The sequence below is a fragment of the Lolium perenne genome, chromosome 3 (genome assembly GCF_019359855.2).
Source record: "Lolium perenne isolate Kyuss_39 chromosome 3, Kyuss_2.0, whole genome shotgun sequence".
In the NCBI taxonomy this organism is placed as follows: Eukaryota; Viridiplantae; Streptophyta; class Magnoliopsida; order Poales; family Poaceae; genus Lolium; species Lolium perenne.
Genome location: NC_067246.2, coordinates 324,787,307 through 324,859,395, shown reverse-complemented (window position 1 = coordinate 324,859,395; position 72,089 = coordinate 324,787,307). Strand labels below are relative to the sequence as shown.

At 45.1% G+C, this 72,089-nt stretch overlaps 2 protein-coding genes, 2 long non-coding RNA genes and 1 pseudogene across 20 annotated transcripts; 3 read left to right on the top strand and 2 right to left on the bottom strand.

The window, feature by feature from the left end:
• Positions 1–1,607: 1,607 nt before the first annotated feature.
• LOC127345717 (uncharacterized) lies at positions 1,608–7,341 on the bottom strand. Of its 17 annotated transcripts, none has more exons than XR_007878884.2 (8): positions 6,972–7,338; positions 5,685–6,839; positions 5,006–5,046; positions 4,456–4,597; positions 3,117–4,315; positions 2,633–2,712; positions 2,447–2,496; positions 1,608–1,830 (listed from the first exon to the last, which is right to left on the bottom strand). It is a non-coding gene; the product is annotated as an uncharacterized lncRNA (long non-coding RNA). The 17 variants fall into 17 exon arrangements; XR_007878879.2 differs by lacking the exon at positions 2,447–2,496 and having other exon boundaries at positions 2,633–3,299; positions 3,449–3,549; positions 3,826–4,315; positions 6,972–7,336; XR_007878887.2 differs by having other exon boundaries at positions 3,449–4,315; positions 6,972–7,335.
• Positions 7,342–19,152: 11,811 nt separating this feature from the next.
• LOC127338870 (uncharacterized) lies at positions 19,153–23,227 on the top strand. Its single transcript, XM_051364832.1, has 8 exons — positions 19,153–19,360; positions 20,039–20,167; positions 20,276–20,353; positions 21,131–21,256; positions 21,354–21,452; positions 21,535–21,681; positions 22,208–22,334; positions 23,005–23,227. Exons 1-8 carry the CDS (start codon positions 19,247–19,249, stop codon positions 23,187–23,189), a joined length of 1,005 nt encoding a protein of 334 aa, XP_051220792.1. The 5' UTR covers positions 19,153–19,246; the 3' UTR covers positions 23,190–23,227.
• A 4,496-nt stretch (positions 23,228–27,723) lies between these two features.
• LOC139838641 (uncharacterized) lies at positions 27,724–28,827 on the top strand. The gene is made up of 4 exons (XR_011756280.1): positions 27,724–28,081; positions 28,254–28,317; positions 28,448–28,507; positions 28,586–28,827. It is a non-coding gene; the product is annotated as an uncharacterized lncRNA (long non-coding RNA).
• Positions 28,828–28,849: 22 nt separating this feature from the next.
• Positions 28,850–33,739, bottom strand: LOC127345716 (uncharacterized). Its single transcript, XM_051372222.2, has 2 exons — positions 31,680–33,739; positions 28,850–30,505 (listed from the first exon to the last, which is right to left on the bottom strand). Exons 1-2 carry the CDS (start codon positions 33,096–33,098, stop codon positions 28,850–28,852), a joined length of 3,075 nt encoding a protein of 1,024 aa, XP_051228182.1. The 5' UTR covers positions 33,099–33,739.
• Positions 33,740–41,406: 7,667 nt separating this feature from the next.
• Positions 41,407–46,989, top strand: LOC127340382 (enolase 2-like; annotated as a pseudogene).
• The last annotated feature ends 25,100 nt before the right edge of the window (positions 46,990–72,089 follow it).

Here is a 72,089-nt window from a genome sequence, read left to right as displayed (position 1 = left end):
AGCCAAAAAAAGAGCTAAATTCCAAGGCTCTAGCGGAAATCAAAAGATTACTGGTCTTGATTCTTTTCTCTGTTCTGGCTGTGGGAAATTTAGCGCTGGCACCCGTTCTAAACTCCTGTATTGTAAGGTAATGTACAACCCCACCCGCTTGTGGAGTGTCGCTTATACGAAGTAGTAGAACACATGCATTGTAAGAGCAAGCATGCATGTAGTACAACGCTAGCCGCATGTGGAGTCGCTCAAACAAAAAAAAGAATAAATACCACAAAATCTTACAATATTCTAAGCGACCTAGTTAGCAATGTGAGCTGCTTAATTCGGTCGCTACCTAGATTAAAAAAAAGCAAAGACTATGCTACCGTCTTTCCCTCTCCAACACCAGACGCTTGTGGTGGACGCTCTAGGATACTCACGGGCTTACCCGAACCGACACATGTTCCTCCCTCGCTCACTCCCCTGAAGCTCTGTCTCTTTCTTTGCCAGCTGCTGCTTCGCATAAGCTACCATGGATCCCCACCAGCTGCTGCCACCGCCGCCTCCCTAACAGGCGATGTACTTGACAACCTTGTTGTTGTCTCCGTCGCAATAGCTACTGCCGCCACGGGCGTTGCTCTCTTCTACCCTTCCCCGTCGTTGATTGCACCTAAAGGAGCCCACGTCGCTTGAATATACGACTCCTCTTCCCCGCCATCTTCGGCCACGCCGGGCCATGGCCGCTCGCGCCCGCGCCCGCCCTCCACGCAGCTCACCAAGCCAGGCTCCTCGGCGAGCAGAACAGCTGCGCACAGGGCAGCGCAGAGGTGGACGACGGCGCGTCGGTGTGCCGAATTGACCTGGTATGGATATTTCCCCTTTGTTTTCTCCTAATTGTGTGCATCCCGTCCCATTGAATTTCGCTCCATTGGTGGATTTCAATTTGAGTGCAGCAAAGTCTGTATTCCTCCTAGCTAAGAATACACACATGCAGCGATTCCATTGTACTGGTCATCATCAATCGGACTATTGGAGGCTTCTACCGGCATGAATCGCTGAGTCGGAGGCTTCTACAGTAACTACAGCTGCTGCCTTCTGGTTTATTGATTTAGCTTGTTTCTATTTTAGGAGAGATTGTGTTTATTAATTTAGCTATGGAAGGCTTCTTGAGATTCAGCTCGATTCGTTTAAAAAGTTGGGAAAAGAAGTTGCACGACCCTTAAATTCTTTTTAAAACAATAGTCCTCATCAATATAGAGCAAGAACGCTGTCATTTACCAGTTTCACTCAAACCCGGACATGCACATTTGATTATCAGAAGTTCTGTGTTTAAAAAAGAACCTATATGTAAGTACAATTTCTGTCAAAAAAAATATATGTAAGTACAATCAAGTATCCACTGTTGGGTGATAGGAAGCGCCAGTTAACTGTACTGATATGCACTTACAAGCATACAGTGTAGTATGAACTCAACAGTATATGAAAACATTAATATCCCTTTGTAGTAGGCATGATAGGAAACCAAGAGAGGTACTTTTTACCATTATAAAGAGATTGTTGAACGTCGATATTACGGTAGTCCAGCGGTACTCCATATTTTTGTTTTTTTTTTTGCGAAAAAGCAGTTCTCGATATTAACTAAGTGTTTTTCCTTCGAGCTAACATAGAATACAGTGCTAGATAAGTGTCTTATATTTTCCATTGCAGGTCCTGGACAAAATACTTGATTCTAGGCTGATTCTTTGGTTACATGCTTCTCGCCGGTTGATCTCTGGTATGTCCAAACTTCAATATAATTAACCTGTTTAGAATAAGTATCTGAAGCTTCATTGTTGTGGATTGCCAACTAAGCTAACCCTGCATCATTTAAAAAAGTACATTTTTGTAAGTACGCTAGCAGACCATTAAAGATGAAACCATACCATAATATTCAAATGAACATAAGCATCAAATATTCAAATTGCAGTACATGGAAATTATACACATTTAACTTTGCTTCCCAGACTCAAAACACAGATTAATGAGCTGCACTTTATTTCTTCAAAACATAACACTTTAAATATTACTTTTCAATAAGTCAGATTTTCACACTATCTACTTATCTATACAAACTACTTCAGGACGAATAGAAGTTTTATATTTAAATGTTCAGCAACGTTTCTCTTGAATATATCAAATAAGTATTGAAAGATTTTCATACGAACGATCCACTTATAGCCTAAAATAGGTACATGATGCTTAGTATCAATGCAACCTAACCATGAATGCTAATAAATTAGGGCAGCTAGTTAAAATCTCCCTACCATTTAATTGAGCTACAATGCATATAACATCTACTATTCGGGCTTTGAGAATATATCGCGCCATATGGTGTATTTTTCCATATATGCCCGACTACAAAAATAATTCTAAAGAAAATTCTTAAAGTATGACAAACTATAAACAAAAAGATTGTCCGTGGTTTAATAGATACCTCATTTTTATTTTCCTTATTCCCACAAACCTTGTTTAGTCCAAGGCAGCCTAGCACAAACGACATAACATGTAAGCTCTCTCCCTCTCCCCAATTGCTCAGCAACAATCTAATTCACATGTATTAAGCATGCTTTGATGTGTTTGGTCTTTTGCCGTTTCTCCGTTCTAAAGATGAGTATCTCACCTCTAAAAGGGGTGGTGCTTCCGGACAGGACCCAATCAGGTGCGGTCGGTCCAACAACAGTCAGGTACTTGTCCAATTGCCTGTCAACAAAAGTGCACACTCAAACTCAAATAGTTACAACAATGTGAACTCAATGTCCCATCTAGCCAAACCACTCAAACTGAAATAGCTGCTGCATACGAAAACTCAAAGTTGAATAACTTCACCCATACGGAGATCAAAGATTCATAATTTCGCAGTGTACCCATTAAAAAGATTATAGGTACATTACTGTGCAATGGTTACTATAGAATTAACAACTGCTTCTGCACTTCTTCATTTAAATAAATATATGGATAAAATCTCGAACTGAAATAGTGGCTGCATACTAAAACTCAAAACTGAATAACTTTACCCATATGGAGATCAAAGGGTCATATTTTTATATTGTACCCATTAAAAAGATTATAGGTATATTATTGTGCGATGGTTACCATAGAATTACCTACTGCTGCTTCTGCACCTCATCCTTTAAATAAATATATGGATAAAATCTCAAGCCACAAGGGCTTAAAGATTGGCAATGAAGAATACTGGGGAAAGAGCTACATTAGCTATGCTGGCCATTTTGCCAAAAACACCATAATGTGTGAAGTTAGGCCTATCTGCTAGCACTGCAATCCTAGATCTGCATGGACAACAGTTGGTAGAACAAAGGGAATTAATGCGGGAACAAATATTTTACCATCAAAAAAATCTAGAGGTGTTAATTAGCACTACCATATGCAGTAAATTCAGTAGTTGAAAATGGAAAGAGGAACACAGCGAGAATCTAACCTATTAATGAAGATATGATATGTCGTTTAGGTAAGCGCTGAGAAACCAACTCTAAGAAATCTGAAGTCAGAACACATTCGCAGCCAAGGATCTCCTGGAGTCTGGAATCACATAATATTGATGTGCTCAAATCATGCTATGCAAATGAAATACAACACTAATGGATTTCATGCATCTTAATTAGGCTGGGTAGAAACTGAGTCGACAATAATTTATATTCTAAAGAATAACATGATTATTACGGAAAAGGACAGGAAAGTTGAATAGACGCATTTTCTGACACTACTTTATAGAAAAGTATATAAACCAAAGAATCAATGTAGAATTTTGCTTGTATTCCTAAACCAGACTCTTAATTCAATAATTGTTTCCTGTACCTGTGAAGCATTGTGTGCGTGGCTTAACTTTCAGATGGATGCAGTTCCAAACCACATTCTACATTCTAGAATAAAGATGGTAAGCCATTTATGTCTCAATTTTACTTTCCTGTTTACCAAAGTAAGCGTAGACTTTTAACTAACTAATGGACATGTGTTACGGGCAGCATACGTATTGGGCGCATAAACGGAGCACTTGAAGAACGACAATAGGGAAGCCTCATCTGCCAGTGAAGATCACACATATAAAGCGAACATATGGTACTGGGAGACAACAGAGAAACATCAGCTGCCAGTGAAGGACACACATGTTGACATGTGAAGCAGCAGCCAGGGCACATCTTCCTCGCTAGAGAACACCATCTTGTTATAGAATGAAGAGGAATGCCTCGGTGGAAGTAGATGGCGGCAAAAGGAGAGCCGCAAAGAATGAATAAAGGGCAACCAATCTACAGAGCTACCAAGCAGATGTCAATCCTTGCATCATCGCCTGGTACGTTGTTCTTCCCTTAGTATTTATTACAAGGCAATATATTGAAAGCAATTATCTGGTGCATTTTGGTCTTCAAAATAGATAAAATTTGGCAAGAAATATATCTGTTCAAATTAGAAATTTGGAATGAAATATACCAAGAAGACCTTGCCTTCTGGATAATTAAACCATGCAGTACATTGTTCAAATTTCCAATGCTTTCAATGGGTCCTTCGGGTCAATTTCATGGAAAAGAGGGAGATCTGACCTTGCCACCTCAATCTCGTGAGCTCAGGGGTCCTGAACATGCATATAAACTTATATCTTAGAGATAATCCTTAGGCACACATATATCAAAACGTCCAGAAAAACACAAACACATATAGGAATCCAACATATCTGGTGAAACCAATACACTATAGATATGCCAATTAGTTTTCTGGTAACTACACTGTGAACCACTCACTAATTTTTACTGATCATCTTTCTTGGGCGGACAACAAAGCTTCTTTGCAGTAGTATCAACAAAACAAAAAAAATTGCCAAGTTTCATATGGTGTTTCCTACTACAGGCTAAAACACGGAATCTCTAATGAGGCAGCAGAAGATAAGGCTAAAATAAAAAACTTCATCACCTAGTAACCTTTAATTCTTGTGCCACACATAATAGAACATATAAATGAGATTCTTTGGACGTGAAGAATACACCTGTGGACTGGCACAAACCATTATACATTGTTTAAACCAGCCTGCATATATAAGAAACGACAAAGAATTCTCTTTAGCAACATCAAGGTTAGAAGCCGATGCAAATACATAACAGCAGGCAAAATTAGCAACAACTTGTTTCAACCAAACAAAATAACAGTCGCCTTGAGGTAATTGCACCGACAACGCAACGTGAAGGGAGGCAAAAAGCAACTAAATCTTTTATGACCTGGAGACTACTAAATCAAGTGAAGAAAATGGTCAGCTGCGATTAGAAATTTGTGTACGCTTCAACTAACTGTTGCCTCGCAGCATCCTTTGCACAATATTAACATATGTGTGAATCTGCAAGTGCGTATTTCAAAGTAAAACTTTGCTACACCATATTCATTATTTACCATGTGGAATATCACATTCAGCAAGCCCAACCAAATAATAATGGCTTATGTGCAACAAATAGTAGATAAATAATTTTGTTCACATAAGAGGTAAATGTTCTGGATCAAACAATTAGCAACTTCCACATAGAATAATTAGCAGGCACCACAAATAGTCAAAGAATTAGTTTGAATTCATGAAATATAAGCTTGCATCAGTAACAAACATCTTTCTTAGATATTGAACAATGATCTATCTCCATGGCACAAAAGAGTAGAAATACAGAACTGCAGTCATATACCTGTATCTCTCGCTCTCTAGATGTATTTGTTGTGCAGTTTTCTTATATAGTAGCTTTATCAACAGCTTTGCAGCATAAATCCAGGAGTAGAAGCAAAACACCTCTGACAGGAGTCATGCTATGCCAATCATCTTGGCAAGCAACCCAGAATCCAGTGCCTTGAGTGCGAGATACATACTAAAGAATAAGAAATAGGTAAGTTATTTCTTCCAAAAAGAGCTGAAGTTAGGCAAAGAAGAGAGTGCAAAATTATTGATATTACATCACTTGTTGACACTCACGCTGGCTTCATTTAAATGACACTACCTTCATTTAGATGCTAATAGTTCCATACTACTATATCGGAAATTATGATCTTTGCAAACAAGGTTGCCTCGGGCTTGTACAACATCTTAGTTAGCTCAGAACTATTAATAGTATACGTGTAGTTAAAAGTAAGATTATCACTGAAGTGGTACTGATATTACCCAAAAGATAAAGCTAAGATTATTTTAACATCTTGCATGAGTCTTTCAGTTTTCTAGGAAAAGTTTTCCTCTAGCTGCAGTATATTCAGTACATACAAACCTAATTAAGGAGACTAAATTAAGAATATTTGGTAGACATGTGTTGGATTCAGAATTCGTAGCATTAGGGACATAAGTAAATCACATGAAGCATCAGGGTGAATGAATTTGACCTGAAAACATCAGCGAGAACACATATCTTATGTGTCCAAGAGGCTGTGATGTTGATTTCTAAGCCATGATTTCAGTCGACCAAAGTCAAAAATAGAGTATACATTTTGTTTCCAATGGCAACATGCCTTTATGGTCGGTGTTATTTCGTAGGCACTTATATACGAAGATACTGTAGTATGGTCAGTGTTATTTCGTAGGCAAACCTCGTACATACAAACCACCAGAAGCTATTAGAGTAAAAATAATTCCAATAGATAATAGAAGTATAGAACCCATGATATAAATTGGGTGAAAAGAAAATTCTTGGTAATCCTGTAGGAGTGGAAGGCTTCCTGCTCCGCCGTCATCTGCACTTTAATTCCATCTACCAAACTGCACACGGACTGGAGTAGCACATACGTGAGAAAACTCAAGATCTGAGAAATTTCAACATAGGTGGTCTAATTCATAGCTCTGCCCACAGATCTCAGCAGTCCTAACACGCACAAACATAGAATAGCATTTTTAGCAGAAAGGAACAAATCACAAACCAATACAATACAAATCGTATCAAGAACAGGACAAGGAATCGTGGAAAGAACAACCAAAATCCGCCCAAAAAACTCACCAATTTGGCCGAGCTGGGAGGAGAAGGCATGGCCACGTCATGAAGGTCCTCCTCCACCTTGCTCCTCCTCTAGGCCAGCCCTTCCCCAAGCCCCGCCCCGCTGTGCCATGGTGGCCGTCGTGGAGACCCGCGTCTCCTCTGTTGCTGTAGCAGGATGGAAAAGGCGGCGGGGAGGAGGCGGGGAGGCAGCGGCGCTGGCCCATAGGAGGAGCCGGAGGATGGGGCGCGAGGGGAGGGGAGGACAGGGCGGCCAGCCAGGAAGGCGGAGCGGCGCCAGCCGCCAGCCGCCTCTCGCGAGCAGCACGCCAAGGGAGGGCGCGAATGCGGCTAGGGTTTCCTCGGGAACCTCTTTTATACCGGCGCGGTAAAAACAACGGACGGCCCAGATTCACTGAGGTAAGATCAATGGCTGAGAGGCTCTAATCTCTGTGAGGCCCCCGTGGGGGGGCATCATATATACCCCTGGATAACAAATGCTGTCCACACAACACATGTGCACCAAGATGATCAAATGTGCCACACCACGTGCCACACCACGATGATCGGACTCTTTACGTGTGCCACACCACGATGATCAAATGTGCACACATGATTCTCGGAGGATTAAAGTACACACATGACAAGACGGTGACTGCATGACACATGGGACTACTTTTTTTCGAAATTGGGGAAATATCGCCCCAGCTTCTGCATCCAAAGGATGCACACGGTTTTTTTTATTAAATTATTCACGAACCTTACAAGAAACAATACAAAAGATCAAACTCGAAGCAACCTTACTATACCTACAGTGGAATGAAGAGGGTGATAATACACCAACGCACATCATCCAAAACTAAATGCCTTCCCAAACCGCCCAATAGCAAGTGAGAAACACATCCAGTCAAGCAGACTCTCAGCGCACGCCAATACACACGCCACAGGAGTTGCTCCCGCCGTCTTCCTCGACTCCATCTTCAAGAGAGATCATCGCATTAACCTTGCAAGACCTGCCGTCGATGCCACCATGACGCCAGACGGCCCCACCCTCCTGCACGTATACATCATCCCGCATCTGTCGTCGATACCCTGCAGCACCATGCCACTGAGACTCAACACCAACAAAGTGGTAGATGAACACCACTCCACCGAAATCTGCCAACATCCAGCAGATGCTCCAAAAACGATGCCCCAAGAGGTAGAACGACGCAGGGCGCGCCGCCATCGTCCGATCCGGGAGACCCGGACCTAGGGTTTCCCCGGAGCGGCATGAGTGAGAAACCGCAGACTGCGTCGACGATGTACGTCTTCAAGAAGGTAGCGGCGCGACACGTCACCATCGTCCGCCAACCGAGGTCGGAACACAGTTTTCACCGGCAGCCGCGCTTCCCCAACTCGCCGAGTGTAGTGCCAAGAGGGGCACACATGGGACTCGTACAGGAGCAGATCGATCAACCTGCCGTACACGATCAAGGTCGGTGTGGTCAAGAGCTACCCGTTGCCACCAAGTATAACATGTGGGCGCGGCGTGCTTCCACTACTTTAGAGCTCGCCGGCCGGAGTGGTACTGGTACCAGCGCCGGTGCCGTCAGCTCGTACCTCATGCACTCATGACTCATGCATGATTTAGAGAGGCTCATTCTGGCAGCGTCGCTGAATAATATTCCATGTCATCCAGGTGTCAAAATTGCAATGCATTCATAATTTCATAGGCATGAACGAGGGATGGAGATGGGTAACTCAGGAGGCGATTTACACAAAAATAATCCTTTGTGGGAAAAAAACGCACGAAATGACCTTCCAGCCAAACTATTTTACGTCTTTAACCTTTTTATGTGGCGCCCTTCGTAACACTACGGGAGAGATGGAGTATGCCAACGGCCGCCAGCCGTCGGCACAGTCCAGAAGGCCGTCGGCACAGGCTATGTCGACGGTGACCGTCGGCGTAGCGTCGTCGGCACAGTTCTGGTCGGGGACTGCCCAATCACCGTCGGCATAGACTGGCCGTCGGCACAGATTGTTGTGCCGACGGTAAAACCGTCGGCATAGTATTTCAAAAAATTTAAAATTATTTTCGAAAAAATATTCAAAATTTTTTTTTGAAAGAAATTTATTATTAATTTTTATTTTTTTCACTTATCTTCTTCTACTTTTTTACTTGTTAATCTTTCACAATCACACTTAGTACACTTAATCTTAGGTCAAATTACACTTATGGTCAAACTTCCCACTTGGTCACCCATCCTCACACTACTCCCGCTCCGGCACGCTTAACTTCTTATTTCTCTTCGAATGAGCTTCCATGAAAGAAATGACACCTTGACGTTAATATTACCATATCTATCATATTAACCCTTTGGCCCTGATGTCACACCTCTATGTTTTTTAATTCTGAACAATTATTTAAGTAAAGAACAATGAATATATATAAATAATAATAATATAGAATTTTAAAAACAATTAAATGATTTTATTTTTTTGTCTTTTTATTTAATATGGAATAATTAATATCAGTAAATGCGAAATTGGCAAATAATATGTCTAAATTGATCAGAAAAAATGAGAGGAATAAAAATATGATATATCATCTTTTGAACCTACAAAGTTAACTTACCCAAAAATCATGAGCATACCTCTAGTTCAAATTTGACTGACTTTATCGAAAATGAGGTGGGAAACGGCCTCGTCATGACATAGTTTGCCGAAACAAGGTCATATTTCGCACGTGTGTGGACCCTAGGATGGGAAGCAAGACCCTGGACGCGAATTTCTAATCCGACCCACGAACATCCATCTTTTCATTTTTAGCGTACCCAAACGGTTTTTATTTGTGAAGCAGGTACATGGGGCGCATTTTAGTATGACGTGAAACCTCCGTGCGATGATAGTAGAGCACCTACGCACCACCTATCACATGACATGTGCATGTGTTAACTTTTTGGGAACCCATGCGTTTTCCGGCGGTGTCCCGCCGAATCCGCTGGAAACTGACCGGATTTGAACTAGGGGTGAACTATCGGTCGCTCCAGAAATTCCGAAAAAATTGTTTTTAGTTCAACGACACATCATTATATGTGCTAATTTTTGTCCGTTTAGTTTGTTCGCGAATGGGTGCACCCGCACGCCCGGTACAACGATACCGCATGTCCCGGGGGTCCTGTTTTGGCCAGATGGCAATTTGAACGAAGTCAAAAAATCCCACGGAGCCGCGTGACGTCATTTTATATGTCATAGTAACTATTCCGTTTGTTAAAACTGGGATACGGCAATTATTTTGAAAAACCCTTCACGAAAAGGGCTATCACGTCCAGAGTTCTATGGATTTCAGGGGAAATGAGGTTGGAAACGGCCTCGGCATGTCATAATTTGCCGAAACTAGATCATATTTGGCACGTGTGTGGGCCCTAGGATGGGAAGTAAGACCCCGGTCGCGCATTTCTAATCCGACCCACGGACGGCCATCATTTCATTTTTAGCGTGCCCAAACGGTTTTTATTTGTGAAGCAGCTAAATGGGGCGCATTTTAGTATGACGTGAAACCTCCGTGCGATGATAGTATACCACCTATGCACCACCTATCACATGACATGTGCACGCGTTAGCTTTTTCGGAACCCATGTGGCTTCCGGTGGTGTCCCGCCGAATCCGCTGAAAAGTGACCGAATTTGAACTAGGGTCAACTATTCCTCGCTCCAGAAAATCCGGAGAAATTATTTTTAGTTCAACGACGCATCATTATATGTGCTAATTTTTGTCCTTTTTGTTTGTTCGCGAATGGGTGCACCCGCACGCCCGGTACGGCGATACCGCATGTCTCGGGGGCCTTGTTTTGGCCAGATGGCTTTTTGAACGAAGTCAAAAAATCTCACGGAACCGGGTGGCGTCATTTTATATGTCATAGTAACTATTCCGTTTGTCAAAACAGGGATACAGCGATTATTTTTAAAAACGCTTCATGAAAAGGGCTATCATGTCCGGAGTTCTATGGATTTCAGGTGAAATGAGGTGGGAAACGGCCTCGGCATGGCATAGTTTGCCGAAAAAAGGTCATATTTGGCACGTGTGTGGACCCTAGGATGGGAAGCAAGACCCCGGACGCGGATTTCTAATCCGACCCACGGACGACCATCTTTTCATTTTTAGCGTGCCCAAACGGTTTTTATTTGTGAAGCAGCTACAAGGGGCGCATTTTAGTATGACGTGAAACCTCCGTGCGATGACTGTAGACCACCTACGCACCACCTATCACATGACATGTGCACTCGTTAGCTTTTTGGGAACCCATGCGGCCTCCGGCGGTGTCCCGCCGAATCCGCTGGAAACTGACCAGATTTGAACTAGGGGTGAACTATCCGTCGCTCCAGAAATTCCGGAAAAATTATTTTTAGTTCTACGGCGCATCATTATATGTGCTAATTTTTGTCCGTTTAGTTTGTTCGTGAATGGGTGCACCCGCACACCCGGTACGACGATACCGCATGTCCCGGGGGTCCTGTTTTGGCCAGATGGCAATTTGAACGAAGTCCAAAAATCCCACGTAGCCGCGTGACGTCATTTTATATGTCATAGTAACTATTTCGTTTGTCAAAACTGGGATACGTAAATTATTTTGAAAAACCCTTCACGAAAAGGGCTATCACGTCCGGAGTTCTATGAATTTCAGGGGAAATGAGGTGGGAAACGGCCTCGGCATGGCATAGTTTGCCGAAACGAGATCATATTTGGCACGTGTGTGGACCCTAGGATGGGAAGCAAGACCCCGGACGCGGATTTCTAATCCGACCCACGAGCGACAATTTTTTCATTTTTAGCGTGTGTGAAAGCCATGAAACCTCGAACATTATAGCTCATTTCTAAGAAGATTTGTTTAGGTATTTGAAATATTCCATTTTTTTATATTTTTCTATGATAGATCTTGTTTTTCTGCAAAATTTGATATATTATACTTATTTTTCTCAATTAGAATGATTTAGTTATACTTTTTTGAAGACTGTCGTGCAGTAGAAAAAAGCTATGCCGACGGTATAACCGTCGGCACAGGTCTGTAGTAAAAAAAAAGAAAAAAAATGTTGTGCCGACGGCCAGACTGGTCCTGTGCCAACGGCCAGAACTGGCACAACCGGCCTGTACCGACGGCCATTTTAACGCCGACGGTCATCCTTGTCGCCGCGGTCCGGAGGTTTCTGTGCCGACGGCCCCGATATTTGGTCGTGTTATCACCAGATTTTGGTCAAATCAGGAGGTGGGCCGTTAGAGAAATGGGCTTGGAATATTACACGTGGAAGATCTCTGAAGCGGCCTTGCACGGAGAATTTGGGCTAGTTTGCCCGTGTATCTTTAATTATAGTAGATTGTATCGTAGATTAAAAGTTAGAGTTTGTCTCGTACACGGTGGGGATATTCCCACGTTAGAAAGTCCCCTGGACTATAAATATGTATCTAGGGTTTATGGAATAAACAACAACTCACGTTCAACCCAAACAAACCAATCTCGGCGCATCGCCAACTCCTTCGTCTCGAGGGTTTCTATCAGGTAAGCGACATGCTGCCTAGATCGCATCTTGCGATCTAGGCAGCACAAGCTCCACGTTGTTCATGCGTTGCTCGTACTGAAGCGTATTTGATGGCGAGCAACGTAGTTATCATAGATGTGTTAGGGTTAGCATAGTTCTTCGTATAACATGCTTACGTAGTGCAACCCTTGCATATCTAGCCGCCCTCACACCTATCTCAGGTGTGGGGGCGGCACCCCGCTTGATCATTATTTAGTAGATCTGATCCGTTACGATTGCTCCTTGTTCTACAAGGATTAGTTTAATATCTGCAATAGTTAGGCCTTACAAAGGGGGGGAGGATCCAGCGGCGCGTAGGGTGTTGTTCGCAAGTCCTAAACAGGACGTTCCGAGGATCAACTTCATGTTGGTTTTTAGGCCTTGTTTAGGATCGGCTTACGATCACCGTGCGTGGCCGCGAGGCCCAACCTGGAGTAGGATGATCCGATTATGCGGTGAAAACCCTAAATCGTCGTAGATCTCATTAGCTTTATCTTGATCAAGCAGGATCACCATATATTCGTGCACCCCGTACGAATCATGGGTGGATCGGCTCTTTGAGCCGATTCACAGGATAACCTGAGAGCCGATCGAGGCTCGTATTTAATGTTTACGTGTATGCCATGCAGGAAACTAAGCGAGGCATCCCCATCACCTTCCTGACCAGGTATAGGTCAGGTGGCACGCCCTTGCACTTCGCATCGGACGTGTGACCAGAAGAGCATTGCGGGCCGTCGCTCGGAGGGGTCTCAGCCAGCCGCAGCTCTAGGCTCTTCCCGGCTCTACCTGTGTTGACCGTCGCTGCCCGCCGGTGGGTTTTGGCAGTCAACACATTCTGGCACGCCCGGTGGGACTATTCCAAGCCGTACCCCGACGAGTACGAGATGATCCCGCTGCCACCTAAATATCGGCTCCCTGACTTCTCCAAATTCAGTGGATCAGATGGCTCCAGCTCCATCGAGCACGTCGGCCGATATTTGGCGCAACTAGGACCGGCTTCAGTGTCGGATCAGCTACGCGTGAGGCTCTTTTCACAGTCCCTCACGGGATCGGCTTTCGGATGGTACACCTCTTTGCCAGCAAACTCCATCCGGTCTTGGAAGCAATTGGAAGAACAGTTCCATATGCAATACCATTCAGAAGCTTCCGAGTCTAGCATTGCCGATCTAGCACAACTACGTCAGAAGCGCGGAGAAAAGGTGACAGATTATATCCAGCGATTTATTAATCTTAGGAACAGATGTTTTTAGATTCGTATAACCGAAAAGGAAGCGATCGAGTTGGCGTAGGCGGCCTTGCAACACAGCTCAAGGACATGGCCTCCCAAGCGAGATTATCCTCGTTGGCGCACATGGTTCGAAACTATCGGCATATGAACAGCGCCACCCGGACTGTACCAAGACAAGTTCAAGCGTGCGATAGTCCTGGTCGATGCGAGAGGAAGACGAAGTTCCTGCGGGAGACCAAGAAGTGGCAAGGCCGAGTGGACTCGGGGAGGAACCCCGTGTCCTGCAAATGGGTAAAGCCACCGGGGCCGCCCGGGGGATTTGATTTTGACGTGACCAAGATCGAACAAATCTTCGACCTCCCGCTCAAGGAGAAACAGCTTGACGATTCCCGAAGGTCTCAAGTTCCCCACGGCGCAAGAGCTGAACGGAAAGCCGTACCGCAAATGGCACAACTCGCTCTCCCATGCCACCAACGACCTGCAGGGTGTGGCGTCGGTACATCCAAGCGGCGATAGAGAAGGGGCGTCTAATTTTTAACCGATGCGCCATGAAGGTCGACACCCAGCCCTTCCCCGCCGTTAACATGGTAGAAGTCACCTACCCTGAGGGTTGCCGGCCAGTCCCACGTTCAAGCATCAACATGGTAGGACCACAGGAACCACTCTGGCAAAGATGGAGATGAGGGCAGCTGCTCTCATAGCAAGGACACAGAGGAGGCCGCTCCACGCGATCGGCTCCATCATGATGGCAAGCGCTACGTCACAGAGGGAGAAGTGAAGAACATAAGATATCAACGACCTCTCTCTGATCACCTCCTCAACAAATATGTGAATCAGTATGACCAACGCCGACGGTCCAACTATGATGATGAAGGAGATCGTCTGGCTAGAGAAGCCAGAAGACATCGTCGGCATGATCGCGATGAGGAGGAGCACGAGCGCCGTGCCACGGACAGGTCAAGGGAGCAAGATGACAACGCCGGACACCGGGACCGCCCTTTCTTCGGACAACTGCTGGGATTCGGGAATGAGCCGATTGCCCACAATCGGCAATTGCCTGAATGCAACAAGAAGAAGAAGGAGGCAGCCAACGTGTCTGTGTTCGAGCGCTTAGGGCCTCTCCCGCCACAGAGCAAACGTGCTGAGTCCCCTCGGTGGGCAGATCTTGAGGATTCCGAAGACGAGAGACCAGAAGAAGAAGACAGGTACCACCGTCCAAGGTGGTGCCCTGACGGACTCAGCCGTTCACAAAAACGCAGGGTTCAGCGGTTGCGCGGCCTGGAGGAAGCCGAAAGGTTATACCTGCATACGCTAAGGAAGGCACGGCCTGATCTGGCTGCAAAGGTTCAGCGAGCCCTGGATGAATAGGGTCGTCCATGGAGAATGGAGTGGCGTCCCAAGCAAAAGAAAGCCGATGATGAAACATCGGCTGGCACAAACATGGTGCTCATCTTGCCGACGGAGCTTAGTGCTCCACGAGTCTACGATGCGCTCAAGGTGGATGACAGCAGGCGCATAAAGTCAGAGGTTGGGTTTATCCAGCCTGACCGAGTAGCAAGAACGTACCAGTGAGCAAAACAAGGCGAGGCTGATCCTTGTGATCGGCCCCATAAATTATGAAGGGACATTACAAAACCTTCATCGAACAAGCAATTTGGAGGCCGATTCCAGCAATCGGCCAAAATTAACCTCACCATCCATTCTGCCTGGGTTTGACGTTTGATCCAGCAGGGAGTACCTAACGAGCCGATACCATCAAATCTTTTGACAGAATCGGCTCGGGGGGGCACCTAGGTGGATGAAATACGAAGATATGAAGAAGGAGTATCTTGCAAACACCCAGCAGCCCAAGATATTCTTTGGGTTTTGAAGTATGGGGGCCGACACATACATGAATCGGCCGTAAAAAAAAACCAATCTCGAAAATTTTTAAGCACAGCCGATGCAGCAGACATCGACTTAAGGGTAGAGAGCTGATGCATGACCATCAGCTCCAGAGGAGGTACAGCTGTTATGAGCAGGAAGTGTCAATGGAGCAGGAAGTGAGTCGCGAAGAGAGATTCTAATGGGAGAGCTCCTCAATTGAGTGGCTTGATGACTCCGATTTTCTCTTCAAGAACCTCTGGTTTCCTTTTGCGAGTAATGTGCAGATCAGGTTAAGGATGGGTTGCATCAGATCCACCAAAGGAAAGGAGCCGATCTGACCTGCAAGGCGCAAGAAGTAGGCGAAGAAACTCGAGGGGAGCTCGCCTGGAGGTTCTCTGCTCTGAGAGCCGATTTTGCTGAAATCGGCTGGTTGCATCATGACTTGGGAACCGATGGCGACACATTTGGTTAGTCCAGCGATATGCTCGCCTTGATAGAGGCTCGGGGGGCAACTGATGGCGCAGAATTTTCTGTTCTTAAGAAGCCGATTGAGATTTCATCGGGCTGAAAACCCAGTGGTATCGACTTCAGCATCAAGTCGTTTCAGCAGTGGTTCTGGGGCTCTCGTAAGAACGTCGATCTGCCTAGTTGTCCGCCAGAGCTCAAAGTCATCAGTTGGGAAAAGCAAAAGATCAAAGGGATGAAGAATGGGGCATTGAGATACCGGTGCGTTGTCATCGGCTCGTTAGGCATTGGCTAAGTGACGATCGGCGGGATCAGTATAAAAGGGAATCGGCTGAATTGGCATAAAAGAAATTGGCAAAATCAAACTTCATTAATAAACCAGATTTCTTACATAGAAGAGCTGATTGCTCTCAAAAGGGAGTACTAAGGGGATACATTGCCCCGTCTACTGCTGCTGATCCTATTCTAGAGGTCCTATTCTACGGGCCGTCACTGCCCTCGTCGTCACCATCGCCAGCGCTGTCGGCGCTGCTCCCGGCGGGCTCGTCGTCACTGCTGTAGCGGCCGCCGGCAGGACCTTCGTTGTCCTCGTCCTCCACGTCGTCGTCGTCATCGTCGCTATCATAGTCACTGAGGTTTCCTGGCCAGGGGCAGTGGCGCTTGGCCGGCGGCTCGTCGGAGGGGCTGTCGTCGTCGTCCTCCTCCTCCTCTTCCTCCTCCTTCACCTCGGAGGAGGTAAAGTCATCCCAGGAGAAGCGAACGTCATCGCTCTCCTCCTCCGATTCCCCGTCGGCAAGGAAGCGGAGGTCGCTCTCCCCGTCCGTCGAGGACTTGTCGTCCTCGGACCAGAGGGAGAAGTCGTGGTCTGGCTCCTCCCCGGCCTCTATGGCGCGGCGGGTGTTGGCCGCATGGACCTCTTGTGGGCTCGGTGCTGGCATCGGCTCGGGGGAGGAAGAGGACTCAAAGGAAAGTCCCGACGAGGCGGAGGAAGAAGAAGACATGGTGCGCGGAAGGGTTTTTTGGGTGCCGATGGCTGGAACAGAGGAAGGGGATGAAGAAAGCTAATCGATCGGCACAGTTAAATAATGAGGAGCCTGGTGGAAATTTAATGTCATTATAGTTTCCAAGGAGATGACGCCAGAGCTATCGAATTTTACAGAGAAGCTGAGAAGACGGGGCATAATGATAACGGATACTGCAACAGCTCTGCTCTGCCACGACATGACCCGACGAAGGAAAGCATAATGATTTTGGAAAAGTTATTTCCAAAACCAGGGGGGCATGTGTTATCACCAGATTTTGGTCAAATCAGGAGGTGGGCCGTTAGAGAGATGGGCTTGGAATATTACACGTGGAAGATCTCTGAAGCGGCCTTGCACGGAGAATTTGGGCTAGTTTGCCCGTGTATCTTTAATTATAGTAGATTGTATCGTAGATTAAAAGTTAGAGTTTGTCTCGTACACGGTGGGGATATTCCCACGTTAGAAAGTCCCCTGGACTATAAATATGTATCTAGGGTTTATGGAATAAACAACAACTCACGTTCAACCCAAACAAACCAATCTCGGCGCATCGCCAACTCCTTCGTCTCGAGGGTTTCTATCAGGTAGCGACATGTCGCCTAGATCGCATCTTGCGATCTAGGCGGCAAGCTCCACGTTGTTCCTGCGTTGCTCGTACTGACGCGTCTTTGATGGCGAGCACCGTCGTTCTCATAGATGTGGTAGGGTTAGCATAGTTCTTCGTATAACATGCTTACGTAGTGCAACCCTTGCATATCTAGCCGCCCTCACACCTATCTCGGGTGTGGGGCGCACCCCGCTTGATCATTATTTAGTAGATCTGATCCGTTACGATTGCTCCTTGTTCTACAAGGATTAGTTTAATATCTGCAATAGTTAGGCCTTACAAAGGGGGGGAGGATCCAGCGGCGCGTAGGGTGTCGTTCGCAAGTCCTAAACAGGACGTTCCGAGGATCAACTTCATGTTGGTTTTTAGGCCTTGTTTAGGATCGGCTTACGATCACCGTGCGTGGCCGCGAGGCCCAACCTGGAGTAGGATGATCCGATTATGCGGTGAAAACCCTAAATCGTCGTAGATCTCATTAGCTTTATCTTGATCAAGCAGGATCACCATATATTCGTGCACCCCGTACGAATCATGGGTGGATCGGCTCTTTGAGCCGATTCACAGGATAACCTGAGAGCCGATCGAGACTCGTATTTAATGTTTACGTGTATGCCATGCAGGAAACTAAGCGAGGCATCCCCATCACCTTCCTGACCAGGTATAGGTCAGGTGGCACGCCCTTGCACTTCGCATCGGACGTGTGACCAGAAGAGCATTGCGGGCCGTCGCTCGGAGGGGTCTCAGCCAGCCGCAGCTCTAGGCTCTTCCCGGCTCTACCTGTGTTGACCGTCGCTGCCCGCCGGTGGGTTTTGGCAGTCAACAGGCCGTCGGCACATCTGTGTTCTCCCGTAGTGTAAGGGCGTCACACATGTCTATGTGGCGTCCGTGGGAGCGACGCCACACATTGTCAGTTGGCAGGCTCGAGCCGCCACGTATGACACAAGTGTGTGGCGCCCTTACGAAAGTATGTGTGGCACCCTTCACAAAGGCACCACACAAAACAATTAAAATCGTGAAAAATAGTTTGGCTGGAGGATCATTTGGTGTAATTCTTACACAAAAGGGTTATTTTCGTGTAAATCGCCAACTCAGGCACTCATGACTCATGCATGATGCATGGACAGCATGGCGCATGCGAAAGAATCGAGTCGTATCCAGGACCGCCGGTCCAACAAACTGTGTCCACACGGCTGTCACAAATCTGTCACAAATCCATCCTAGGTACGCACTAAATACAGTGCCACCAATACGTTTCTTAATCTCTTTGATACTCTTGGATACTCCCAAATACGCTGCCATCAATACCATGCCTCACACCCTTCCAATTTTGATAGGCTCTCCCAAACAGAAATGGACACTACTTACTTCAGGCACCACATTGAATGTACGTAATCTTGCTGTAAATAGCTGCCCATTGAGCAACGTTCTTATCCCGTGCTCTTTTAGATCTGAAGAATACTAGTATATAAGACGAGTTGACGGAGAGAAGCAAGGCCTGAGTCTGCAGAGATCTATCTAGTCTAGGAACGAGGGAGTAGTCCATCACAGACACGAGAATGGAAGGGAAACTACCGGAGGACTTCGGGGAGGTGGAGCTGACACCACCAGATTGGCTCCCCGATGGCTGGGTTATGGAGGTCAAACGTGGTGAGGATGGGACCCTCTATCAGGTACGTACGCTCTCCCAATCATGTACGCAAGGTGCTTAGATCTCCTCATCCTAGCTAGTAGAAATATTTAGGGGTTGCTTGGGTAGCAACTTTGTAGGGAATTTGCGATCTACAAACGCGTTTCAGGGCCTAATACAAACAAAACTAAAACTTGGTGCCCAAAATCTGCGTTTTTGGATAAACGGGTTTGAAGAGTTTAATTTTGTGAAAACGTGTTTTAGTTGTACTCGATTTTGTGGATGACGATGCCCCAATTGGCTCTCGATCGGGGTATCATACGCTCACTGCTTGCTCGCCTTCGATGGTGAGGTGAAGTACATGCATCACGAACGACCTCTTGCCGGTGACCAAGGTTGACGGAGGAATGGGAGCCCTCGCCGCCGCCGGTGACGGTTCGATACTGGATTCAATCTATCGATGATGCCCGGACTTGCTCCGACACCGGAATCCTCGCCTGGAAACCTGATCTGATGGTGCTGGGTCTCCAGGCTATGACGTACATGGATTATCAAGTCTTCATATAATCTTATGTGCGTAGAAAAGTTAACGTATTAAAACATGGATCTTCTAAAAACTGTTTGCTAATCTCCGCTAGCCAAACAACCACTTAACGCTTGATCATTCCCTACGCACGTTTTGTTTTGATTTGCGGCAGTACGTGATTGTTTTTCTTTGCAGTACTTTGTTTCTCCCGTGTCAGGGTCCAGATTCAGCATGAAGTCTGAGGTACTGAACTACCTCTTCTCCGAGATGGACGAGCACTGGATAGCGTCTAAGAAGTCCGCTGAACGTGGCAACATGCTTACGGTACGTATGTTTTTCTTAGTATATATATGCTCGTCAGGTCATTATTTATTTTGGTTTTACCAATATCCATGACTGATGTGTGGTTCGTTATTTCCTGGCAATGTGCAGAAGGCCCACGAATGGCTTCCAAATGGGTGGCAGATTGAGATTAGAGCTGGGGGAGAGAACATGGATAAGATGTTCAAGGTAATTGATATATAAACCCTAATTGCGCGTGAAGGGCCGCACAACTCAGAAGCGGTTTTTCAGGCTGTGGGCCCTATCAACTTGCCACATGGGAGATTTCTTTAAAAAAATATCCTCCACCGTACACTATAGAATCCAAGGCGTGCGCTTAGGATGATTAAAGTTCTCACGTCATACCATGTAGTACGATCTGTTCATAGTGAATGACATTCTAGAAAGGATATAATCATTTTGTAGATTTAATTAGTACTAAGATAATGACACAAAAGAGTTTGTTTGGTAAGATGGCAATATATAGTACCATTAGAGTTTTAATGAAAATAGATTTGATTATAAGTATCTTCATAATTGCCAATTTGTTTGAATGAATATCCAATCTTCCAATTAATTTTATACCATGTCATATAAAATATTATTAAAACTCATCTTTGATGCCATGCATAGTTTAATTAGTGTTGATATTTTAACAACTCTGGTAGTTTCCTAACTCAAAGTAGCACATGTGGATTATCTATAATTGCTCCTACTTTTGGGGAGACGAAGTATTATCATCGGTTCGCGCAGCTTTCCACATGCGAAATAACATTAAATGTAGATGGTTTGATGTAAATCAAGCAAGAAGTACATGTTATATTATGCTAGAATCATGGGTCATATGAGAAATTACAAGGTATGTGCATGCCGTAAATGAAAAACATCATGAGTCAATAATAACATTTGGTCACATCATACATTATTTTTAATCAAATTATAACATTGTTTGTATATTTTTTGCAGTTTTATATTTACCCTGAAATGGGAGTACGCGTATTCTCTAAAGAAGATGTACTGCTCTATGCTAAGGAAATGAAGATCACTGAATGTGATACAGATGGACAATGCGACACAAACTCTCTAGATAATGTATATTTCTTACCATCACTAATTCCACTGCATAAGTAACAATTTATGTCTTAAATTATTTAATAGTTTGAAACTCACTTGTATCCTTATATTGTAGATTCTAGCCTTGGTTGAGTTCAACCCACCAAAGCTGCCGCAAGGATGGGTCAAAGAAATAGTATACAGAAAAACGAAGATGGGAATAAGGAAAGACCCGGTATACCAAAACTGAAAACTAACACCCTTCGCTTTTTGGGTTGAAATTGGTTTCAATCCTCTGATCATTGTTAATTGTGCAGTACTATACGGATCCTGTTAGCCAGTATGTCTTTCGTACTGTGAAGGGTGCATCTCGCTTTCTTGCAACAGGAAATGTCTCAAAACTTCAATTTATTCAAAAGACAAGTGTCCATGACTTGTACTCTTTTGAAAAATCCGCTGATCTGGTAACTGAGATTACATTACATATTATACTTGTTTTTTCTTAAAATAGTGCCTCTTCCTAGAGTTAGTTTTCATTACAATTACTTGTCTAAGAAGAATGTGCATGTGATGTAGTATTTTTTTTCTTCGTGGTTATGGCACGCCATCCGTGAAATTAAAAGAATGTTAAATGGGTACATTCATATGTGAAATAGACTATCATGCCTTTAAAAAATATTTATACATCAGTAATAAGAATTTCATTTTCAAATAACAAGGTAACACAAAAGTGGGTCAAATGTATATCTTTATCACAACTTTTTCTTGTGATTCTCAATCGTGATATTCCTGGATTCAGTACATAATTTTAGGCTAATTTTTTTATTGTATATATAACTTTTGTAGGATTTATATCACTTGATTTTGTAATAAAAACATTCGGAACATTGGGATGATACATGCTACGTAATTCCTATGGATTGCAACCTTTGGCTCCGTGTTCCATAGTAGTTTAAATTATCGTGTATGTTTAACTGATTATTTTTGCAGCATGAGAGTTTGCGCAAGAGACTAGGAAATAATTCGAAGGATGCTAAAACACATAGACGTTCACCAAAGCCTAGAAGATCAGCACAACGGGAGAAAATAAAGTGCAATGGCCTAACATTGTATAGCAGTAAGTTCCTCGTTATCAATACTTCTTTATCCATGCATGTGCTGCCTATATTCTCTTGTTTATGCTATTCGATCATGTCCAGTCCTAATTATTAATTTTTCTTACTGCCGAGGATAATATATAAATTACCTTAACCATACTACGGAAAATTATTATATCTAATCATCAGCTTTATGTGTGAATGCGTTGTCCAAAAGTTAACCTTTTTATTTGCTAATCGTTCTCATGCTATCCATTAGTAGATTAGTCATTAGTCTAATATGCACCAATTTCTTACTGGACTTTAGCAATCAGTCATGTGCCTTTTTAAGTTACCGGACGCTTTTGTATGCAATTTTTCTGTACTTCCAGTAAATATTTGATGTAAAGATATTATATTCATGTCAACTATACAACTTCTAACGTACAATCTACTTCCAAAGCAAATGTTGACCTTTTAATCCACCTAACTCTATTCGATATGATACTCCAAGTAGATGGAATCATCCATGCATGTGCTAAGTTTTTTGGCAGTAGCTAACCATGGGATGTTTCCTTTGTACAATTATAAAGTGTGCAAATTTTGTATAGGCCTAGCTAGCTGATATAGATCTTTCTTTTTTGCAAATGGGATTGCAAATGCTAATAATATATTTGTATAACCTTCACAATAACTTATATTTTTTTATAGGTATAGCCGAAGACACCGACAGTGACACCTCTATAGACTCGGTTTCACCCAATGAGCACGAAAACATCAAGAACACATGCGTGAAGACTAAAAGGGGAGAATCAAGCTCCTCCATGACTATCAAGCGTCCAAGAGGGAGACCACGCAAAGTGGTGAAAGAGCTCATGGAACATAAAGAAGGCTAGGACCAAAAGACAAGTCAAACAACATACTGGCTGATTAAGCGGGGTGGGGGGGGGGGGGGGGGAGGGGTGGCAGGACATGAAGCTAGGGCACAAGCTATATAAATCCCAGTGATAGTGGCAAGTAATAATTATCTAGCATTTTGTTCCATTTGGTTGTACAATTTAATTTTAGACTAAACGTTCCCTGGTATCTGTGGCGTTGGCATGGCTGAATCTAAGGCAGCTATTAGAATCGTTATGTCCTACTAGTGGGTTGCACTAGTGAAAAAGAGGCTTTTCGTCCCAAGAAAATGTCCCCGGTTTGAACCAAACCGGGACCAATGTGGGGCATTGGTCCCGGTTCATCATGAAAACCCTTTAGTCCCGGTTCGTTTGCACCCTTTAGTCCCCCTTCGTATTACGAACCGGGACTAAAGGGTGGTCTATAGGGCAAAAGTCTTTAGTCCCGGTCCCGGTTCGTAATACGAAGGGGGACTAAAGGGTTTTTTGCCTCCCCATGCACCTCCACACCCCCCCCCCCGTGGATCGCCTTTTTTAACACTGTAAAATAGAAAAGAAAATGATAGAAAATTCAAAAAATAAAATCTTTTGAGATTCCTGTATGTTAAGCAACCTACTATTAGGGAAAATTAACAAATTCGAATTTTGACTTCTTTTGCAAAAAATGTTTGAAAAATGGTAAAACCTCAATAACTTTTGCATACGACGTCGAAAAAAAACGTATAATATATCACAATCATCGTGGGAAAAAGTTACATCCGAATTCACCGGGGTTTACCCGGTTAGCCAATTTTTAGATTCTCAAAATTCCAAATGAAAATATGAAAGCAGGAAGATTTTAGTTTTTGCCAGAAATTCAGAATTTTATATTTTTAAATTTTTTAAAATAATAATTACATCATGCATAAAGATTACTATTACTTAACCATAAAGTTAGCCAATTTTTAGATTTTCAAATTTTCAAGTTTGGCCAAAAAATATTAAAAAATAATGAATTAAAAAAACTATTATAATACAAATTAAAAAAATTATAATTATAATACCATTACCACAACATGTTATTACGTCATTAGTTTTGTTTATTAAAATAATTATTTGTAATTCGAATAATAAATAAGTGTGACATCGACCAACATGTTAATAGGATTGATATGATACTAGTATCACAACATGCGCGCGAAGCACTTGGAAGCGGGATGGGAAAAGAACTTGGAAGTTAAGCGTGCTAGTGTTGGAGTAGTGGGAGGATGGGTGATCGAGCGGGAAGTTGGACCACAGGTAAGTAATTTGACTATTGATTAAGCGTAGTTAGAGATTAAGTGTAGTTAGAGACTAAACTAGTTAAATAACTGAAATACTAGAAATTCTGAAAAACTAGAAAAAAAAAAGAGGAGCGAAAAATAATTGGACATAACCAAATGGATTTAAAAAAATAACGAAATAACCTTTAGTCCCGGGTCGTGTTACAAACCGGGACTAAAGGTTATTTTCCTCGACGCGCGCCAGCAGCCCACGTGGCGGGACCATTAGTCCCGGTTTGTTTTACAACCGGGACTAAAAGGGAGGACCTTTAGTCCCGCCTAATTGGTCCCGGTTTGATTAAACCGGGACTAAAGGCCCAAACGAACTGGGATTACAGGCCCGTTTTCCACTAGTGTTGACTCATGGTGATGTGAGTCTCATGATGCCGTGAGTCCTCACACAAAGTGAATACATCCTGCAATTCTAAATTACGAGTTGGTTGAGTCATGTTTTCATGAAGATTGGGTGATCATTGATTAATGGATAAAGTCTGTTTCAAACCCTAAACTCCTAGAGGTTTGGCGAAGTAAACCCTGAACTCGAAATCCGTGTTGTTTGTACCCTAAACTATCTTATCCCGGTCTAAATTAAACCTTGGAGCTGTTTCTCAAAACAAAAACAAATCTTAAATTACTACTCTCACTGATTGCATTGGCCCATATGTCATATCTATCATCTATCACTATCCTCTCTTCCTTTACGATTCTTTTTAATCCTCGTCTCGACCCTCCGGTAGCCGCCGTCACTGGCGGAGCTTCCTTAGGGCCAAACTAGGCCACGGCCCGCCCAGGAATTTTGCAAAGTAACATTATATGTCTATGTATCATTGGTCCAGCCCATTTCCCTGACCCTTATGCTACCACTAGGCTATCGGTATCTCCTCTGTCTCCCACGATTCCTCCGTCGTCCTTCTCGCAGTGATTGAGCGCCGGTCGCAAGGTCACTAGGTTTAGAATTTTAGGCAGAAAAATTCAGGGAACTGGGGAAGAAGTGGAGCAGCAGCTGAACAGCGACACAAGAGCCAAAAGAGCCGCCCACGGCTGGAGAGTTGCCCCAAGCACGGTAACAGCTAACAGGGAACCGACTAGAGGTCTAGTAGCCAGGTGCCGTTGCGCTAGCACATGCAACCAGCCACCGCATCGAGCTACTACTTATTTCTAATTTTCTGTCCAGTTAATTTTCTTTCTTTCCCTAGTTACTTAGTTGACAATTTGATCGATTCATGTGTGTATCTGCTGATCCTACAAACAACAAGAGCAAATCCAGTAATGACTAATTCATAGTGAAGTGTTATGGTTGAGGACATAAAAAAGTGATTTTTTAAGATTGTCCCGCCCATTGTTTTCTTTGAAGCTCCACCACTGGCCGCTGTGGCGGAGCCCCGTGCATAGCAACACGATGGCCCTGATAGGAATACACAACATGTATTACCAGAGGGCCAAAGGCACAATATATAGTACATGTACAGGCGCAAATATGCAGGAAGCCCCCTAACATATGGGGAAACTACAATATACAGATATATACTCTAACACCCCCCGCAAACTCATGGTGGGTCCACAACACTGAGTTTGGAGAGTAAAAGTCATGCTGCGCTCTAGTTTGTGCCTTTGTAAAGAAATCCGCCAACTGCAAATCTGAAGGCACATAATGAACCGCAACAACCTCATCCTGCACCTGAGCACGTGTATAAAAAGCATCAACACCAATATGCTTGGTCAGCTCATGCTTGACCGGATCACGTGCAATACTGATAGCACTTGTACTGTCAGACAAAAGGGGAGTGGGTGTCGTAACAGAGATCCCAAAATCTGCAAGCAACCACCGTAACCAGGTCACCTCAGCAATCAACAAAGCCATAGCCCGCAACTCAGCCTCAACACTCGAATGGGAAACCGCTACCTGTTTCTTCGTTTTCCAAGCAACAAGCGAACCACCAAGATACCATGATATGAACTAAACCTAAAGCTCTGATACCATGATAGGAATTCACAACATGTATTATCAGAGGGCCAAAGGCCACAATATATAGTACATGTACAGGCACAAATATGCAGGAAGCCCCCTAACATATGGGAAAACTACAATATACAGATATATACTCTAACAGGCCCATCGGATTGCGTCGCCGACGATGGCGTCGTGGAGGCGGAGCGTTGTGAGACTCCAAACTTCAGTGACGTGACGGGCAGGAAAAAAAAAATACAGGTGGGATCAGAGAGATGCAACAAACAATGCATGTGATCCCCAAATCGAAGTATAGACCAACGGCGGAGCTAGCCGAAATCCTCAATCCCTTTTCACGTGCAGCCCTTTCTTCATTGATTCTACTCGATTTATGGTGCGCCTTGGCGCACGATCCCGTGAGGTTTATACGTAAGCAAGAAAATGCTATTTTGTTTAGGTTTCACAAATCGAACATATCCGACGAAATTCATTGGTACATTCTATGGATATCTAGCAACGGCCTAACAGTATGGTCGAGCAAGCATAGCTAAGGTACACAATACAGTGCACCATCCGCGGAGATTTTGTCAATATACATTTTATATACCGGTGATAAATTAGGAAAATAATTGTATTCCTTCGGAAGCTGTGAGCGACGCAACCTCCAGGCCACGCGGTATCCGAGGGCTCCCATCATGTGGGCCTCCTGCTCTACACGCGTCCTTGAGGCCCACCCACGACCACTCACGCTAGCTCATGCTAGTCTCTTTCTAGCTCCCACGCACGAATCTCATCTCCTCCTCTGTCTTGTTCCCTGGAGATCCCACGTCACCAAAATTCTGGCCACGCGCCTCCGCTTTTCCGAGTCAGGCGCCGCACATCGTAGCACAATTGTTCTACAATTCAGGTTGGGTATGTTACAATAGCACTTTTTTTGCTTCGAGATCTTCGTCGAGGTTCCGGTGAGGTTTTCAATGATCTCACTATTTTCCTTTTCTTTCAGGGGCGAACCTTTTTTTGCTACACTAAAATAAAAGCAGCGGTGTTTTTGCTACATGAAGCAAAAAAGACACATGTCGGCACGGGACCAAGGCTGGGAAATCAAATCCCCTGAGGCTCACCCAATATTGTCCTAAAAATTAACTATTAACAAATACATTTAAATTTATGCGAAGTTGAGACGTACTCCATTGTTTATTGAGCAGAGAGAGTACATTTCTTGGTTTCACCAATTCAGCTCACCGACAGGCAAAAATATAGGAGCAGGACACATCACGAGCACAATGATAGGTGTCAGAAAGGAAGTGCTCACTTCATTTCCATCGTCGAGGGTGAGATTGGGCTGCTGCTCACGCTCGCTCGTCGGAAGCTAGCTCAGATGGGTGCGTTTGTGGCTGCTCCGTCCTCCCGCGTCGTCCCACCCCTGCTGCTAGCTGATACCGCTGGGGGTCGTCCTGCTGCTCGGAGCCAGCTTGAGACGCGCCCGCTCGGCGGTCGACACGGCCGGGTTGATCCGGGCGGAGTTTCCCAAGGTGTTCGTATTCGGGGCGGCGACTTTGGCATTCCAGGTCGAGGGTATGGCCCCTGGAGGCTGCCGTGAGCCCTCCATCTAGGACCCCTTCGTCCACACGCCTGGTAGGCTGGTACGCATCACTTCATTCACGAGCTCCATGAGCTAATTGAGCTAGATCCTACATAGTATTATTGTTACCGATCGACTCAAATAGCTGGGGTGTGGGTGCCGCTGACAACCGTGTCTCAAAAAGCTTACGAATTTACTGAAGCTAGCACCGTCTTTTTATTTTGTGCTGCCAGAACAGGGAATATCGCGGAAAACGTGAATGCAAACATGACCACAGATGAGTACCATCTCTACAAGGTAGGTACACGAGAATCGAATGCCAGACACCTCTGTTTCTGAAATCATGTGCACTTAATTTCTGAAAACTCTCTTGAGCGAAAAATAGATTATGTCGCCCTAATATTTTGTGCTTCTTATGTCACTACAGGAAGAGGTTGATTTGCTGAAAAAACCTGAATTTCGACGTGTATCGGTTTTCAATCTCATGGTACATCAAATCTAAGTCTAGCTACTACATCTACCTCAGTTGTTTCTATCTTTCACTGATGCATTTTGTTTGTTCTAGATGGGAAGGGAACAGTTAGTAAGGAAGGTGTAGCGTATTACAACAATCTGATGGAGGAACAAGCAGCTGGTGGCAGGGGGAGATCCGGAGCACCACGATTGCAGGCGTTCATGCCTTCATGGGCTGTAGCTTCTAGTGGTGCTTGGTGGAAGCTTTTTTGTCACGACGGAGGACAGCAGAGGAGGAAGAAGAAGCACTCTGTTGCGAATGGTGGCGGTGGCTTACTTTTTTTTTTTTTTTTTGTACAATAAAGATTTTATTATTTTAACAACACTTTACAGAGAGCAGCGTGCACATGGCAACGCTTTGGTCCGACAATATATCTCTAAATGAACAAGCAACATTTGCTTGAGAGCTAGCCAAGCATCTAAAACTGAAAGTTGTATTCTGAATCCTGAGAGCTAGCCTGGCATAGTGGTCTGCCTTGAAATTCAAACCTCTGGAGATATGATATATTCTATCAGAGTTAAAAGAGCTGCTATTGAATACACCGGCTAGATGTGACCTGATTTCCCAATGACCAGGGGCATCCTGTAAATTGTGATTAGCTGCAGCTTTGGCAAGAGTAGCATTGTCAGTGAAGAAAGTAACTTGCTGGAGTCGAAGAAGGTCCGCCAGATTCACTGCAAGAAGAAGACCAAAGGCTTCAGCCTGTAGCACCGAAGACACTGGTGGCGAAATAGCCGAGATGAAGAGCTGGGAACACTGTTGATTTCCTTCCACTTGAATGCATATTCCTAGCCCAGCCGGCATAGGAGAATTTCGCTGCTGTTCAACTTGTACCCATGACGCATCTGTGAATATCTTGGTGCCTGCTACAATTGATGGTTCAGCGATGGTCGATCCAGGGATGACATCAAGTTGCGGTGCAGGTGTACGAATGTTGTTGACTTGCAAGTCGTTGTGTTGTTCAGTAGAACTTCGGATCTCTAATTTAGTAGCACTGATAATAGCATCAGCTGCGGCAAAAACCTGCGATGGTCTGCTTACTTTCCTGCAAAAGAGAGTGTCGTTTCGAGCCTTCCATAGACACCACAGGAAGGTATAGAGAGTAGTGGGTTTTATTTGTGGATGTCCAGATGTGAGCAAAGCATAAATCATATTAGGAATAGAGCCATGATGAGCAGCAAGGGATTCAGTTCTAATGTACCAGGGAGAACAGAACCATGCTGCTTTAGAGAAAGGGCATAAGAATAGCATATGCATTTCATCTTCTTTATTATCACATCTAGAGCAACCTTCTTTAATGTGCTTGGAGAATCTGCTAGCCCTCTTACCTGTATGAAGTGCCTTTCTGAGAAGCCTCCAGGCGAATGTTTGAACTCTCGGCGCCATTTCTTTGTCCCGCCAGACCTGGTTAAGAAGGGAGATGATCTCTGGTGGAACAGTTTTTGGGCGTTGCCTCGGTGGAAGTTGTAGGTTGCTGAAACAATGCTTGTATGCACTTTTGGATGTACAATTACCTGCATGGGTTAGCTTCCAAACCAGAGTATCTTGACCATCTGTATTGATTATAGGAGTTTGGAGTATTGCATTAGCGGTTTCGAAGCTAAATAAAGAAGTGATTAAGTTAGCATTCCAACGCTTTTGACCATGAATCCAAAGGTCTTTAACCTGTGCTGGATATGTAAAGGGTTGTTGTTGTATTATGAGATGATCATAAATGGTTTCCCAACCCATAAACCAGGGAGCACTCCACACCGAACTACTACCATCAACAATTTGGTATATTGAACCGGAAATCATAAGAGGTTTTACCTTAAGAATTGCAGACCAAAAGGCTGACTTTGGCACGTTTGAGCTTGCTCTCCAAATGGATGTATCATGATGGTACTTTGCCTTAAGAATCTGTGCCAACAGACTTTGTGGTTCCTTCGCCAATCTCCAAGCCGCGGATAGGATTAGTCCCTGGTTGATTGCCTGCAAATTACGAACACCCAGACCACCAATATTTTTTTCAATGCAAATATCAGCCCAAGCTCTAAGACACAAGCTTTTAGTGGTCCGGTCATCTTGAACACCTGTCCACCAAAAATTCCTAATGATGGATGTCAATTTGGCGAGGAATTTTTTTGAAAATAGAATGTTGGACATATAGTAGACAGGTATAGACGAGAAAACAGATTTTATAAGAGTTAATCTGGCAGCATGGGAGAGTCTATTTGCTTTGTAAGCACTGAGCTTGGATTTGAATTTATCGCACACAAAATTGTAAGCCGACGATCTATCCTTGGAAGGCAAAACAAGTGGATGGCCTAGATGAACAAAAGAGTTGTCAATGCTTGGTACTGGAAAGATAGTTTTGATTTCCTGCTTGACCTGCAAAGGCACATTCTTGCTAAATAAAATCCCAGATTTGCTCCAATTTGGAGTTTGCCCCGAGTCCTGACAGAAATGATCTAAGAGATCAAAAATAGTTGTAGCTTCCTGTGTATTCGCTTTACCACAAACAATCAAGTCGTCCGCAAACATCAATGAGTGAATTGGAGGACAATTTGGTCCCAGGGAAATACCTGTGAGGTTGTTGGCTTGCAGAGCATTTTGCAGCGTGAGAGACAGTTCATTCACAGCAAGAACGAAAAGATATGGCGACAAAGGACAACCCTGTCTTAATCCTCTACTACTTTTAAACTTTGCAAAAGCTTGACCATTGATGATGACAGAGAAAGTCGGTGATGAAATGCAAGCATGCACAAGTTTTATGAAATGATCATGAAAACCTTTACGAGCAAGAGCCTTAACAACAAAGTGCCACTCTGTTCTATCGAAAGCCTTTGCTAGATCTATTTTCAACATAAAGTCAAGGCTATTCCAGGAGGACAACGAGAAAGAGTGAGCAATTTCTTGAGCAACAATAATATTATTGCTAATTCGTCTACCTTTGATAAAAGCTTGTTGAGAAGGGTGAATGTAATCTGGCAGGTGCTCTTTTAATCTATTGGCTAGCGATTTTGCAATAATTTTGTAGATCACATTACACAAGCTTATGGGTCTAAAATCAGAAGGTACATGGCAAGCCCTTCTTAGGAATGAGGGAAATTTGAGTATCATTGAGATGAGGTGGTATAATACTTGTGGTGTAGAAGTTTCTTACCAGTGTGGTGACATCATCTCCTATCCAGCTCCAAGCCGAAAGGTAGAAACCAACATTGAATCCGTCTGGTCCCGGAGATGCATTCTTCCTCATGGCTTTGAGTATTTCCCATATCTCCTGCTTATCGGGGATCGAGTTGGTGAAATCGTTTGTATCTTGTGGGACTGCTGTCTCTAAGTTGGTCCTGTCATTGTTAGTAGAGGAGCGGAAAATAGTCTTGAAGTAATTAACAAACTCCATTGCAATATCATCCTGGTCAAATAAATTATTACCATTATTGTCCTTAATAAAAACAATACGATTCTGGCGCTTACGTTTTTGAACAGCATTGTGGAAAAAAGATGTGTTTCTATCACCTTGGGTTGCCCAATGTTTCTTTGCGCGTTGTCGATAAAATTCAGTGAGCTTGGTCAAATTTTCTTCATATTCAACAACTAACCTTGCCTGAAGGGAATGGTCTTGCATGTGCACTGGCTTCAGTTGAATCTCGTTGATCTGATTTTGAATGCTATCAAGTTGTTGTTGTAAAGGTTTTTTCTTTTTGCACCACCTTTTCAAGTTTCCTGCAAGGTTAGCGGTTCTAGCATGGAACGGTCTACTAATCGAAGACTCCCAAGCCTTTTTTGCAACACCTTGAAAATCTTCCTCAAAAGTCCACCAATTTTCAAATTTAAAGTTAAGTTTAGGCCTACGAACCTGGGATTCAGTGGTAATTAAAATAGGTGCATGATCACTGAGGGAGTGAATGATTGGTAAATTGAAAACATTAGTATTTGGATACACATCACACCATTCTGCATTAGCAATACAACGATCAAGCCTTTCAAAGATAGGTTTGGAGGAGAAACGCATATTTGTCCAAGTGTAAGCCGGTCCACTAAACCCCAAATCAAACAGACCACACTGTTTGATATAAGAATTGAAAGCACGCATCCGATACTTATTCACATTAATAGAAGTGGTGTCCTCATCACACATGATATCATTTAGATCACCTAGACAAATTACTGGTTTCCCAAGGTTATCATTTACAAAACTAGAAACCTGATCCCATATCATTTTAGTATGGCAATGATGAGGATCTCCATAAACACAAGCCAGAGCAAACTCTACATTAGAAGTTCTATCGACAACAAGAGCTAAAATCATATAGTGGCTGAAGAACTTGACAGAGAGAAGAACATCATCAGACCATAGCAACCAGAGACCTCCCGATCGACCATCAGATGGAACTACAAAGCTATCTAAAGAGTTAAAACGAGAGTTAACATGTGAAGAACTGTACCTCGATGTTCTTGTCTCTGAAACAAAAGTTATTTGTGCACTTGTGGATCTCATAAACCTGGCAAGATACTCCATCTTGGTGGAGTTATCGAGGTCTTTGCCCATACCTCGGCAGTTCCAACCAACGAGCTTCATTGTGTCTCTGGAAAAGATGTGCCCCGTGGAAGCACAATCTCCAGGAAGAAAGATGCTTGAAAAACTGATGGTCCAACACAGTAGTACATCTATTTGGAGGACTTGTTCAGGTCCCTGCTAATGCCACAGGCTTGAAGGTTGGACGGGTCTGCAGCGGTGGCGTGTAAAGGCAGCGATTCTCGTGGCGGCGAAGTGTGGTTAGGGACTGGAGTATAGGAGAAACGACATGCAACTCTCTCGGAGCAGCAGCCAGCAGCGTTGTTGGTGAGGTGTAGGAGGGATGTCGTCGAGGTTGTTGGAAGCAGAGTGGAAGCGGCGGTGGGCAAAAGCTATGGGGGCTGGGGGGAACTCCTAGCAGTCCACAAAACACAAGAAGAGATGGATCAGAGAAGAAGAGGGTTACCTGCAGTAGCAAGGGCGCACTCTCAGTCAACACAGCAAATTGGGAATTTTTTGAGGAAGAAGGGCAGGGGACTATGGGGATTGATGGGAGCAGAAGCGATCTTAGAGAAATCGAAGGAGATTCAACAGAGGACTCAGATCGGAGAAGGAATCGATTGAAGATGGATACGATTGGAGATGGATTGGATCAAAGAAAGAAAGGGGGAATCGGCATATCGCCAAGACACGGCATGTAGCCAAACGCCCGTGGCGGTGGCTTACTGTCTGGTACGCTGCCTTAACACTAGCCGCTGCTTTTTCTTTTTAACACAGCAATAAGCCATTATACTGTAGGCAGTTTCCTGATGCATCTCTGTTTTGGAGAAACTGAATTCCCCAAAGAATGGGGGAAACTGAATTCCCGAAAGAATGGTACATGATACATTGGTGTTTTGCCAAGGGCTTCATTGTTTTGCAGGGCTGTTTGGTCATATCACCTAGTGTATCAAGTACAAACATCAGTTTATGGAAAGAATGGAAATGTAAGTTTCATATTCGATAAGCTTATAATTCATTGATGTCTGTCTCTAATGAGTCGTTGGCAGGCCCACAACTAAACAAAATAATTTTGAATAAATCAATAAAAACAAACGCAGGAAAGCCTAAGATATTTTATAGTAATTAGAAAATTGATTGATTGATTTGTTCACGACACTAATAAAAAATACAAGCAACAAAGATTGGGTAGTTGCCATTGCTTTTATAAGAAGACTCAGTACTGAATAAGTGAAGGCAGTATTGATTGAAGGCTAGATTAGCTGCTTGAACATGATCATGTTCCTGCAGTAGATTGATGATCAGCTTCTATAACACGTGTACCAACACAAAATTTGGGAGTAAATAATGTGCTGGAACTCCAGGCCTATCCCGCCTCAGACTGCCATTAGAAGAACCGGGCAAGGAGTAAAATCATCAAACCCACAACGCCGTCCAGAAGCACCTAGCACACTCAAGAGAAACCTACAAAAGAGGGAACACAATGCAATGCGACTAAACACATATCCAAAGGGAAATGAATGTAGTGGATGTGTATTCAAGAAACACAAATGAGTATTATTTCCAAAAAGACCATTACAGTATTATAGCATGGCTATCCATGGATTAATAGATTAGAACCAGCCAATTGGAAGGAATTTCTGCATACAATAGAACAATATATAATAAGAAATATGCAAGGTTATTACACATATTTTACCTCATACAACTAAGTAAGTTGACCAAGATGACTGGGCAGATTAGGGCTATGTCTTCCCATTCCCTGAGCTGGAAAATTGTAAGTGAAAGCGGCAAACTGGCAGGTAAAGATGATTCAAAATTGAATTATTACTAATGTATTGATTCCATGATGCCCTTTTTCTTTGTATTCAAAAATACCCATCCAATAAAACCATTATTCAATCAGTATACTTGCCTTAGATTACAAAAAATATTTCCATAAATTTTATCGTTGCTTAGTTCTGAATAAATAAGCTATTAGCACGCATTACTTAGCCGACCATGAAAGATGAAACCATACCATAATATTTGAATGAGCATAAGCATCCAATTTTCAAATTGCAGCACATGGAAATTATACACATTTAACTTTGCCTCCCAGTCTCAAAACACAGATTAATGAGCTGCACTTTAGTTCTTCAAAATACAACATTTTTACTATTAATTTTGAATAATTCTGAACTGGAGTCATGGAGATCACACTGGAAAAACTATCCAACCTGCGAATTTTTTTGAGAACCCTGACCATACATTGGCGCATACAAATTTTCGTAGATATATTGGCTTCAAGCTTTCCCTCAGTTTCTTCCCTGCAAGGGATGTAGGCAAAGCAGTAACCATCGAAGTACTGGAGTATTAAATGGTGAACAATCACAATATCACGGCTTGCAGAAGCACCACTTTTAAATAAAATTAAATGGAAGATAGCATGCTTTGAAATGTTTGTTACCTAGATCAAGTCACCAAACCTTGAGCCTGGTCATCTACCTAGAGCTATTTAATCTTCCACATAGAGACAACCAAAAATAAAATACAATTCACCTCTGTAAAGAAATATTAGTACGGAGTACTATATGTGATGAGGTAAATACCACTCAAACCTGAAGTGCCCACATGACACAAAACCAATTTGATATGCAGAAGCAATTCTCTCTAATAAGTCCTGCCATTTAAATTTTGGTATGTATGAATGATCATAGGGAAATCTGATAATATTATGCACACAAAGCAATTCCTAGAATTCTAGCAGAAGAATATAAACAAGTGACATCCTGTTGGGGCTTAAAGCCTATGCTTTAAAATCACCACTTTTGTGGGGATTTAAAATCACCACATTAGTTTTTTCAACATGAACTTAAACAAAGCATGAGGAGATTCATTGCTATAAGCTGAAATCGGTATGGCAAGTAAAATTCATTACCTGCTGCAGGTTTCGTAAACATATCTGCAATGCTACAATTCACCAAGCTCGACTTTGAATAAAAAGTGACGGCCGGGCCACTGACATTATAATGAATAAAACTGGCATAACGAGTACATAGAGTAGTCAACCATTTAATATGTTGTAGTAGAATAGACTAATAGAGTAGTATATACGCATATCGCTTATAATCAGAGAAAGAAAATTTAAATGGTAGGTGGAGCAGATGAAAAACAAACATCTTATTTGCTAAATTAACCATTGTCTTTATGTATAAACATAATATTTTGGTATGTGAATATTTATTTATATATAGAACAATCTGCAGCCACCACCTGAGAGGTTCCAGCTCAATTGACTTGTAGCTCGAACAATTAGCAAGCATCACAAAATCATCAAATAACCAATTTAGGTTCTTGCTCCAAAAGCAGATTGGAAATGAATGCACAAATAAGTTCTCGTTATAAACTGATTGCACCGTCTATCATCCCATCGAGGCACGCAGGAGGAGAGAACAATGGCGCATGAGGAGGAGAGCACATAATAAACTTTACATCTGCATCAAGTAATTAACCTCTTAACACGTAGAACAGAATTAAAGAGAAATTTCCCTGGCTATGTAGCACTGTCCCAACCTAGGAAGTTTCAAGTGTTACTCAAAAATAGTATTAACTGGAAACAATCATTATACAGAGAGTATTAGTTGGTTCTGGGCAAGGGACAAACTCTTGTGGTTTAATTTACTGCAATCACCGATTTTCATAGTTAAGTAATGTGCTAGCCTACGCTAAGTAATGGCAAGGGACAAGGCCTTATTGTTTTATTATCCTTCCAACTGACTCATATCTGAGGGTGTTTCATCCAAAAATCTAAAACCTAAGGCTAAGCATTTCTCCCCAGCTTATTTGCAAGGCTTGACCAGTGACACTTCGAAATAATTAAATCATTCCAAAATGTTTGTGAGTTATAAAATTCATTAGTGTAGGCATTTCCTAATAGAACCACACACTTTCAGAAAGTCTCAAATGGCACAGAATCTTGGGAAAGTAACACCTCAAACTTGGAAAAGAAGAGGATGGACACAACGAAAAACTATAGTTGGAAAACTATCAGTTTGTGAGTGCCAGTTCATATAACGTTAACACCAAACTGGCTAGGAAGGCCTAATAAAGAACCTTCAAATGATCTTAGTAGTGGTAATTATCTGTAGCAGAGATTAAGTGGTAAAGCTGCGATCTTCATGCCCCAGCTTAAGCCTAATTGTATCATTTTAAAATTCGTTATCATCTGTATTGAACCCTCAAACTATCCTGAACCATACGAACAAAATCCTATTTTTTACCTAAAAATAAATCAACATGAAACTTCTGGACACGAACACCCAGAAAAACATTAAAACCATATACCAATTTTGGGGAAACAAGTTCAACATGTAAAGTGCGCAATTCAAAAATTTAATGTCTAGCAAGATAACATTCAAGAAACTTAAGCCATACCTATCAGCTATACCTTTCCTTGTTCGTAGGCAAAACCTCATATCCTTTTCCTCCCTGGCAAGCATAGGAGCAATCCCACATCATTCACATTAGCCTGCAGAAGGTGGAAATAAACCTGTTTAGAACAACGACGACATTGAGACCAACATTTGGTGTTTCTTCAGACTCCCTTCCTATTCCACCAAGACAGAGAGAGCCAATCCTAGGGGAATAAGGAAAAGATGATTAAATCAATCAAAGTTTAAAGCTGAACACTTCAACCAGTGCTACCTGGCGTGATGAAATCCGTCGGAACGCAAGCCAACACAGCCACACATGGAAGCAAAGCTAATGAGAAGAAAATGGCAGTTGTGCGGGCCGCGCCAGAATCCTCCTCCTTCTCCCCCACATTGAGGCCTATCTGGGTGTAAAGATTTGCTTCCTTAGCTCCAGTCCTAAAGAAATGCAGGTGATAGAGAGAAAATTGGCTATTAATTTAGCATTACAAACTTACATTTCAAAGTCATGGTATCTTCAAAATATACGGATCTGCCCCAATAACCCCAGATTATGCATCAATTATAATGTTACTCATCTTGATCAGCTTTGCCTGCAAGGCAAAATAAAATATGCTAAAAAACTTATATACTAAGAAGATTATTAAACTGATGAAATTTCTGCAGTATAAAGGAACATGACACAATGGCAGAATATTTTCACATATTTACCATAAGAGAACATTTGTTTCTAGTTCAATTATTTCAGAGCTCTCACCTTTTGCCTCAACAAAGCTTCCAAATTAAGTTCCTAATCGCATGAAACAGGTTTGAATGATGTTTAGCTTATTTTGATTCTTTTATCCCGGATCAACAAAAAATCAAAAGATGAAATCTTGCCATGAGCAAGATGAAAGTTTCCAGGCTAAGTTCCTAGCGTGTTCAAGGTCTTCTCCTTTTCTGCACCATCAAAAGCACGACCATTAGCAAGATGAAAGCTTGTGTTTGAGATCTAGATGCAGCGATGGGTCAGATCGGGATCTTACCCTTGCGGTTGAGCTTGACGCGGATGAAACGAAGATGTTGAGGAGACCCCCCTTCTCCAGCGCCGCCTCCAGTCTCGGCTGCCGCTTGTCTGTCGCTGTACGGGGCCATCGTGGCCTCTATATGGCCGCCAAATCCCGAGGAAACGAAGCTGTGGAGGAGATCCTCCATCTCCAGCGTCGCTCCAGCCTCGGTCGCCGTCCTTCCATCGCCGTACGGGTTTGCTGTGGCCTTTGGCCGGCCGGAAAATCTTGGACCCGTGTTCTTCCTCTTGCGACCTGAAACCCTAGCACCACGAGCAGAAGGCTCCGTGGCTGAGGAGCTAGAGGGCTCGATGGCGGAGGAGTCAGCCGACGGGGCTGCAGCCAGCTGGGTGGAGAAGCCGGGGATGCGGTCGACGGAGAAGAGGTGGGAGGAGGAGGGACGGGTGGAGAAGAAGGGGATTGGGGGAGGGAGGAGAAGACGCTTGGGGCAGTAGTTCGCCCACTGGTTTTGTCTCACCCTGCAGCCACGCCCAACCCACCCAAAACTCACCCCAGGTCACTGACAAGTGGACCCACGGAAAGGAGGGTCCGCGTGCAAGCGCAGGCAGGTAAAATAGGGCTGTTGCATGGGTTAATCTAGGGAAGGAGGAAGCCCACGCATGGGCTGGACTTGCTACTGCTCGGAATAAACGGACGGGATCCACCGCTGTAAAGATCCGACGGTCCACAAGCGGTAATCGCTGTGAGACCCCCATGGGGTTGCATCAATTATGGGTGTGTTTGGTAGCCCGGTTCACCTCAGAGTAACTATCTCCCCTCATACATGGTGACCTCATACATGTCCAACTGAGATTTTGTAGCTTGTTTGGTAGCCCGGCCTGGTTGAGAGATTCTGAGCAGAGAAGTTGTTTGGTATAGGTTGTATACGTTGATACGTGCTGAGTTCGATTTTTTACACAAAGGTCCTTAAGCAGAATAACAAAAAGCAATCAGATCCTTTCTTGGGGAGGCTGGCCGGAGCTGCCCCTGGTGGCTGGCCGGAGCTGCGCCTGGTGGCTGGCCGGAGCTGCGGGCGTGGAGGGGCGTCGAGGCAGCACATCCCGGCGACGGTTGGCGGCGCAGGGAGAGGAAGACGGGAGGGAGGCGGCAGGAGAGGAAGCCGGGAGGGAGGCGGCGACGTGATCTCTTGGTCTTGCTCGGCCGACGTAGCGGTGGCCGGGCTCGGCGATCGGGCGGTGGCTGGAGCTGCGCGTGGAGGCGCGTCGATGCAGCGCGCCCTGGCGGCGCATCGCCGATGCAGCACGTCCTAGTGACGCATCGAGGCTGCGCTTCCTTTATACGGGCGTGGGGGCGCATCGAGGCAGCATGTCCAGGCGGCGGTTGGCGGCGCAGGGAGAGGAAGATTGGAGGGAGGTGGAGGAAGAGGAAGACGGGAGGGAGGCGGCGGCGTGCTTTGTCGCTGCTGCTCGGCCGACGGCAGAGAGGGTGGGGCGCGGGAGGATGGAGAGGAAGTTGGGGGAAAATGAGAGAGAGAAAGACGTGGCGCTGGGGGTCTGGGGGGCGGCGCGAGGCAACGCTACAGTGGTTTGCGGGTTGTGCTCAGCCTGGGCGAGTTGTGAAGCTCGATTTGAGCTTCTCAACTCAGCCTGGCTGAGAGACCTTTTTCGTATGAGGTCGGCAGTGTTGAGATGGACCGACTCAGGCTAACAAACAAGAAATAGTTGGTTGGGCTAGGTTGAGATGAGAATATCTAGGTTGACCCGGGCTACCAAACACACCCTATACCTTTAGATATTGCCAAACCGGTTGAGAAGAAATAGAGAAGATTGGGATTTGGGAGGAGCTAGCTAGGAGGCACCTCGCGGGCTATGAGCGCGCGTCGCCGTGCCGTGCAGAGCCCTGCATGCGCCTGGTCGTTCCACCTGTTCCACGCCGCTGTCTTACCCGGCTCCTCCACGCGTTGCGGTGCCTGTGTAAGCCGCCGCGGTGGACCGTTCAATCAGTCAATCGGGATCCATTATAGAGTGACAAAGAGAATTGGGGGAAGAAGATGATTATGATACATGGGCCCTACTGTCAGGGAGAGTAGCATATAAACCCGGCCGGGATTAATTCTTTCCCAGTGCAACAAACAGCTACAGGGTTTGATTTAGACCGGGATAGAATAGTTCAGGGTACAAACGACATGGATTTTGAGTCTAGGGTTCATTTCGTCGAACCTATACGAGTTCAGGGTTTAAAATAAACTTTTTTCCTTGATTAGTTAATCGACCAAACGTCATGCGAAAGTTGCAATGAGCGTGTCTAGGGAAAATCGTGGTATGCACCAAAGCTATGCATTCCAAAGCTGGCCGTGTGCCTGCTGTCAGATTCAGCCAGTCCTGTCCACTGGAGTCTCCATCCCTAGGTCGTAAGGTCATGTCAATGGTAACCCCAGGTAGCGCCCTCAATAGGTCATTTGGGCTCACAACAAGCGGCACGTCTGATAGCTTGTCGGTACTTCGCCAAGCGTAATAAAATAGTCGAGACGCCTGTGCCGCCCCCTACAAACATAAGGACTAGGATAGACACACCGGCACTCCAAGCCATGTCAGATGGCCTTCCTAGGCCCTCTTGGCAGCCATAGAGACTTCCTATCAATGTATTAAATGGCCCACCCGTTGGGAGTGCCGGCTAGGCGGGTCAAAGACGCGTCCACGATAGCTAAATGCGTGCCGGCTCAAATTCCTAGACATCGGAACAATGGCACCACCAACCTCTCACCTACTTTGGCCATCTGAAGGTATAATAGCTGCCCCCCATGGGGGATTCACAGCGCTTTCAGCATGTCAGCCGTTGGATTTTTACAGTATCTGGCTGAAATTCGATCTCAGCCATTCGTTTCTGCCAGCAACGTGCGCTCTGGTTGGTTGTGGGGCTTTTTACCGTCGATCCTTTGCGCTAGCGAAAGTCATGCACTGGCCATTGTCTACCCGCGTCTGGCTGCATTTGGGTCCTACAGTCGAGCGGGTCCGCGCGTCAGTCGCCGTGGCTGGTTCTCAGGGCGCGCTCGCCTCGCGCCAGCGTGCAAAATATCTTCTCCGCGCGGGGGTAGTTTGGACCTTTCCTTCGGTGGTCGGTGCGAACCTAGCCCACCCAATCGTCTTGCACGCAGCTGCTCCCCAATCCCCTCGCGTTCTTCTCCTCGCACGTCTGGCGGCGCCGCTCCGCCTCCTGGCCGCCCGCACTTCTCGTCCCCCACGCCCGTTTCCAATCCCTGCCTCCGTGCCGCTCCGCCTCCATGGATGACCGCCGGCCAGCAGAGCGCGCCGCCCGTTCTGCTCGAGACAGCCATAGACGCAACGATTTCAGGCCGCCACCGTCCGCGCTGCTTGCCGGGAAGACCATGTCAAGTAGGTGAGCCGCTTCAGATCTTGTGCATCAATCATCTTCCTGGCCCATCTCCCCTCCTCTCACGCATCCACCTCCCTTTCTCTTCCTCCTCACGTGCTCCTCGGGAGCGGCGGCTGGCGCCTCCGCCTCCCTGGCCGACCGTCCTTCTCCCCCTCCCAGGCAGCGTCTCCAACCTCCAGCCTCCACGACCTATGGTCGACCCTCTCTCCAGATTTCCATCTCCCTTCCTCTCCCCTAGCCTCAACCTCCACACTGCTGCTATCTTTGTCCCCTTGAGCTCTGCCTCCTCTAGCTTGGTGCCATGGCTGACCCATGGAGGAGCACGTGGGGAAGTGGAGGACTGATGCCGGGGATCAGACAAGAGCCCCGTTGGACATCTAAACTGCAGCTCCATCCACCAATATCCAGGTTCCCCACCCTCTCTCTCCCTTTCTCTGGATCCCCTTTTTTGTGCTGCAGATCTTCAAGGTAAGGAGGCTTCCCTTCACGGTTTAGTTTTTTCTCTCTGTAGATATGATGCTTCTCATAAACCAATTTGTCTTGTTGTAGTGGATGGACAATAGGTATGGCTTCACCCCCTTTGACCTCAGTTTGTTTCTTTTCCCATGAGGGATGTCAGATATAAAATTCTTTATGGTGCTAATTTCTTGCCTCATTGTATTTCCTGTGTAGATTATTCATTTGCTTACTTTATGTATTTGTATGTACCGTTTCTCTAGCTGAATTGGATTTGGGACTGGAAGACTGAGGAGGACGAGAAAGAAGGTTCCACCGTGGACATCGAAAAGAAAATGATGTCGCCGTTGGTGATAAGCAGGAGGCCAAAAGAAAGATAAATATGTATACCCACCGAATATACTGGCAAGGTATCTTGAACTTGCATCATGTTAAATTAATTGAATGAGTATGCCACCATTATTTCTAGATATTTGGTGCTGATGATATATTATTCTGTCTGGCCTACTAGGTTTCCATTGGAATGAATATTGCTGCTTCAGAATTCTATGATGAAAAGGATCAAACCTATGATCTTAACTTCAAGGAAGAGGTAATGTCAGTTTAAAGTTGTAATCTTATTTTGATTTTGATGGTCAATGTTTGGTCATTCTTTTGCTTGTTGCAGAATAATAATGGCTCTAGAAGATATCTGGAGATAGCCCGAAGAATGTGTACAAGTCATTTGTTGATGAATACCCAATTTTCCTGATTGAGGACCTATTTGGTTAGGATGACTGGGTTCACTATGCTAAGATGACTGAGGAAATCGCATTGCATGTTTTGGTAGAGGAGGCTGGGATCGATTACAAAGTGGTGAGTTATTATGAATATTAATAATAGGATGTGCTATTTTTGTTTTGATGGGATTAGATTTTCTATTGGATTAACAAAATGACTAGACTGTCTAGCATATAGAAATTCTGAAATTTGTCTACCAGACGGTATCTGAAATTTGTAGCCCTAGCAAAAGTTGAAACATTTTCATTCCCTATTTATATGGAAATAAAGCAATAATCTGTGGGTCTTTTTCTGCTCTGCCAACCCAATTGTATGCTCTATGTTTTTTGAGATGCGTTTTCTTTATCTTTTCATTTTCCTTGCTGATATCATTAGTTTATTTCACTCTTTCATGCAGAGGGTTGCAAAGGCGATTGCGGGGAAGTCTTGCAATGCTCTTCTCCTCAAGGTATGTTTGGTTTGAGATACATTATTTTTTTTGTAGCGTATAGCTTTGTCAGCTCAAGAATTGTGTATGTAGGTTAACCACAGTGTACCTGTAACCGATAGCATTGAGGCTGTGAGAATATCAATACAGGCTGGCTGTGGTGTGATGACCAGTCACCGGAGGTACACTTCAGGGTCACCTTCTTGTGATCTCTTGTTGCTACATGAAATTGAGAGGGATATATTTTTTTTCTCTTTTGTGGAAAATAGGATATGGGCTTGAGATTTGTAGTTATGCTTGTCCGTTATATACAATGCATATTGCTGATTAAGTGTTCTGTGTAGCTAGGATTTCTGCGAGTCGTGCTAGAGAAAGGAAGTTGTGCCACAAAAAAAAACAGTATGTCTTCATATGGTTCCTGGTAGGTTTCAAATAGTTTACATTGCTGGTACTTATATGCAACTGTTCTGTATTACTAATTCTTCTTGGACTTCAAATATTCTTGGACTTGATTCTGTCCGTGCAGTCCGTCTAATACACTAACTAACCTACCTATTACATAAAGGCAAAAGAAAGCTTTATCCTCTCATCCTTTTGGTATACTTGGCTCAATACCTCTATTATAATGCTTTAAAGTAAGTTTCTTGACTTCACAATATTCGAGAAGAAGTCAGATGGCAAGGCCTGCTCGTATTGCATATCTCTGTTTCTTGTATACTGTTTTGCATCATGTGTCAAGCCAGTGGTCAGTTTTTGCCGTTTGTTCTTATGATTGTTTCCGTTTTTAAGGGCAATTGATATACTGAAATTAGAACACGTCATCAGAAATATATTGAAATGCTAATCTGTAATATTAAGTACAATATTATTTAGGATGCTCCAGGTATACTAGCCATGATTCTGCGAGGAGAAGTAATTACCTTTATTGCTGATCTTTTAATTTGTTCATACCATTTTTAATCCATGTTCAGATGCCGTCTAGGATTTGCTGGCAACAATAAACCGTGCCTTGGGCCCAACTAAGTTGGTTTAGAGGGTATATAGTGTGTAACAATTTGTGCTGAGGTGAGTAGATGCTTGACCACAAATTATGAACTTAACCTTTTTTAGAGTTGAGAAGTTGTTACAGAGCATTGTCACTACAGACCATATTGATTAATTTTGTATGAGCATATTTAAGTCACCAAGAGCAAGATGCTTCAGGGATGTATTAATAAAGTACTGTCACTGTATAGTCAGGTTATTTTATATTCGTTGGATGAGATTTGTTTCTAATCTATACTCAACAGTCAGGACTGCAAAAGTTTATCCTACCTTTCTAATCAAAACTCAAGAGTCAAACAACATAAATGTTATATATATTGTGTGTGTCCGATCAAATGATAGCATTGTGTTTCCGTTTTTTCCTTTGCATCCCGTTATTTTTAAAAGATTATTGTAGTGTTGTTTCTTCTTTTTTGTTTGAGGATGTAGCCCCTAGCTAACTAAAACCACCAGTGACCGTCTGGTTTACAGAGTGCTAAAAATGAGAATTCTTCCTCATGCTTGTAATAATTTGATTGAACTTTTTATACATCTTTAACTAACAATACGGTAAATAGCTATATTTTTTATTCCTCAAGGCATATATGGCCAATAGCTATATTTATTCAATATCAGTTTAGAAATTCTTCTGTCTTCTCTCTGGCTTCTTCAAGACAGTCTGGGTGTTTCTGTTCCCAATCCTCTGTATTGTCGTGGCCATTATATTTGCTGAGGCTATGCACACCCGCAATCTTGGACTGATGATCCATGGCTTTACTGATTATGATTCAGGCAAGCACCTTCCCCTTCACCGTCGTGCTGCTGCTAGCCATCTCAGTCTGTACTGCATTCATGTATCACATGCTAAGGCGCACTGGCCATACCTGCAAATATGGTATTTTACTTACTTATCCCATGTGAAAGTTCCTGGTTATTAGGACCAGTGTTGATGCCAGTGGTTAAATAATGGTACCTAAATAAGTAGTTTGATTTGGTGCAAGCAGAATTATCTTCATATGATTTTAATGTTGTGAAACATGAATCCATATATACTGCTCATGGCTGAGTTCTCAGTAGACGTAGCAGCGCAAGCATTGCATGCGCTCAACATTGTATTGCATAACATCGTGGAATAACAATTTTCCTTTGCCTCTTTATTTATTACCTTGCTTTCTTATTTCGAATCGAAATTTATACTGTTTCTGTGTACTTATGCAGGTACTCTTGCATGGTAAACCGGTCCTTCTTGTGGAAGATTGTGAAACCCATGAAACTAGGCCTGGGTATCCGAGGATGGGCTGGGTTCTACTAGCGTACCTACGCAAAGTGGATTGTCTCAACATAGGTCAGTCAGATGTGTTTCTTCTAACTTTCGACTTACCTGCAACATGTTCAGAAGTAGTGCAGCAACGCGAGGGTGCTTGAATGAACGATAGCATTTGTAAGCAGCTTTAGTTCTTATCTTTGAGACGTTTAGACGCCCATAAATAGTGGTTGATGATAGATTTGTTTTGATGATAGGTCATATGCAAGTAGTATTTTAATTGAATCCTCACCGGTTTATTTTTAGTAATCAATGTATAAATGACCAGGTTTTATGTTTATGTCTGAAGATTTTGATTCCCAAGTAAAACTAGGAACTGAGCTTGTACTGTATTTTCCTTCAATTTGAATTTGCTAAAGTATCTTTATTTCTGCCAGGGCTGCACAACTAGCTGCCAGGAGATAACGAGCTGCCTCACGGTATAAACAGGCAGCCGGCATCTTTGACGACAACTGCAGATCTGCATGACTCTGACGGCCGTCTACATGAGACTACTACTCTGCTAAAAGGAAGTAAGAAATCAAAAAAATGTTGTGTAGAAACATATTAATATTTGTGCATGATGCGTCCTTGAAGAAGATATCAGCAGTTATTTTAAGTGTATGCGTATTAATGGCAGTAAGTAGTATAACTTCAATTCTTAATCGCATGGCCACTATTTTCTTAGTAGTAAATGCCATGTACCTTCATTATTCAATACAGATGGTATGACATGCCATGAACTGCCCAATTCCCAATAGTTGAATTGTTTGAATATTTCTGTATGCCATTGTAACAACACCGTACATGTGTGCAGCTTTAATGTATGTTAACATGAATAGGTTCGTCTGCTTTTCTTCACTTGAATCCCAATTGACTATTGGTTAATTTATCTTTTTATTTGCAGCGGTGTTAATTCTTGGTGATGCAAGCACTAAAGACCATGCAGCGAGAATGCATTTCCTATGTAGGCGATGATTTTAGCGTTCCTTCCTTGCTTTTGTTGCTCTCGGAAGAGTCAAGAACTTTTACATGCTATAATATATTTTCCCCATGTTCCGTTGTTGTATATAAATGTTTGTTGTTCTGTTTGTAATTTAGTATGATTTTGCTACATTGTAAACTCTAAAAATATTTATTATTATTTTCACAATTGAAACGAGTCTCACGAGATCGTGCGTCAAGTCTTATGTACGTGTTTCTGTAAGAGAAACATAAGAAACCCTGCTCTTTTTGAAGTTAATTGAATAGGGTTGCTTCCCAGTAAGTTTATATTACCTTTACTACTCAGTAAGTTTATATTACCTTTTACTACTCTGTTTGTGTTTATATTACTATCGTTTTACATCTTATTTCTACCGATCTTACATAAAATGTAAGTCTGCACGGTTTTCACGGGATCGTGCGCCAAGGCGCACATCGAAATCTAGTCCATATAATCCATCCCACCGCTCACGGCTGCCACACAATAATTCCAATCCCTCGCATCGCCACACGAACTCCAACAACCACTGTTTGAAACCCTAGCCTCGCCGTCATGGGCCAGGACGACAATGAAGCAAGGGGAGCGGCATTGTCATGGTATCGTCACGGCAGATGCCATGGGCTGGCTTAAGTCAGGTGGTTGGGCCTATTGGCCTACAGCGGACTCCGGAGGCGGGTATGAGCATGAGGGACACAACAACGTAGCCAGGTTTGGGGCCTTCGTATGGAGGTGACACCCCTACTCCTGCCTGATGTGTATCAGCTATGAGGACAGTACAATGGTGCTCCTGGAGCCATGGCCGACTTGGGAGCGAGCTGGAGGTAGACGAAGGCTCCTGCTCCCAAGCGGTTTCTCTAAGTGTTTCAGGGTGAGAATGATCTATCCCCCAAAGGGGGGGTGGGGGGTGCTACTGGGGCTTATATAGTGCTCGTTACATTACGGGGAGACCCCTAGAGGCTACGGCGCCGAATCCATCTTCTCCGGCTCCTCGCTCTCTCCCAAGGTGCTGGGGGCCCCGGGCGACCGCCCCTATCACGGCCTCATGTCATGACCGGCATGGACAAGACAGGCCGAGTGACAACATGTAGAGTAGCTCCTAGGCCAAGCCCGTAGCCTGCCGCCCGTAGCCTACGCCGCCCCGGAGAACCGGGACATCATCACGATATGTCATGCTTATCCCTGTAGATCTGCAGAATCCCTGGATAAGCGGGATGGAACGTCCTCTTGGACTTTTACACTCGGACGAACGTCCAGATACCTTTTCCTGCAAGGATCACCACGTTCTAGAGCCGGTCGGTGGAACGATGAACCCGGACTTCGATGAGCACAGCCGGCCTAGCAGTGCCGAAGCCGGCCAAGCCCATCCGATGCCGGATAGACGATGTCGAAGCTGGCCCAGAACATAGCAAAGACGGCCATGGCCAAGCCAGCCCAGACGTGGTTCCAGTCGGCCCCAAGGTATCCGTCCACGGCCAAGCCGGGTGCTCCTCAGTCGTCCTTACCGCGACCTAGCCAGCCCTGATCCAGCTGTTACCGGTCCTTTGACACACTTGGGGTCACCCCCCGACATGAATGGTACCGTGAACCGTCCACGCAACCTTCATATCAACAAGGTGATGGTCCTATCCGAGCACCGGCTCCTCGTACCGACAAACTGTCACCTCCCCGGTGGCTGCAAGGTCAGTGAAGGGGGCTACCCAAAATCCGGGAGGGTGCCGACCTACAGGGGTACATCCGGAGCCGTCGAGCCACCCTCCCGCCTTGGGAGCAGGACAACCCCGACTGGGCCAAGGGCATCGCGTTGTGGATGCCTCTTTTCGAGGAACAATGCGACTGCGAGTTCGAGGCTGTATGGGCACTACATCGGTCCATACAACCACCATGGTTGTCACGAATTCCAGGATGGCAAGATATCTACATTGTGCTCGCCGCGAACGGGTATGTGCCAGTGCCACGATGAGCTATGTTTCAGCTGCCTCCACCCGACAGTGCTCCACCAATACCCTCCAGCATTAGCGCTGCTTTATTGTCGAGGTCGTCCTCTGCAAGCTTCCCGTTTTTGTGCACCCCAAAGGTAGAGCTTTCATCGCCCACACGTCGCGCGAACGTCTCTATTTGTGACATCATCCGACACCTGCACCAGTAGGAGCAGCTGCGGTGTCCTGATAACCCGGATGACTCGCTCGCCCTAAGCCAAGCGCTCCGAGCATCGCCTGACTACTTGGTGCCGGCAGATCCGGAGTTTGCTAAGTGGTGGTCTGCAACCAACTGAGTGTCATCATCGATGTCGGATGCGAGTCAAGCGGTTTCTCATCATCTCTCTGGGATGGCAACGACGATGACGGTGGAGAGGATGGCGGCGACGCTACAAACAGCTCCCCCTGGATTGTGGAATTAAAGACCTAGCTTCCAAGGTAGATACCTAGTCTAGACACTGATACCACCGACTGGTTTGAAACTTTAAAAATTCGGAAAATAGTCCCTAATCTAGGAAGGCCTCTTACAATCGCAAGAAAACAAACCGACGATTCCTACCAGTTTGAATTTATGGAGTAAAACCTTGTACCCCGAGCTCTCATTGGCAGATGTCGGAAGAGATTATATCCGAGATTGTGTGTTAAGAAGCCTAAGCGCAATAAATATTGACAAAAAATCTATCTTTCTAACAATACATGGCGGATGGACTGTTGATATAGTTCTTAGAATAAGTAATACGAATGAAAGAAATTCTTGCACCCAAGCTCGGCAAGAAATAGGGGGCCAGTGTTGGTGGTAAATTTTGGCCGGTAGCCTCCCAAGTATAGATATCCATCCACGACAAGGGACTCGGGCGTATGTGCGCAAGGCGCACGTACTCAGAGCGGAAGCCACTTGCGCAAGGGGCACTCGACATGTGGAACTTCATGAAACACTTGTGATATACTAAGATTGTGGATGAGACAAAATCGACATGCGTTCGCGTGGAGAAGAGCCCCGATTCAGATCGGCGACGTACAGAGCAAGCACGGGTATCTGGAGCCGTGGGAGAGGGCGGCGTACGAGGGGCGGACGCGGGTGATGATGATGGACGATCATGCGGCTCAATTTGTTGCCATCAACGATGGTAGAAGAGATACACACTAGTAGGCTTATGTTTGAAGCAGTCCGGAGCTTTAGCACCGGTTGAGCTACGAATCTAGAATAAATGATGCATTAGCACCGGTTCGAGCGGCCAGGGCTTTAGCACCTATTTGTGTGGGACCGTTAGCACCGGTTCGTGCCACGAACCGGTGATAAAGGGTTAGCGTCAGACGCGAACTAGTAAAACGGCTTTTCTGGTTGCATACGACATCGAAAAAACGTATAATAAATCAAAATGTTCGTGGAAAAAAGTTTCATCCGAATTCACCCGGGTTTACTCGGTTAGCCAATTTTTGGATTCTCAAAATTCTAAATTGAAATATGAAAGCAGGAAGATTTTAGTTTTTGCCAGAAATTTAGAATTTTATATTTTGTATATTTTTTCAAAAAATTTAAATTAATAATTCATTCACGCATAAAGATTACTACTACTTAACCATAAAGGTTAGCCAATTTTTAGATTTTCATATTTTTAGGTTTTTTCTTTTAATAAAAAATTAAATTTTAAATTTTATTGTTTATTTATTTATTCAAGATTATTATTACATCATTACTTTTTTTATTAAAAGAATTAGTTAGAATTCAAACAATAAAGAAGTGTGATATCGTGACGAACATATTAATAGGATTGATATGATACTACTATCAATAACATGCGCGTGAAGCATTTGGAAGCGGGATGGGAAGAAACTCGAAAGTTAAGCGTGCTAGTGTTGGAGTAGTGAGAGGATGGGTGACCGAGCAGAAAGTAAGTAATTTTAGTAGAGATTAAATGTAGTTAGAGACTAAACTTGTCAAATAACTAAAATACTAGAAATTCCGAAAAAATAGAAAAAAAGAGGGAGTGAAAAAAGTTAGTAAAAAAATTGGATTAAAAAATGACACCGGTAGCGGGTTCTGCCGCGGTAGCCTTTTCGAGCATTTTTCTGTCGCGGCAGGCCCTTTAGCACCGGTTCATACCACCGATTCGTGCCACGTGATGTCCCTTTAGTATCGATTCGTAACACAACCAGTGCTAAAAGAGGAGGGCTTTAAAAAAGGATGCTTTGCACCTGTTGGGCAACCCGTGCTAAAGCCCCTTACAAACCAGTGCTATAACCCGTTTTCCACAAGTGATAGTTTTCAAAACGTATTTTTCTTCGTCCAAATTTCTCCCTACTAGTGTGCATGCATGTCTTATATTGCTAAAAACAATCCAAGCTTCTTCATAGGTCCATTGAAATAATTAACCGAGCATGAAAATGGAAACAAAAGGCAAACCAAGATACCAAGTAGAATCCAAAGCTGCGTCAAAGTTTCTCAATGTCAACTAATTTTTCTTTGCAACCTATATTTTTCCAGACCTCTGGTGACAAATGTATAGAAAATCTAATCAGAGAAGATTATATCTTTTTTAAAAAAAGGAGCAATGCCCGATTTCCACATCAATCAATACACACAACCTTTTATTAATAAATTTATCATTATTATTATATCTAGTATGGTGGCCCTCCCAAATGCGAGGGTATCTCTTTTACTGTGCTGAAAGTGAGTGAGAAATAAAATTATTGTTAAATGCCATTCATATTACATAATTAAAAATATGTGTTTCTATAACCTAAGAGAAATAACAAATGTGGGGAAGCATTTTTAATAAGTCGTTAATTATGAGTGAATTGCTCTGATGCAATTTCTTAAAACACCATTTTATTACAGTATGTGTCTTTGCACAATATATTAGGTCGGTACGTTGCGCTAATGCTCAAATTGTGTGCTATTACCTCCATTCTAAAAAAACAAGGCGTATAATTTGTGAACTGATTTGTACTTTTCCACAAATGAGTATGTGAAGATCCAAACACACGGTTATATTATTAAATGTTAGCAATGTAGCTAAGTAAAAGAAAACATATACAAACATTTTATAACACACGGTATTGCATCATGTCATGAACATCTGAATTGAATACAATTGTATTCATCCACTTCGAGTAATTAACAACTAATGACCGACGGTAGGTGTTCCACAACTGAGCCATCCATTAATGTCGTCAATATGTGAAATCGAAGCAAACCTAGGTGGAAGACACAAAAATATTGGTACAAATATGAATGCTGTCGTTTGGTTTGGCTTGACTACACCATGGTTGGTGGGACCTAGCAATTTCAGACGTAGACACATGCCGCTAATTGTCGCACTAGAGCTGGCCCGACAAATAAAACCCGACAAGAATAACCCCGTAGGAGATTCTATAGACCTGGCGCTTTATTTCGCACACATGTCGATCTGTCGTGTCTTCTCATACGCGGAACGTACACACAAAATCCTTGGTACATTATTATAGTGTAAAGTGTACTACTCCCTCCGATCCCTTTTAGTTGACTTGGATTTAGTATAAAGTTGTACTAAATCTGAGTCAATAAAAATAGATCGGAGGGAGTACCTAAATGCAGTGTATAGTTATACCGTCTTCAGTACATCTTTTAAGACATCTAAATTAGATGATAGCTAAATGATCTGAATGAAACAATTGAATTTGTTAAATGCTTGTTCTCCACGGAGAAACGTTGCATGCAGGTCTAATTCCTTTTGCTGTTCGATTAGATGATAGCTACAAAATTTTCCTACCTTCTATATTAATTTGTTATATTCATGTGTAGGCAGAATTTGTCAATATCGAACAAGATGGACTCGATCGAATATCACACAATATATGCCAGTCCCTTCCATGAATGCGTTGTTTCATCTCCCATGATTGATCAACATAATCCAATTTCGCATGAAGGCCGCCAACTTGTGATCAGAAGATGGTTTTGTTGTTGGTATTATGTAGTACTTGCTTAGTTGTTTCCAGGAGTGGACAACACCTAGAAGGAGAAGTTCAAATTTTTGTGGACCATATATGGACATGTCTGATTTCAGCAAAAGGTTGGACTGAACACATCCCATATCTTGTTCAATATAATTGCGGATATGCCAAATATCTTGATTCATAGCGTGAAGGAAGATGGTCAAGTGGACGGACTTATCCATCATTTACTTGAGCGCGCGAAGGAAGAAATATTTCATGTATCTTCGAGTTCTAGGCTGAAAATAAACTTTCACAAGAGTGAAATATTTTGTTTTGGCTAGGCTAAGGAGGATGAGGACCAATAAAGACAACTATATGCTTGTGAATCTGGTTCTTTCCATTTCAAGTATTTAGGGATACTGATTGATTTCCGCAAACTAAAAAGAGGTGAATGGAACAGGTAGAAGATTGGTTTGATAGAAAATTGGGTTGTTAGATTTGGGAAGTTATTGTCTTATATGGTGACCGTCATATATCCTAATTAATTCGGTCTTCAATAGTATTCCCATGTTTATGCTATCCTTTTCAGGGATACCTAAATGAGCAAGGAAAAGATTGAAGAACTACAGTTCTCTTTTTTTTTTTGGCAAAGCGATAGACATAAGCAAAAAAAAAAAAGTAAAGTCACTAAGTAGAAGATCATTTGCTACCCAAAAGATCAAGGCGGGCTGAGCATTGAGGTTCTAGAGCTTAAAAAAATGCAAAAGTGGATGTTTAAGCAATTAAATGAAGAGGGGACCAGCAAGAATTAATACAAAACAAGTATACTTATTTTCTAAAACTTTATCACAGTCACGGCCAAACCAACGGGCTCACCGTTTTGTAATTGTCTTGTGCGAGTAAAATAGGATTTATTTACTAGAGGGTATTTTAATGTGGGCAATGGCATGAATTCTAGATTTTTGGAGGACCCTTGGCTCGGGGATGAGCCCCTAGCTAAGCAATATCCCGATCATTATAACATATTACATCGGAAACAAGTTTGAGTGGTTGATATTTTGTGTCATGTGCCTCACCTTTCGTAGAGCGTTGACTGAAAACAAATGGACACAATGGTAACAACTTCTGGCGTGACTATCTCGTCCCTGCCTGAATTAGTAAACTGAACGCTCATATTGAAATGCAACTTATGCGCTTGTGCAGCATCTCGTACACGTTTGTGCAGCATCTCGTCTGGCGTGACTATCTCGTCCCTGCCTGAATTATTAAACTGAACGCACAAGGTTTGCACCATCATCCCTCGGTCCAGTGAAACACTTTGAGAAGAACACTTCCTTCCACTCCGGTTCCAGTCGCCGGCGCTGTTTCAGCCGTCAGGCTTTGAAGCAATCAGGAATCGGTCGTGAGCGCGCTTGTGCCGAATCCGACAGTGGACGGCACGGTGCCGCACAAGCCTCTGGAGATGGTGAGCACCGTCCAGGATCATCAAGCCTCACGCAGCACCGGCGAACAAAGTTCTCAGGGCGTGGAGATGGTCGTATCTGTCAAGCCCCTCCACCAAGATCTGAACCTACGCATCGTGAATGTTGTATTGTTATCCAAATTCATTTTAACTCTGACGAGCGGAGCGAGGTTCGTCGCCGGTAGGCTTTGGGCTGCAACGGATGCTTGCGAAGGGGGGTGCGCGCGGGGGGGGGGGGCCCCCGCGGTACGGATTGTTGCCACCTCCTATAAATACATCTTGTAAGCCGCCAGCTAGGGTTTATCAAATTAAGATAACCCACGGTGTTTGTAAACACTCCCCGATATAGTGAAATTTTAATGGCTGGCGCTCGTGGTTTTTTCCCCTTCTGTGTTGGAAGGGGTTTTCCACGTTAAATCCCGTGTCTCCGTTGCGTTTTCTTTTATCATTCTTCGTTATTTGCTTGTCGCTTTTCTAACAAGTGGTATCAGAGCCCGTGTTTCAATTTAGAGTTTTGCGATATGTCTTCCTTGAAGTTTGATCTACAGCTCGATTATACCACGAGATTTTCTCTGTGGCAAATGAAGATGAGGGCGATCCTTACCCAATCATCTGATCTGGATGAAGCTCTTGATGGATTTGTCAAGAAAGATGCCAAGACCTGGACCGACGATGAACAGAGAAAATACCGTAAGGCTTTTTCATTAATTCAGCTTCATCTATCCCACAATATCTTGCAGGAATTGCTGGCTGAGAAATCCGCAGCGGCGCCGTGGTTGAAATTAGAATCGATATGCATGTCCAAAGATCTAACCAGTAAGATGCACATGAAGATGAAGTTGTTCTCGCACAAGCTGCAAGAAAGTGCGTCAATGATAAATAACCTATCGATCTTTAGAGAGATCATTTCTGATTTGCTGTCCATGGATGTAAGTTATGAAGATGAGGATCTCGCTCTCATACTGTTAGTCTCATTTCATAATTCTTTTGCGAATTTTCGAGACACCTTGTTATACATCCATGATGAACTAACCTTGCCGAAGTTTATGAGGCCCTCCAGCAGAGGGAAAAGTTGAAATCTATGATGCAGGCAGAGGGTTTGTCATCTAAGGCAGAAGCACTACAGGTCCGAGGCAGGACTGAGAACAGAAACAACAACTACAACCGAGATAAGAGCAAGACCGACAGAGGTCGCTCAAATTTCAAGAGACGAGATGGTAAGTTCTCTAAGTATTGTAAGAAAACTAACCACGATATTGATGATTGCTGGAAGTTGCAGTTTAAAGAGAAAAGAAATGGTACTTACCAACCAAAAAACAAATCTGAGGGTGATGGTAAGGCTGTTGTTGTTTCTAGTGATAATTCTGATGGCGATTGCCTAGTTGTGTTTGCCGGTTGTTTTCTGGTAATGATGAGTGGATCTTTTATTCTGCATGTTCGTTTAATATTTGCTATAACAAAGACTGGTTCAGTTCTTATGAGTTGACGCAGAGTGGAGATGTTGTGTGTTTGTGAGATAACAACCTACGTGAGATCATGTGCATTGGCTCCGTTCAGATCAAGATGCATGATGGCATGACACGCACTCTGACAGATGTGAGACACATACCTGGCATGGCCAGAAATCTGATCTCTCTTAGTACCCTTGATGTTGATAGGTACAAACACTCCGGTTCTCGCGGAGTTCTGAAGGTATCAAAATGTTCTCTCGTTCACATGATTGGTGATATGAATTCTGCAAAATTATATGTTCTTAGAGGTAGCACTTTGTCTGGTATTGCTGCTGCTGTTATTCCTGATGAATCTGGTAAAACTAATCTGTGGCATATGCGTCTTGGACATATGAGTGAACATGGCATGGCAGAATTGCACAACAAAGACCTGCTAGATGGCTGTAATTTGAGTAAGCTTAAGTTCTGCGAGCACTACATTTTTGGTAAGCATAAAAGAGTTAAATTCAATGCTTCCATTCATACCACTAAAGGGATCCTAGATTATGTGCATGCTGATGTGTGGGGACCTTACCGCAAGACTTCTCTTGGTGGTGCAAATTACATGCTTACTACAATAGATGATTACTCCAGAAAAGTGTGGCCTTTCTTTCTGAAACATAAATCTTATGTGTTTGACGCTTTTAGAAAGTGGAAAGTTATGATAGAGAAGCAAACAGAAAAGAAAGTTAAATTCCTTCGTACTGACAATGGCATGAAGTTTTGTTCTACTGTTTTCAATGATTATTGCAGCGACGAAGGCATTGCCAGGCACCACAAAATCCCATATACTCCTCTTTAGAATGGTGTGGCGGAGAGGATGAACAGAACCATCATCTCCAAGGCTTGCTGCATGTTGTCTAATGCTGGTATGCATAGACGTTTTTGGGCTGAAGCAGCCTCCACCGCTTGTTACCCAATAAACAGGTCACCTTGCATTCCGCTTGATAAGAAAACTCCTATTGAGGTATGGTCTGATTCACCTGCTGATTATTCACAGTTTAGAGTTTTCGGTTGCACTGCTTATGCTCATGTTGATAATGGAAAGCTAGAGTCCAGGACTGTTGAATTTGTATTTCTTGGTTATGGTTCAGGAGTTAAGGCATATAAGTTATGGAATCCTGAAACTAAGAAAGTTTTGCATAGCAAGAATATTGTCTTTAATGAGGCTGTCATGTTTTATAAGAGCTTATCTACAGATGTTACTGATACTCTTGATTTTTCTGATAATTCTGATGATGATCAAGAGAGGATCAGCGTGCAGGTGGAGCACGTGGAGGAGAAAGAAAATGATGTCGCTGAAATTGATAACACTATTGTCTAGCATTACCGCTTGTATTGCAGCAAACAAATGGTTCCATTGCTGCTGATAGACCGAGGCGTAACAAAGGTCCACGTCCTCGCTTAATTGAAGAATGTAATCTTGTGCATCATGCTTTGAGTTGTGCCGAACAGGTGGAGCATGATACTGAACCTGCTACATACGCTGAGGCTGTTGCATTCGTTGACTGCGTAAAGTGGATTGCTGCTACACAAGAAGAGATGCAAACGCTTGACAAATATGGCACATGGGATGTTGTGCACTTGCCTAAACAAAATAAGGTTGTCCGCTGTAAGTGGATATTTAAAAGAAAGGAAGGTTTGTCTCCTAATGAGCCGCCAAGGTTTAAGGCAAGTGATGTGGGCATTACCCTTCGGGTAACTTGTATTGTGCTACCTCCTACGACCCAACCAGGGGCCCATGAAGATCATCCATCGACCAAGGCGGGCCATTATGTCAGTTCCAAAGAAGTATTCGTGAAGAACAAGGCAAGAATACGAAGAAACAAGGAAAGTTTAGACATAGAACTCTTTGTAACCTAGTCGTACCCGGACAGACCTCTCGAGACCTGGTTCACAATATAAGGGCCAGGAGAGGGTCTGTCGAGGGACACACAATCAACTTAGTCATAACCACCGTAAGTTTAGAGCTAGGTCATACAAAATCTTAGCTTCTCGATGAGTTCATAGTCGAAAACTTCGGCACCCCATTGTAACCCGATATTCTCGGTAATCAAGATTAGACAAGCAGGAAGTAAGGGTTTTACCTCATCAGAGCCCCGAACCTGGGTAAACCTCTCTCCCAGTTTGTTTGGTATCCGATGTCTCATGTCAGCCTGCAGGATTCCATCAACCCTAAGCCCCTCAAGGTGGCCATTGCCGAGGAGTACCCTCGACAATTGGCTCCATCTGTGGGAAACCTGTAGCTACAAGGCATGTCATCGGTAGCTCCGGTCACATCAGCAGCGTTTGTGCTGACTTCACCAACACCTTCAAGTCCAAGAAACTCATTTCGTTGCGGTTCTTTCGAGTACGCACCACGCACTGAGGCCTCGCGCCCGATCTCTTCGGAGTTACGTGGAAATATGGATACAACCGTAGGAGGGGTCCAATTCACTTCATCATCGATTCCGAAGGATTTCTCCGCCTTCCTAGTTCAAACGCGTCAAGCCTAAGAACTTCGGCTCCAGAAACTATTGTTCCACCGACAGCTTCAGAAGGATTGCCTAGAAACAGCAGCGAAAGCAGAAGTCACTTTAGTATCAGAGAGGAGCAACGTAAGAGGCGAAGGGATCTACGCCGTGAAGAAGAAGAACGAGCCGCAAGTCGCCGTCGACAGTGCGAGAAGGAATACTACAACACGCAGTCAAGCCAAAACCGCAGCCGTTCACCTTATTTATCGGCTACAGAGCAACTTGACTCGCCATGTTATTTGCACTCCTATGTTGACCCAAAGAGTAATATCGAGAATTCCACTCATTTACTCAAAGATTGTCGGCAGTTCCTCGAGATTCAGAAGTTCTGTGACGAGTTAAGGTCTGAATCAGAAGCAAAAGCTTTACAGCTACCCGCAGCAGTATACATCGGGTGAAGATATTTACATACCAACCGAAGTTTATCCTGCGTCTCGAGGTCAAGTGAGCATGATTCATAAGACCAGATTTTCGAAGAGAGAGGCCAAGAAGTTTTCACGAGAAATAAAATTTGCAGAGGTAGCTATGGCAGCGTGATACGTCTCCGACGTATCGATAATTTCTTATGTTCCATGCCACATTATTGATGTTATCTACATGTTTTATGCACACTTTATGTCATATTCGTGCATTTTCTGGAACTAACCTATTAATAAGATGCCGAAGTGCCGATTCTTTGTTTTTCTGCTGTTTTTGGTTTCAGAAATCCTAGTAACGAAATATTCTCGGAATTGGACGAAATCAACGCCCAGGGTCCTATTTTGCCACGAAGCTTCCAGAAGACCGAAGAGGAGACGAAGTGGGGCCACGAGGCGGCCAGACTACAGGGCGGCGCTGTTATCACCAGATTTTGGTCAAATCAGGAGGTGGGCCGTAAAGGAGATGTGCTTGAAAGATTACACGTGGAGGATCTCTGAAACGGCCTTGCACGGAGAGTTTGGGCTAGATTGCCCGTGTATCTTTAATTATAGTAGATTGCATCATAGATTAAAAGTTAGAGTTTGTATCGTGCACGGTGGGGATATTCCCACGTTAGAAAGTCCCTTGGACTATAAATATGTATCTAGGGTTTATGGAATAAACAACAACACAACATTCACCCAAACAAACCAATCTCGGCGCATCGCCAACTCCTTCGTCTCGAGGGTTTCTATCCGGTAAGCGACATGCTGCCTAGATCGCATCTTGCGATCTAGGCAGCACAAGCTCCACGTTGTTCATGCGTTGCTCGTACTGAAGCCTGGTTGATGGCGAGCAACGTAGTTATCATAGATATGTTAGGGTTAGCATAGTTCTTCGCGTAACATGCTAGCGTAGTGCAACCCTTGCATATCTAGCCGCCCTCACACCTATCTCAGGTGTGGGGGCGGCACCCCGCTTGATCATTATTTAGTAGATCTGATCCGTTATGATTGCTCCTTGTTCTACAAGGATTAGTTTAATATCTGCAATAGTTAGGCCTTACAAAGGGGGGGGGGGAGGATCCAGCGGCACGTAGGGTGTCGTTCGCAAGTCCTAAACAGGATGTTCCGGGGATCAACTTCGTGTTGGTTTTTAGGCCTTGTTTAGGATCGGCTTACGATCACCGTGCGTGGCCGCGAGGCCCAACCTGGAGTAGGATGATCCGATTATGCGGTGAAAACCCTAAATCGTCGTAGATCTCATTAGCTTTATCTTGATCAAGCAGGACCACCATATATTCGTGCACCCCGTACGAATCATGGGTGGATCGGCTCCTTGAGCCGATTCACAGGATAACCTGAGAGCCGATCGAGGCTCGTATTTAATGTTTACGTGTATGCCATGCAGGAAACTAAGCGAGGCATCTCCATCACCTTCCTGACCAGGTATAGGTCAGGTGGCACGCCCTTGCAACCAGCATCGGGTGTGTGACCAGAAGTGCTTTGCGGGCCGTCGCTCGGAGGGACCTCAGCCAGCCGCAGCTCTAGGTTGTTCCCGGCTCTACGGTGTTGACCCGTCGCTGCCCGTCGGTGGGTTTCTGACGTCAACACATTTCTGGCACGCCCGGTGGGACAATCTTCTACATCAACCACACCGCCATCTACATCTGGAATGGCGGACGGCACGCCAGTCACCTACGAGGAGCTGCCCGACGAGCTCAAGAAGAGGTATGACGAGATCAAAGTCACCCTCGAAGCCGACCTCATCGGCTCTTTTCAGAGAACCCGTTCCCATGGCATCAGATGGAAGGGGTTCTCACCGGAAGGTGCACTCGATGGGATAGACCTCTCTGCCCCGTCGGAGGAACGCACCAGGTCCCTGCGGCAGGAGATCAACTACTTGGTGGCTCACTCGCTACACCGCCACTCTGAGAACCTGGTCAACACGTTGGAGCGTGTCGCTCTTCGCGTGATCCAGGAGATCATGAGGCACCAGTACTCGCCGTCAGGACCAGCTCTCGGGACACATCAAGGAGAGTTACCACTCCAGTCCCGTCCACCGCTGCCATATGCGTTGGCAGCACCAGAAGTGCCGGCTACACCGGCATTCGTCGTCTACAAGATCGGTGGTGACCCTAGTGACTACCAGTTCTTGCCCGAGGCGCCTAAGGAGATCCCTCACGGGTACGCGTGCACGTATGTGCCAGATTGTGGCAACTGGGCACTCACAAACCAGGCCACAACATCAGGGACTTACGGGAAAACGGGGAGGAACGTCGGCGACCAAGCTTGAGAAGCGAGACGTGGCTAGCTAAGTACGCCACCCCGACGAACCTCCGGAGCGCAGCTCTGCGGTTGGCTCGAGCTGGAAAAGCAAACATGGCTGGCTAAGTACGCCACCCCGGCGAATCTTCGAGTTCAACTCCTGCAGCCGGCCACGGCGGATCAGATCAGTACCATACTGAGAGACCAGTTCGGCATGGTGCCGAAAAGGAGGGCAATCGGCTATTCCAAGCCGTACCCCGACGACTACGAGATGATCCCGCTACCACCCAAATATCGGCTCCCTGATTTCTCCAAATTCAGTGGATCAGATGGCTCCAGCTCCATCGAGCACGTCGGCCGATATTTGGCACAACTAGGACCGGCTTCAGTGTCGGATCAGCTACGCGTGAGGCTCTTTTCACAGTCCCTCACGGGATCGGCTTTCGGATGGTATACCTCTTTGCCACCAAACTCCATCCAGACTTGGAAGCAGTTGGAAGAGCAGTTCCATATGCAGTACCATTCAGAGGCTTCCGAGTCTGGCATTGCCGATCTAGCACAACTACGTCAGAAGCGCGGAGAAAGCGTGACGAGAATACATCCAGCGCTTCAGGAATCTTAGGAACCGATGTTATTCGGTTCGTATAATCTGAAAAGAAGCGATCGAGTTGGCGGTGGCAGGCCTTGCAACACAGCTCAAGGACATGGCCTCCCAAGCGATTATCCCTCAACGGCGCACATGGTTCAGAAATTGTCGGCATATGAACAGCGCCACCCGGACTGTGTACCAAGACAAGTTCAAGCGTGCGATAGTCCTGGTCGATGCGAGAGGAAGACGAAGTTCTGCGGGAGACCAAGAGGTAGCGATGGCTGAATGGACTCGGGGAGGAACCCCCGTGCCACCAAATGGGTAAAGCCACCAGGCCCACCTAGGGGATTTGATTTTGACGTGACCAAGACTGAGCAAATCTTCGACCTCCTGCTCAAGGAGAAGCAGTTGACGATTCCTGAAGGTCTCAAATTCCCCACGGTGCAAGAGCTGAACGAAAAGCCATACTGCAAATGGCACAACTCGCTCTCCCATGCCACCAACGACTGCAGGGTATGGCGTCAGCACATCCAAGCGGCGATAGAAAAAGGGCGACTAATTTTCAACCAGTACGCCATGAAGGTCGACGCCCAGCCCTTTCCCGCCGTTAACATGGTGGAGTGCACTTACCCTGAAGGTTGCCAGCCAGGATCCTCGTTCAGCATCAACATGGTAGGATCTGGGAACCACTCTGGCAAAGATGGAGACGAGGGCAGCTGCTCTCGTAGCAAGGATACAGAGGAGGCCGCTCCACGCGATCGGCTCCGTCATGATGGCAAGCGCTACGTTACAGAGGGAGAAGTGAAGAACATAAGATATCAGCGACCCCTCTCTGATCACCTCCTCAACAAATATGTGAGTCAGTATGACCAACGCCGACGGTCCAGTTATGATGATGAAGGAGATCGTCTGGCTAGAGAAGCCAGAAGACATCGTCGGCACGATCGCGATGAGGAGGAGCACGAGCGCCGTGCCACGGAAAGATCAAGAGAGCAAGATGACAACGCCAGGCATTGGGACTGCCCCTTCTTCAGACACTGCTGGGATTCAGGAATGAGCCGATTGCCCACAATCGGCAATTGCCCAGAATGCAACCAGAAGAAGAAGGAGGCAGCCAACGTGTCTGTGTTCGAGCGCTTAGGGCCTCTCCCGCAACAAAGCAAACGTGCTGAGTCCCCTCGGTGGGCAGATCTCGAGGATTCTGAAGACGAGGGACAAGAAGAGGAAGAAGACAGGTACCACCGCCCAAGGTGGTGCCCTGACGGACTCAGCCGTTCACAAAAGCGCAGGGTTCAGCGATTGCGCGGCCTGGAGGAAGCCGAAAGGTTATACCTGCATACGCTAAGGAAGGCACGGCCTGATCTGGCTGCAAAGGTTCAGCGAACCCTGGATGAAGAGGGTCGTCCACGGAGAATGGAGTGGCGTCCCAAGCAAAAGAAAGCCGATGATAAAACATCGGCTGGCACAAACATGGTGCTCGTCCTTCCGACGGAGCTTAGTGCTCCACGATTATACGATGCACTCAAGGTGGACGACGGCAAGCGCATAAAGTCAGAGGTTGGGTTGGTTTTATCCGGCCTGACCGAGTAGCAAGAACACACCGATGAGCAAACAAGGCGAGGCTGATCCTTGTGATCGGCCCTATAAATTATGAAGGAACATTACAGAACCTTCAGTCAGCGCTCCAATGGATATGGGGGCCGATTCCAGCAATCGGCCAAAATTATGTTCACCACATATTCAGCACATATTCTGCTTGTGTTCAGCAACGATCCACTGGGCAGCGGCCACGTCGGCGGATGAAAGTCAGCACGAATCCTCGCGGAGCCGACGTGCAAGTGCAGTACCCTGGCTATCCATAAAAGCCGATATCTGCAGTCATCTGGCAGATTCGGCTCGGGGGGCATATAGTCAGATGAACATGTGCAGATAAACATGTGTAAACATGCGTGCAATGAAACATTGGGGGCCGATTAAGAAAAATCGGCCAAATAAAAAAATTTTGCGCAAGAAGCGAAGCCGATGCGCAGACATCGACTCTAGTACAGTTACACAAGACCAAGACCTGCTGGCTATGTGCTCAAAGTTTACATCAACATCGACGTTCAGTAAAAGAAAGCTGATCAACGTTCTGTGCGTCCTCGCCGGTATCCTCGCCTTGATTAAGGCTCGGGGGGCAGTTAACTTGGTAGATACTCTGATTTGGGAGCCGATTGGGGTCACATCGACTGGCCCTGCATTGTGATCCTCTCTGGAGTAGCAAGGTGTTGCAGAAGAGGACTACTGAAGCTATGGAGAGGAATCGGGAAAGGAGGCCGTCGGCTTTTACAGGTTTTGGACCGTCCAGTCGCTGCAAGAGAAGGAAAGGGACTGGATTCTCAGAATAGCCGATGAGTGGTTCATCGGCTAAGGGATTGCGAAAAATTATGGTCAGATATCAAATCGCAGTCTGAAATTGAGAAGTGCTTAACCGACGGACTAATCGGCATGTGAGCCCGACTTCACGAGCGTCCAAAAGAAAAGAAATCCGATACGTTGCTATCGGTCTTGGCATGACAGGCGGAAGGAATGAAATTGGAGTAGTTGAAGGATGAATTGAAAGAACAATTTCATTAATTCAAAGGAGCGGCTTTACAAGAAAGAGCCGATGGCTCTCAAAAGAGGGATCTGGTGCCTAGTGCACTGCTACTACTAGTCCTATTCTACTAGTCGTCGCTGTCCTCGTCATCACCACCGTCGATGTCGTCGGCGCTGCTCCCAGGAAGCTCCTCGTCGCTGCTGCCCCAGCCCTTGGCCGGAGCCTCGTCCTCCTCGTCATCATCATCATCCTCGCTGTCCGCCCAGGAGCGGAAGCGCTTGGTCGGCGGGTACCCGATGGAGGAGGAGGATTCATCCTCCTCCTCTTCCTCCTCGTCATCATCTTCGTCCTCGCTGTCCACCCACATACGGGAGCGCTTCTTCGGCGGGAGCTTGGCGGAGGGGGAGGCCTTGGCCTTCGCTACTTCTCCTTCTTTCTTCTCCTTGTCGGAGGAGAGGGGGTTCACCTCGGAGTGAAGGTTGTCCTCGTTCTTCTTCTTCGGCGAGGATTGGAGGGGGAGGCTTGAGAGGGATGAGGAAGAGGAAGACATTGCTACAGGAGGAGAGGGTTTTTTGGGTGCCGATGGAAAGAACAGAGGATGAAGAGGGCTAATCGATCGGCACGGTTAAATAATGGGAAGCCTGGTGGAAATTTAACGCCATTACAGTTTCCGAGGAGGTGATGCCAGAGCTATCGAATTTTGCAGAGAAGCTGAGAAGACAGGGCATAATGATGACGGATGCTGCAACGGCTCTGCTCTGCTACGACATGACCCTTCGAAGGAAAAACAGAGTGGTTTTGGAATTATCATTGCCAAAACCAGGGGGGCATGTGTTATCACCAGATTTTGGTCAAATCAGGAGGTGGGCCGTAAAGGAGATGTGCTTGAAAGATTACACGTGGAGGATCTCTGAAACGGCCTTGCACGGAGAGTTTGGGCTAGATTGCCCGTGTATCTTTAATTATAGTAGATTGCATCATAGATTAAAAGTTAGAGTTTGTATCGTGCACGGTGGGGATATTCCCACGTTAGAAAGTCCCTTGGACTATAAATATGTATCTAGGGTTTATGGAATAAACAACAACACAACGTTCACCCAAACAAACCAATCTCGGCGCATCGCCAACTCCTTCGTCTCGAGGGTTTCTATCCGGTAAGCGACATGCTGCCTAGATCGCATCTTGCGATCTAGGCAGCACAAGCTCCACGTTGTTCATGCGTTGCTCGTACTGAAGCCTTGTTGATGGCGAGCAACGTAGTTATCATAGATATGTTAGGGTTAGCATAGTTCTTCGCGTAACATGCTAGCGTAGTGCAACCCTTGCATATCTAGCCGCCCTCACACCTATCTCAGGTGTGGGGGCGGCACCCCACTTGATCATTATTTAGTAGATCTAATCCGTTACGATTGCTCCTTGTTCTACAAGGATTAGTTTAATATCTGCAATAGTTAGGCCTTACAAAGGGGGGGAGGATCCAGCGGCACGTAGGGTGTCGTTCGCAAGTCCTAAACAGGATGTTCCGGGGATCAAGTTCGTGTTGGTTTTTAGGCCTTGTTTAGGATCGGCTTACGATCACCGTGCGTGGCCGCGAGGCCCAACCTGGAGTAGGATGATCCGATTATGCGGTGAAAACCCTAAATCGTCGTAGATCTCATTAGCTTTATCTTGATCAAGCAGGACCACCATATATTCGTGCACCCCGTACGAATCATGGGTGGATCGGCTCCTTGAGCCGATTCACAGGATAACCTGAGAGCCGATCGAGGCTCGTATTTAATGTTTACGTGTATGCCATGCAGGAAACTAAGCGAGGCATCTCCATCACCTTCCTGACCAGGTATAGGTCAGGTGGCACGCCCTTGCAACCAGCATCGGGTGTGTGACCAGAAGTGCTTTGCGGGCCGTCGCTCGGAGGGACCTCAGCCAGCCGCAGCTCTAGGTTGTTCCCGGCTCTACGGTGTTGACCCGTCGCTGCCCGTCGGTGGGTTTCTGACGTCAACAGGCGCGGCCTAGGTCTTGGCCGCGCGGCCCTGTCATCTGGGCCCCTCGTGCCCCTTCCTGACTTGCCCTTCCGCCTACTTAAAGCCTCCGTCGCGAAACCCCCAGTACCGAGAGCCACGATACGGAAAACCTTACTGAGACGCCGCCGCCGCCGATCCCATCTCGGGGGATCCAGGAGATCGCCTCCGGCACCCTGCCGGAGAGGGGATTCATCTCCCGGAGGACTCTACGCCGCCATGGTCGCCTCCGGAGTGATGTGTGAGTAGTCTACCCCTGGACTATGGGTCCATAGCTGTAGCTAGATGGTTGTCTTCTCCCCATTGTGCTTCATTGTCGGATCTTGTGAGCTGCCTAACATGATCAAGATCATCTATCTGTAATTCTATATGTTGCGTTTGTTGGGATCCGATGAATAGAGAATACTTGTTATGTTGATTATCAAAGTTATGTCTATGTGTTGTTTATGATCTTGCATGCTCTCCGTTACTAGTAGATGCTCTGGCCAAGTAGATGCTTGTAACTCCAAGAGGGAGTATTTATGCTCGATAGTGGGTTCATGCCTACATTGATACAGGACGATGTGAGAAAGTTCTAAGGTTGTGTTGTGCTGTTGCCACTAGGGATAAAAGATTGATGCTATGTCTAAGGATGTAGTTGTTGATTACATTACGCACCATACTTAATGCAATTGTCTGTTGCTTTGCAACTTAATACTGGAGGGGGTTCGGATGATAACCTGAAGGTGGACTTTTTAGGCATAGATGCAGTTGGATGGCGGTCTATGTACTTTGTCGTAATGCCCAATTAAATCTCACTATACTCATCATAATATGTATGTGCATGGTCATGCCCTCTTTATTTGTCAATTGCCCAACTGTAATTTGTTCACCCAACATGCTGTTTATCTTATGGGAGAGACACCTCTAGTGAACTGTGGACCCCGGTCCAATTCTCTATACTGAAATACAATCTACTGCAATACTTGTTCTACTGTTTTCTGCAAACAATCATCATCCACACTATACATCTAATCCTTTGTTACAGCAAGCCGGTGAGATTGACAACCTCACTGTTTCGTTGGGGCAAAGTACTTTGGTTGTGTTGTGCAGGTTCCACGTTGGCGCCGGAATCTCTGGTGTTGCGCCGCACTACATCCCGCCGCCATCAACCTTCAACGTGCTTCTTGGCTCCTCCTGGTTCGTTTAACCTTGGTTTCTTTCTGAGGGAAAACTTGCTGCTGTGCGCATCATACCTTCCTCTTGGGGTTCCCAACGAACGTGTGAGTTACACGCCATCACAGCGGTACTCGATTACATCGATTGGTCCGATCAAAGCATCATATTCAGCAGAGCAGACCACCCGACAGTCGTTCCTAGACTCGGTCACGCTGCCCTAGTTCTCGAAGCACAAATTGGAGGATACAACATGAGCAAAGTGTTCATGGATGGAGGAAGCGGCCTAAATCTTTTGTTCGCAAGGACGATGAAAGCAATGGAATTATCAGTCGATATGCTGAAAGAATCCGATACTGGTTTCCATGGTATCATCCCAACCCAACCCGCTTATCCTCTTGGTAAAATTTCACTGGATGTCATCTTCGGCACACCTATCAATTTCAGAAAGGAGAAGCTCGAGTTCGAGGTAGTCGATTGGGAATCACAGTACCACACCATCCTCGGCAGGCCAGCATTCGCGAAATTTATGGCGGTTCCTCATTACGCATATTTGAAGTTAAATATGCCAGGCAACAATGGGTCAGAAATAACCGTTCACGGGGTTTTTTCTCGTTCTGATAACTGCGATAGAGAATTCCAGAAGATCGCTTCCAAGTTCGGAGTCGGGAGGAATTCAATGCAATCGATGCAATCACCGATCATACACAACCGCCTGCTGATAGCCGAAACACCAAACCTGACGAGTTCGACGTTACGAAGGAAGCAAAGAAGCATCAAGTGCACCCCTCTCATCTGAAGAAGACGGTTAATGTATCGGCAGACCTTATTACCGCATAGGAAAGCGCGCTCATCGAGTTCCTTCGTGAGCGCTGGGAAATATTTGCATGGGAACCATCCGACATGCCAGGTATTCCCAGGGAACTCGCTGAGCACACCCTTAGTGTTGACCCCAAAGCCAAACCGGTGCAGCAGACATTGCATCGTTTCTCAGAACCAAAAAGAAAAGTTATCGGCAAATAAGTTAATAGGCTCCAAAAAGCTGGTTTTATTCGAGAGATCAAGGAAGCTGAGTGGGTAGCCAATCCAGTCATGGTGCCAAAGAAGAATACAACAGCTCTTCGCATGTGTATCGATTACACAAGTCTCAACAAACATTGCCCGAAGGATCACTTCCCGTTGCCTTGCATCGATCATATAGTCGACTCTATGGCAGGCTGTGATCGCCTCTCTTTTCTCGACGCCTATTCGGGATACAATCAGATCAAGCTCAAGAAAGAAGATCAGGAATTAACTGCAATCATAACTCCACATGGCGTTTTCTGCTACAACGATATGACCTTCGGATTAAAAAATACAGGCGCAACTTATCAGCGGTGCATGCAAGCTTGCCTCGGAGAGCAGATCGGCCGTAATATCAAGGTTTACATTGATGACATCGTCGTCAAAACCAGAAACGCGACCACGCTCATTGACGATTTGAGGGAAACCTTTGATAATCTTGACAGATACAAAATCAAGTTGAACCCGAAGAAATGCTTCTTCGGGGTGCCATGAGGCCAAGTACCCGGGAACTTTATTTCAGTAAGAGGGATAGAAGCTAATCCCTTGAATATTAAAGGTGTTCTTGATATGGAGCCACCTAGAAGTCTGCAACAGGTGCAACAGTTCGCAGAACGATTGGCGGATCTTAGTAGGTTCATTGCAAAACTAGGAGAAAAGGTGACGTGGGCATAACCCTTCGGGTACTCGACATTACCATACCCGGTGCAAACTATGAAGCTGGACCAGCACAAGGACTCGACAAGCTGGACCTGCACGCGCCTCAACTTGGACTATAAGGAAAGAAGACTCCAATACGAATCCTACTAGTACTCTTGTAAACCCTAGCTTGGCTGATATATAAAGCCAGGCAGGGGCACCCCTTTGGACACGCATAATCAGAAACATAATCATAGAGGCGACACGCCTAGACACCGCAACCCGCGGATTAGAACTATACTAGATCCAACAACTCCGCCTACCAACGGTGGCACGAGATATGCGTACTAGTTCCTGCCCGCGCCTTCTTGTGCGGTGGGGATCTCTTATCGATGACGAGCGCCTTGAGAGGAATTAGTGATTTGGTCGGAACGGTACAAATTGGGGATTTTCCTCTTTCAATTCAAGGAGAGGATTTTTTGCGATGAGAAAAGAAAATAGTAGGTTTTTTTTTTCTAATATACAACAGCTGGGCCGATGTATTTTTCCAGCGTGGCAACGCCAAATGTCTAGCCTGGAGCGTTTACGTATGAAAATGCTCGTAAAATGCAAGTTCTGTACTGCAGTGCCACGAGTTGCTAGTTTTTCTATGAAAATGCACACGAAATGCAAGTTTAGGTATGAGTAATGCAATTACCTCTTTCCCTATTTTAGCACTTGGCTGTAAAATTAAATAGGGCCGACATGTTTCTGTCAGTGTGCACGACAACGAAGTGTAATGCTTGGAGGGGCGGAGTGCGCCATCAGCCATCATGTCCGTGTTAGAGAATATGCGTGTTGTATTATCAGGGGGCCAAAGGCCACAATATATAGTACATGTACAGGTGCACATATGCAGAAAGCCCCCTAACATATGGGGAAAATACAATAGACAGATATATACATCTAACACCCCCCCTCAAACTCATGGTGGATCCACAACACTGAGTTTGGAGAATAAGAAATCATGCTGCGCTCGAGTCTGTGCCTTCGTAAAGAAATCCGCCAACTGCAAATCTGAAGGCACATAATGAACCGCAACAACATCATCACATGCACAGGCACGTGTGTAAAAAGCATCCACACCGATATGCTTGGTCAGCTCATGCTTGACCGGATCACGTGCAATACTGATAGCACCTGTACTGTCAGACAAAAGTGGAGTGGGTGTCGTAACAGAGACCCCAAAATCTGCAAGCAACCACCGTAACCAAGTCACCTCAGCAATCAACAAAGCCATAGCCTGCAACTCAGCCTCAACACTCGAACGGGAAACTGCGACCTGTTTCTTCGTCTTCCAAGCAACAAGCGAACCACCAAGAAATACACAGTAAGCAGAAAGCGAACGACGATCCGTAGGATCACTCGCCCATGTAGCATCTGAATAGCACTGGAGCTGGAGAGAGCTGGAACGGGGAAAGAAAAGGCGACGAGTGATCGTGCCACGAAGATAACGAAGAACACGGAGAAGATGACTATAGTGAACAGTGGTAGGAGCTGAGACAAACTGACTCAGAATATGAACAGGATAAGAAATATCTGGACGAGTGACAGCAAGATAAACAAGACTCCCAACAAGATGGCGATAACGGGTGGGATCAGGAAGAGGATCACCATCAGTAGGACGAAGCTTAACATTAAGCTCCATAGGAGTATCGACTGTGCGCTCATCCCCAAGAGCAGCACGAGCAAGAAGATCCTGAATGTACTTTTCCTGAGAGATAGAAAAGCCATCAGAAGTGGAGGAAACCTCAATGCCAAGAAAATAGCGAAGAGGACCAAGATCAGTCATAAGAAACTGATCACGAAGACGAGCCTTGACGAAGGCAATATACTCAGGATCATCACCAGTAATGATCATATCATCAACATAGAGAAGAAGAAGAGTACGTCCACGAGGAGAAGTGTGAACGAAAAGTGCTGGATCATGAAGACTAGGAGAGAAACCAGCAGCGATCCACGACAGAGGCGAAGCGCTCAAACCAGGCACGAGGGGCCTGTTTGAGACCATAGAGAGAACGTCGAAGACGACAAACCATCCCATCGGGAACAAAATACCCAGGAGGAGGCTGCATGTAAACCTCCTCACTCAACTCGCCATTAAGAAAAGCATTCTGAACATCAAGCTGGGAGACAGACCAGCGGCGAACAGAAGCAACAGCAAGAAGGGTACGCACAGTAGTCATATGAGCCACAGGGGCAAAAGTCTCATCATAGTCACGGCCGTGCTCCTGCTGAAAACCACGAGCCACAAGACGCGCTTTATAGCGCTCAAGAGATCCATCAGAGCGAGTCTTAATTTTATAGACCCACTTACACGTGATGGGACGAACACCAGAAGGAGGAGAAACAAGATCCCAAGTGCCAGTGCGCTCAAGCGCAGCGATCTCCTCAGCCATGGCAAGCTGCCATTCAGGATGACGCTCGGCATCCCGATAAGAAGTCGGCTCGGAAACGACAGAGAGACCATACTGACTAGGAGAGTAACGAACTGGAGCACGACGCTGACGAACAGGCCAGGAAGGGGGAAGCTCATCAGCAGAAGACAAGTCATCAGAAGAAGAGGAAGAAGGGACAGCATCGGAAGGAGCCGAAGCTGGAGAACGAGGAGTACTAGGTGGACTAGACGAACGAGAGGATGGCGCCGAAGGAGGCGCATCAGAAGTAGGAGGGAGGGGAGGAGGGACAGCAAGGGGTGCATCCGGAAAAAGAAGAAAAGAGATATCATCCACCGGGTAAGTACCCGAGGTGGGGCGAGGATAGAAGGGACGCGTCTCATCAAATGTGACGTCACGAGAGATGCGCATCCGACGACCAACGGGGTCCCAACAGCGATAGCCCTTATGCTCATCACTGTATCCGAGAAAAACACACTCAACAGACTGAGCGGTCAGTTTGGTGCGTTCGCGAGGAGGCAGAAGGACATAGCAGACGCAACCAAATGAACGGAGAGTCGAGTAGTCTGGAGAAACACCAGAGAGACGCTCGAGAGGAATGCCACCCTGTAGAGCAGCGGAAGGCTGAATGTTAATGAGGTGGGCCGACGTAGCGACAGCCTCAGCCCAGAAATGTGGCGGAAGAGAAGAGGCAATCATCATAGCACGGGTGGTCTCAAGAAGATGACGATGCTTACGCTCGGTGACGCCATTTTGAGCATGCGCGC

Coding starts and splice junctions, on each gene's coding strand:
- LOC127338870 (XM_051364832.1), top strand. CDS start 19,247: ATGGAAGGGAAACTACCGGAGGACTTCGGGGAGGTGGAGCTGACACCA. Junction 20,168..20,275: donor AACGTGGCAACATGCTTACG/GTACGTATGTTT, acceptor GGCAATGTGCAG/AAGGCCCACGAATGGCTTCC. Junction 21,682..22,207: donor TTGAAAAATCCGCTGATCTG/GTAACTGAGATT, acceptor TTATTTTTGCAG/CATGAGAGTTTGCGCAAGAG.
- LOC127345716 (XM_051372222.2), bottom strand. CDS start 33,098: ATGAAGCTCGTTGGTTGGAACTGCCGAGGTATGGGCAAAGACCTCGAT. Junction 30,506..31,679: donor GAGATGATGTCACCACACTG/GTAAGAAACTTC, acceptor CGTAATTTGCAG/GCAATCAACCAGGGACTAAT.